Source organism: Dreissena polymorpha, chromosome 7, assembly GCF_020536995.1.
Source record: "Dreissena polymorpha isolate Duluth1 chromosome 7, UMN_Dpol_1.0, whole genome shotgun sequence".
NCBI classification, from domain to species: domain Eukaryota; kingdom Metazoa; phylum Mollusca; class Bivalvia; order Myida; family Dreissenidae; genus Dreissena; species Dreissena polymorpha.
The window spans coordinates 14,314,507-14,379,633 of record NC_068361.1 but is presented as its reverse complement, the minus strand read 5'-3'; the positions used below and the strand labels follow the sequence as shown (position 1 = coordinate 14,379,633).

Genomic DNA, 65,127 nt, shown 5'->3' with positions numbered 1-65,127 from the left:
GGCAAAATGACAGTGCACTCCGATCGCCTCCCTAAAGTAATTAAAACGTCTAACAATATAACGTCACTTAAACATGAAATGCTTCACAAATAAATGCCACTGAAGAAGACCGAGAGGTCGAAAGCTACGGCGAATTTAATCAAAGAGTTTTAATTTATAAACGGCTAGAAGCGACTTCGTTTTATAAATATATATATTATATACATATATTATATATTATTTATTTATATTTATATTATCAGGTCAGTAGTGTTTATGTCAAACAATGTATGGGGCTATTAGGGATCAGCTATCAAGCCAACAATTTATCTACAAATGGATCAATTTTAACAAACAGACAATTTCATACGAACAAATACGCAAAACAGACAATTTCATATGAAAAAATACTCTTTTTACAGTTCAATGACGTCATCTATAGAACATTTCATAATTTTAGCGGTATTATTTCAATTTCAATCACATGTATTGCACAGAAAGTCAAGAACAATGATAATTTTATTTCTCGACCGTTCAAGATTTAAATGCCTCGCAATTATTTTTTTTGTAAGTCTCATGTGATATATTTCAAAATGATGGGCAGTAATCTGTAATTCTTTTCTTTATACGCCCTACTCTGGTCAGGCATTTTACATTACATGTGATAACTTAGTTGTATAACATGACGGTTTGCTTTTGTGAAATAAGCTTACCCAAGCCCTTGGCTAAGAGCTTGCCCATGTCAATCCCAGCAGTAGACCTGTAATCTGGTCTGTCAAGGGCCGTAAATCGGACTTTGATTGTTGTTGTCCGCCTTCTGTCGCCAACATCGACCCGGTTTATTATTCCCCTCCTTCGTCGAATGGTTCTGTCGGGGTGGTTCTCGCGTAGTACGCAAGAGTTGGCAGTCTCGACACCAGCTCCTCGCCGTGTCGTAACGCCGTTACATCGTCTGCAATTGCTGTCGTCTCGGCCATGGCTGCGTTGATATGTCGTCTAAATATGTCCGCTTTAAATAATCGATTATAAAGCATGAAAATCAACTTTCAAACAACATATTTATTTAGAAAATATATTTTTGTTAATTAGACATCACTTAAGTCATTGATATTGTCGTTTTAAATGATAGTACGTGATTAATGTTTTTCATACTCGTTAAATTCATTGGTAAACAAATAACAACCAGCTGAAGTCTGACATAAATTGTACCCAGGTATTTGAAATTATCACATGTCTTATGGTAGATTTGGATATATGGAGCTTTAAGTATATTTAAATTCGCAGAATGATCCATATATGTAAGTAAATAACAGTTAACATATGAACGCGAAGTATGAAGAGGTTGCGTTGTGCGCTTTTACAAAATCAGATTACAATAATGAACATCGAAAACAGAAACGAATCAACATTTACCGGCATTTCTCGGTGTGTTCGGAATCCGGAACTCATCTAAATCCGAATCAACGGAGTTTGCCATCTCGCTTTCCACTGAAGAATTGAAAATTTAAATTGAACGAACATCCGAAGGTTAGCAACTTTGCATATTTTGAGGAACAATAACTCATTTCTTTAACCTCAATTGCATGGATATCATAAGCAGGATCTAGTAGAGATTGAACCAGCAACCTAATTATGGCTTCTGTCGTCACATTGGATACATTTGGATAGTGGCATGTAGTCACATCTTACTCCAACCCCTATAGATCTTAGAAAATGTTTTGTCTGTAACGAGATGAGTTTCATCACAGATCTTGAATTCTATTAAAATTACTCAGAGCAATTTACAACCCGAAAACAAAAGAAAAATGTTAAATTGATGTAACTTATGATATCTGAAAACCAACATTTTCTATTATTACTTTTCGGGGAAACCATTTACCATGCTCTTAAATATCTACTATATGCATCTTTTGGTGATATGAAACGAAACGAAACGATTGAATTAATTGTTAAGTTCTGTTGCCGTGTTATTTTGGGATACTACGATGATTGCTTATATTGGCAAAAATACATCTACTCTGAGCATGAGCATTGATGGCCGAGTGGCCTAGTCTTTTTACTCAAGGACTCCATAGGTCAGTGGTTCGAGACCTGTTGAGGCTTATTTATTATTTTCCTTTTTTAACTTGAATTCTTGTGTTGGTTTTTAACTGGAGATTTTTAGTTTAAAAGTTTAAATTCCTCAATATAAATCATTTCATGTCAAGCTTCAATACATGCCAAAATCTGTTGGACGGACCCTTTAATATGTATTATGTACATGTTTTGTAGAATGATGTGTACTTTACTTGTAAACATGTCAACTGTTAATTCTGATTGTAAAGAGTTGTAACATTCTTACCAATAATGTACTAACAGTCTGTATTCAGCGTCATATAGTCTAATAAGGCGTATACGAACGAACTTTGCGATCGTTTCATCATACAATGCTTTTTTGTTATACATGTTACCAATAGAAGATAGAAGTATTTAGCACGCGTAGTTTTATCATGATGTCATTTTCCACATGCCTGTCAAGTGGTCTTGTTCAGACTTTTAAAACAATTTTACTTCTAGAGAAAGGCAAGTCAGTCATTCTTTGATATTTTTTGTTCTAAAAAGTACTTTCTGCAATGCATGCTATCTTTTTTGATACGTTAAAAAGTAGTACGATTCCTTTTACCAAAATATGAACCATTCTCTGCACTCATGAACTTCAAATTATTTCACTCTAAATGAGATACTAATAGACTGATCGTAATGACATCGATTGTTTCGAAAAATCTGTATGTCTTACAAGTACACTATACATGACTATACATGACATGCAGCCATCCTTCGTTTATTTTATATATGAGCCGCGTTCAGAGAAAATTGGGCTTAATGCATGTGCGTAAAGTGTCATCCCTGATTAGCCTGTGCAGTCTGCGCTTGTATGATATTTTTAGTTTCAATAAAGTCAATCCTTACAGAAAATCTAATTTAGGCGGACAATGTCGTACCTTATAAGCCTGTGTGGACTGCACATGGTAATCTGGGATAACTTTTTACGCACATGCATTAAGCCCAGTTTTCTCAGAACAAGGCTCATATATTTATTATAACTTTTATGATGAATTATTCCTTAAAAGGCAAAGTCATACGGAAAAACTTTATTTAAACTTTACGGATATAAAATACGGAAAAATCATGGTTATTATAATATATCATTCCTTCACTCAACTGAATAATATATCTTTGAATAGCTGTCAATTTTGTAGTTTTAATTTGAAATGATCTTACAGAGTATATTATATATTACGATTTTGTAGTGACTGTCATGTTTTATTGATAGCAAACACAATGTACCCATATCCGTTTTTTTCATCATTTAAAGTTTAAAGTTTCAATTGGTTGAAAACTATAAGTTGGTTTGTTAACTACTTTTAAAATAAAAATGTTTCCTAAATTGACAATGGGCGTATAAACAACAAATAACGTCATTTTATGCAATTTCTTATACCTTAAGAATTGTCAAACTGTTCAATAAAGATACATGTTTGGCCAATTTCAATAAACAACATCAGTGTGACAATCGCTCCGTGTTGCGAGTAAAAATTGGTTATGCACTTTTTTTATTGTCGAACTTAAACATTATTGGAAAACGACCTAGTATATCAACGGACTATTAATAAAGAAATCTATATTGATAGATCTTAATGTATATTCAAAAACTTAAATTATTGTTTGCGTGATGCGGGTATGAATAAGCCAATCAAACATAATTATTTCGTTAAAATTGGTTACGCACGTAATTTCAATTTCAATCGTAATTGTGAAATGTTTACGGATATAGCCGAGATACATTAATGCATTAAATTGTGTGTGCGTAAACAATTTTTTTGTAAGAATTATAGCTTACCTTCAAACTCTTATCCAAATTCAATGTCGAATATAACAGAAAACAAGATATAACATGTAACGCGTTATTATCACGCAAACTTTCGCCAATAGGTTTCCAATCAGATGGGTGAACAAATGTGTCTTAATTGGTATCGAGAAAATTGTATTGACTAATTGGATAGGACCACTGCATTTATAGTGTCGAATTATGAGCTATAACAACAGCATGTCGTGAATGTTCGTGGATAATTATCTGCACCCTTTTTCTTCAGGAGGTCGCGAAGCCCCTTTCCTACCAACAGGCTCCTGTCAACTGTAGATTATTGTAAAAACAACATGCCATCGATTTGTTAGTTGTCACCAAAGCAATAATGGTAACTGTTTAAAATAGTTAATAAATAAATAGATGAATGAATAAATAAATAAAAAGAAGTTTGCTCTATCTGATGATTGGGGATCTTTCATTTTCAAGAATCACGAGAAAACAGTTTTACATGTAATACACGTTTATTCTCAACATAATTTAAAAATGCATACTATGTATTTTAATCTGTATACAAGTATGTGATAAAATACTGCAGAAATCTGCGATTGTCTCCATCAATATCCTTGTACTGAAGACAAGCGACCGAAAACTAACGGGTTACGGACATAAGCCGTCTGGGACATTAGCCCCTTCAAAAGTGTGCACTAGGACGTTAGCCCCCAGGTGTTTTTAAACGTTCATAACTTATTTTAAAGGAAGTTTTTTTATTCCATTTTCATTTCATATGTAAATACATACAATTATTATAAAATGTTGAAGTCTTATATATATTCTTTCCAATATATAGCTTGTACAACACGTATTTTTTTGTGTTTTTTACAATTTCTTTACTGTTTTAATTTTTTGCAATAGTATTATGATCTTGAATAATTGCCCCCCCCCCCAAATAAAAAAAACACTCTTTGATGCCTTTTTTTAAATAGATTATAAGTAATTACATGTGCTTACACATACAGCCATTAATAAAGGTGTGAATGCATAATGATGTTAAATGCATAATCATTTTTCAACAAACACCAATACAAGACAAGACAGTTTATTTCAATCAAATAAGGCATTTAAGCCCACGAGGACATATATACAATACAAGTATTGGCGAACAGTGCATACAAGAATACAAAAATTTAACAAAAGTTGCAGTTGTATGTTTCCAACATTTGGAGAAGATCGCTTTAAGAACAATATTTCAAAAACTAATCATTTAGCCAATAATACAAACTATAATACAATACAACTATAATACAATATGTTCTCATCTCATCTTAGAGTTTTATTTTAATTAATAAATTCGGGTAGTAAGGCTGCCTTTATTTACTTTAGTCTTGTAACGATCACTGGATGATATTCTATTAATAAAGTAGAAAACATAGAAATTGGCTTTTAAAAATGTAGCATATATTTATCCTAATTTGTTTCGTGCTATCAAATATCATCATATAACCATGATAGCGTGTTGTTTAAAGAAGCCTTTTGAGGCTGTATTCGAAACATACACGACGATTTCACAAACAATGACAAAAGAGTACTCATATACACACATTAACATAAATATGCTATATTACACCACTTTTTCCTGCATTAAAGGTTTCTTTACATCTGCCTCTTCACATGTGCATCTACCGGATATGTTTATAATTTAGTTCGATTTTACTATTACGAAAAACAAGTAAAACAACCAATCGCAGAGAAATCTTTAATTACAAAGAGATAATAAAGTTTAATCATTCAGCTTGTATGAATTAAATATCTATCACAGATGGTATTTTATCATCTATAGAATAACATTAAGAGTGCCATAGATATATATGCCTTACCGAAACCAAAATGTCAGACTTATATCATTGGCAACTGCTATCACTAACATCTGGACTAAACTTAACACTATATATTCACTTGTCGTATATTTGTCTTACCGAAAGACAAATGTTGTGGAAACTAGAGTTATAATGACACGTTATAATACATTAATTGTAAGATCTTAAAATACCTTATGCTTTAACGAGTAAGACATTATGGATGTTTTTGTCATATTTATTCATATGATAGAACGGTTACATGGTATGATATTAGCATAAACATCAGAATCAATTCTGCATTTAACAATTTCAAATTAGGTCACTAAAATACTAGTTGTATAGAGCAAATCTATTATAGCCTTGTAACTATAATAATACAAAGAGGCTTAAGGCAAGATGTCATATCTATTTATCGTAATACAAAAAGCATGTACAGCGAGCAATGTGCTCGTATTTCACTAAAATACATTACAGTTGTAAATAGCAAACACTAGCATAGTCTGGTTAGACTTAACACTTAAAACGTCATTAAGGCCTCATATCATACTTTACTTTCCCATATTACAAAATGTATGTAAAAGTAACCAACAAACATGCAAACATAGTTTGCGTATGGTTTCTGTATTATACCAAGGAACATAATCATACATCAGATATATTACTGTTTCTGCAGAAACACATATAAAACACATAGAAAACATGAAATATAAACAATTCAAGTACAAATAAACACATAGAAAGCATGTATTTACAGTATCGCAAGGAACACACATTATACGTAAGTCAGCCATCTGCTATCAATTTGGCAGGGAAGACAATAGATACTTTCAACCTTGGATATTCGGCACCAATAATAAAATAGTAAACTGTAATACCAATTAACCTCATAATGTACTTGAATTAGTTGATGCAACACATATAGTACAGATTATGTAATACTATTGTTTTTTATCCAGTTGCTAAAATCTTTAATAACTTTTTCTTAATTTTTAATCACTCTTAAAATAACACAATTTCACAGTAGAACATGATTATTTATACATATTAATTAAGTGCTCTGTTACTAAAAATCTTATAAAAGATATGCCAATCTGATATTTTTAGCATCTTCTACCTTTTAATTGCATTTTATTTTTAAAAAGATGACATTTAATACCTAAGAAATATTTAAAAATGGGTAGGGGCTAACACACAAAGGGCAAAAAGTCCTATGGGCTAATGGGGCTAGCGTCCTGAGGGGCTTATGTCCTAGGGGCTAATGTCCAAGAGGGCTAATGTCCTACACTCAAGCTAACACGGTTAATATCTATAATTTGAAATCTCGTTTACATACATATTGCTTAACAAAACTAAATCATTTATTCAGAAAACTTTCAAACATCAAAAGCTAGGAGCTATAAAATTCCAGATATCAAAAGTTAATTGAAGACAATATTAAACATTACATTCATAACCTTTACTAATATTCCTGATTCTTCAGATAAAATCAGAATAGATAACACATTTTCAGCATTTTTATTTACATCCATCTGTGAATGTCTACCAGATAAGTAAGTCACACTTTGGATCGTGTTTGTTATCTTTTTTTTTCTCTCTGCAATCTACATCAATTGAGTATACAAATTGGAATTAAACATTCCCATGCAAAAACAACAACTAATTCTTTTAGAAATTATGTTAAGTTAAACCTCAATTAAACGCTACAAAACTTTAATATTCAACATGTATTTACTTTTTACTAAATAAGTACGACAAATTAGTCCTTTGAGGAAACTTCATACTGGTGTTCATATGTATAACAATATACATTAGGTACATCAATCAAACACTAAGTGTATGATAGCTTACAGGTGTGAAAGCGGGAATATGATTGCAAGTTTGTATCCCCTAACCCTCTGGGGGGGGGATGACAACTTGTTCAACCACGCAGGGCAAGATAGAGCATGCGGGACGTGGTCATCGAGGGTGGATGACGTTCTTTGAACCTCAGGAAGAACAACTGAGTAGATGAGGAAGCTACTGAAACTTAGAAAACGACGAAGCCAGAGGTGTCCTCTGTTACAACCCATTGACCACTTAGAACTGTTCAGTATACGTCATTATATGTTTAATGCCTGCGAACAAAAGGACACAGCCTGTTCAAACAAGTCAACAGCCAAACCATCCTCTGAATCCAAGGGTCTTATTCTATTAGTTAGTTCTGCCATTTGTTCATGGTCAATGGGTGTTGTAACAGAGGACACCTGTAGCTCATCGTCATTTGCTGAGGCTACAGGAGCTTCCTCATCTACTCCATAGTCTTCCTCTGAGACACTCAGTTGTTCCTCCTGAGGTTCAAAGAACATGTCATCAACCCCTCGATGACCACGTCCTGCATGCTCTATCATGCCCTGCAGATAAAGCTGGGTGGGTGTTCTGCCCCTCTCCTCACTCAGTCTGTGGCAGTTCCATCCGTCACGGAAGCGGTCTAAGGCCCGCTGAATGAGTGGAACATACACCAGGTGTAAGCACCACATGTGTACTTCGGAGCTCAGGTCCAAGCGACCCGTCTCCTCTAGATGTTGGAAGAGCTGGTGGAACACATTGGTACATGCAGAATACATGTCCCTCCAGAGCCGCTCGATCCTCTGGTTGTGGACGCTCTTCCCAGTAATGAAGGATCCACGACCAGGGCCTCGATAGGATATCATGAAGGCTCCAACTCCTGTGTTTTCCAGACCTTTATCCGATCTCACTCTGGAAGGTACACCATACTGCCTAGTACCATTTATGAAGGCTTTCGTCATCGTGGTTGCACGGTTGTTGGTGGATACTTTCAGGAAGACACACAGTCTCGAGTATCCATCAATCCCACCGTGGACGACAAAGCCCCATCTGAAGATAAATAATTGGCTTTGAAATGACAGTAATATGTAATAGCGACATTTGCATGATGCATTATAAATTGCAACATATAAACATGATAGTAATTACATATTAATTCAATAATGATTTATTATATGCCTTTTGCTGCTTCAGCGGAAATGTGTGGCTTAAAATTTTAACCACACATATCTCTCTTTACAGCACCAATAATAATTACTACCTATCTAGGAATTTATACCAGTATATAACATAGCTTTTTGCTATCAGATAAAAGGCGTATAGAAGATGTTTATTTTATATTCTATGTAAAAACAAGGGACAAAATTGTCACAAAACCAGGTTTTCATTGTGAAAAAAAAATCTGATAAAGGGAGAAAACTCAAACTGAACTTTTGAAATGACCAAAAAAAATTAACCCCCTTTGTATTTTTGTTTTTTTTTAAATCTATTTTTAGTCGTGGCGACCTTGACATTGGAGATATTGACGTGATTCTTTCGTGGGACACACCGTCCCATGATGGTGAACAAATGTGCCAAATGATTTTAAAATCTCACAATGAATGACATAGTTATGGCCAGGACAAGCTCATTTATGGCCATTTTTGACCTTTGAACTCAAAGTGTGACCTTGACCTTGGAGATATCGACGTAATTATTTCGCGCGACACACCGTCCAATGATGGTGAACAAATGTGCCAAATGATTTTAAAATCTGACGATGAACGACATAGTTATGGCTCGGACAAGCTAATTTATGGCCATTTTTGACCTTTGAACTCAAAGTGTGACCTCGACCTTGGAGATATCGACGTAATTATTTCGCGCGACACACCGTCCAATGATGGTGAACAAATGTGCCAAATGATTTTAAAATCTGACAATGAACGACATAGTTATGGCCCGGACAAGCTTATTCCGCCAGCCCGCCAGCCAGCCAGCCCGCCCGCATTCGCCAATCTAATAACCAGTTTTTTCCTTCGGAAAACCTGGTTAATAAAATATATTAATTAGGCATGTCAAATCCATAACTAGTTAACCTGTTTTGGTACATGTATTTTATTGTTAACCAATTGTCATCATTCCACGTAAATACCAGAAAAAGTAAAGAAGGATATGCAAATATACCCTGTCTACTTGATTGACTTGAATCCGTATTATCTCATAGATTAAAAAATGTTTGGTACTAATTTTCATTGATTTTGTTGGACACTTACACCATGATTTAAAATTCATTCTTTATTTTATACATTTGGAATCCTAAAAGGATTTAAATTTTGCAATACTCCACATCCAAGAGTTGAACAAGAGCTGTCAGAGGACAGTGCGCTTGACTATTCGAGTGCTTGACAGTATAACGTAAGCCATCATGGAGGAGAGGGGGGGGGTATAATGAGGGTGTGTGGTAATTTAATAGATGATCTTTCAAAAATAAGGAAAAATTTTTTATTATTTTTATTATTTTTCTTTTAGGGGGGGGATTCTGGGGTGGGGCATGGGGGATGGTTTGGGTGGAGTGCATTGTGGTATGTCAGGTAAGTGTTGTTTTGTCAAAGTATGAATCAAATGTGATCATAAATAAAGAAGTTATGGCAATTTTAGCAAAATGTTCAATTATCTAAGTATAAAAGGCGCCATAATTCTGTCAAGATGCTTGATACAGTTGCCTGCTCTTGTTTATAGATTGGGATCATGTTGGTAAAGAAGTATGAAATATGAAAGCAATATGTCAAAGGACATAGAAAATATTTGAGGTGGTACGCAAATTATTGATCAATCTAAGTATAAAAGGGGCAATAATTCTGTCAAAATGCTTGATACAGTTGTCTGCTCTTGTTTATAGATTGGGGTCATGTTGGTAAAGAAGTATGCAAAATATAAAAGCAATATGTTAAAGGACATAGGAAATATTTGGGGTAGTACGCAAACTTTAACATTTGATGCATATTCTAAGTGGAAAAGGGGCCATGATTATGACAAAATGCTTGATAGATTTGTCTGCTATTGTTTATAGGTTGAGGGTCATGTTGGTAAAGAAGTATGCAAAATATTAAAGCAATATGTGAAGGGAGAATGAAAATATTTGAGGTAGTTCGAAAACTTTAACATTTGCAAGCGGACGCAGACGCTAACGCTCACGCCGACGCCGGGGTGAGTAGGATAGCTCCACTATATATATTTCATATATAATAGTCGAGCTAAAAATGAAGGTTTTGATGCTTCCAAGCCTGCTTTGTTGGAAGTTTGGAGAACAAAACTTGAGAATATTACTCTTAAATTTTCCTTAACAATAACCTTGCAATACTCAATATTTCTAATGGAGGACTGACTTTTTTTTAGCTGAAATAAGGCCCCATTCCCCCAGCAAAATATATATTTTTTCCCCATATTAAATACAAAATTCTCCCTTCACTTAAGCAAATTGATTGCCATAGACTCCAACTTGTCAAGATGTAGAACACAGTGTTAAAACTAAATAAAATTGTAATACCTGTATAAGGTGTTTCATATAAGCAGATTGTGGCTAAGTGGTAAACAAATACTCTAATAATATTACGTTCTATGATATATGCCTCATTTAACCCTTTATCACTTAGATATGTATTTTGACGCATTTGTAGTCTCTTAGAAAGTTACATATAATTAAATATCTTTTTAAATGTATTCAAGTTTTAAAGGTTTCATTTCCAACCCTGAGATACTGATGAGCAGCAAACAGCATAAAACCTGAACAGACTGCGAGTTACTCGAAGGCTGTTTTGGTTTTATGCTGTTTGCACAAAGTGATTTTCTTTTTTCTTCTGAGTGGGAAATGGTTATTAAACGTTAGCTGTTTTAACCTGATTAACTTGTGGTTTCCATCAATATGCCACAATGAATTTGGTGCTGCAACCTTGTAGACCCGTCGTCTTATGGAATGACACCATCTCAAAGCCACTGCTGCGGCATCAACTCGTATTAGGCTGTCAGCAACTCTCTGCCTCTGAACTCTATGTCCTCGGCTCTGCAGCAGGCCTTGAACCATTCTCTGACCAAGGGACGGGTTCCCTTGGGTCACTTCTCGAACAAGATCATCTAATGCATTATTTGACAGCACCGAGTATGTCTGCCTCAGCTTTAGACCAAAGGATCTGAAACAAATTCAGCAGGCTTTCAGCTGGTTTTCTCACATGTGTATCATGCAAATTGCATTTGAATAATGATAGACACAATCTTCACTTTAGCATTGTTGAACAACTAGCCCAAATCTTTATGCATTAATAGAACAGATTAAAATACCCACTAGCCCGATTATTTGAATCCGGAAATTTTAATAGCCAAAATTACATATCACTAGCCCCGGGCTGTCGGGCTAGGGGTTAGCGTCAAGACTGTAGACATATTTAACTATAACCAAAACTATTAAATTTACTTAAAACTAGTTAAACCATTTCTTTGTAAATAAATCTTGTCTAATGTATCAAAAAAGGTTCGATCTTATCCAAGTTCACCAACCAGACATGCACACAATAATTCATTGATCAATAAAAAGGGTTTAATAAGACCATTAATTATGAAATAAGTGACAAAACATTAGACTCAAACCATGGTTTAATGCACAATCACAAACTGAACTACTCAATCTGTGTCTATATCAGGGGACTCTCTGTTTTTGGGGAACAGTACCTGTACCCTCAAGCAGGTGGAAATTATGCATTATTTATCCAAATAGGGGAATTTAAACCAAAAATATAATGAAACACAAAAGTATGTTTTTAAATCTCTATTTTAAATCTATAATTATATTTTTTTTACCACAAACAACTAACATGATGCAGTGACACAGGTCTTCAGATTATCTGGGAAATTTGTGAAATGAAGGGTGCTTACAGGTAATCATTATAAACTTTCTTAGGTAACAGGAGAAACTTCATGTAAATATTTCTTTCAAATTTCAAATATTATGCACTATACCTAAGCCTTCGCTTGACCGATGAGTCAGACACATGCAGAAGATCTGCCATTTGTCGTCTTGTAAAGCCAGCTTCAATGAAGAATTCCAGCTGTTCTCGAGAAATTACATACACAGGACGACCTCTTGTCCTCTGTTGATTGGCAGAAAAGAACCTGACCGATGGAAACGAGGAACTAAAATCAGATAAAAAACACTTTGAACTATTAATAAGCAATGCTCCTTAATCATATGTCAGCATTCGTTCCCAATTACCTGGAACCGGACCTATTCCAATTATTGCAAATTAAGAACAATCCAAAAAGAACACATAGTTATACGAAAAAGGCTGAATACCAAAAAGACTACAAACATACCACAAAGGCAGAAAAATGGTTTTGGGTTTTGATTTTCTGCCTCTCTGGATCCCAATCATGCCCATTATCTATATTGATACATGTACAAATGTATGAATACTCATGATAATGTAGTGTTTCCTTCTGCAAAAATATTTCCATTGACAGTGAACATTCAGAATAAAAAACAACATGATGTGTTTGTAAAACAATATGTCGCCCATGTAATTGACATTTGACCTTGAACAAAGACCTTGACCTTTCACCACTTAAAATGTGCAGCTCCATGAGATACACATGCACGTCAAACTCAAATATCAAGTGGCAAATATCAATATCGCAAAAGTTATGGCCAATGTTAAAATTTGATGCAAACCAACAAACCAACAGACAGGGCAAAAACAATATGTTCCCCAGTATAGACCGGGAGACATATAAACAGTGTTAAGGCTTTTGGTCAACATTCACAAAATGAGTAACCGCTGCATTGAGCTGGGAATCCTGGAAGAACTATGCAAATAATATGTTGTTGATTAAACATAAAACTTATAACAGTGTCCAAATTATAAATACGAGCAACATCTATTTAATATTGTCGTCGGATGTTTCGGGCCCCAGGTGTTTCCACCATGCATGTTTCCCCCTTAGTCATTTCACTTCAAACTTGAAGTGTCATTGCATGGCATGGTTTACCAAGTATCTTTATCTTCTATTTACAATAAGACGTTTACGATAAACTAAACTGTATTTGTTTTAAAAACGTTTTATGTGTCATTTCATGCTTTGTTTTAAATAAACTATACACGAAAATAACAAAATTAACAATAGCAAAGTAAAATAAATGTTGTTTTATTTAAAAAAAAACGATAGCAAAGTGTAATCAAATTTGTTAAATGTATGCGAGTTAGTTTAAAAGTAAGTTTCAAAATAACACGGGTCATACAGATATCTATTATATGCAATGTTTAATAATAAAGAGGAAGTGGTATTTTGCTTTCTTTTTTTTTTATTTGTTTTTCTATTTATTTATACGTATACTGTGTGTATGTACATTTCTGTATACTTATTTAAGAACGCGACCGATTAAATTTTTGGCAATCGATCTATTGTCGACCTTTTAATTGTACATGTAGCTTCATTGGTTGTAACTTAAGAATTGTTACTTAATGTAACTAACTAATGGGGTTGTCTACCCTCGGAACTTCAGTTAAAAACCAAATAAAACGGGGTCATCTGCCAGTCATAATCAATGTATCTATGAAATTTCATATTCCTAGGCCTAAGCATTCTTGAGTTATCATCCGGAAACCATTTTACTATTTTGAGTCACTGTGACCTTGACCTTTGACTTAGTGACCTGAAAATCAATAGGGGTCATCTGCCATTCATGATCAATGTACCTATGAAGTTTCATGATCCTAGGCCAAAGCGTTCTTGAGTTATCATCTAGAAACCATCTGGTGGACGGACCGACGGATCAACATGAGCAAAACAATATACCCCCTATTCTTTGAAGGGGGGCATACAAATCTAATAAATTTAAAAAAAACTTTACTTTAACAATTAAATATATAATATAACAAGATACTCAAGAATCTATGCATATAAAACTACGCTAAGAGACAAGATTTCCTATTTGCTGACTGCATTTTAAAAACATGGCGTTGATTGGTCCGAATTCCTTAACTTGCAAAAGCAAGTAGGTCAATCTGTTTTGAGATGAAAAATTTGCACAATGAAAGGCCTTGACATTAAGTTTACTATCTATAACGTAAACAATGTAGAATTTCATGATAGGAAATATATGGAACAAAAAAAGGATAATTACATCCATTAGTACTTAAATTTATTTGCATTTAGAATGATTGTTTTATACTGTTAAACTACCATGAAGGTGTTATATTGTTATTTTCATTATAATTATTATCATTATTATTCTATTGATGTTATTTGTGATAAAAAGAAAGAGGAAGAAAGAAAATAGCCCAATTTATATAAGTAGTGATGGTGAAAACACATACTATTATAAGTGGCATCATCATTACTAGACCCATTGTTCAGCGTATGCTGCAATGGAGTTGTTGTTGGAGTCTTTTAACTTTGTGATCTGTGTTTTTTGATGTTATTATAATATGAAATTATTTATAGTTTTATATAAATTAGAAAAAAAATTCACAGGTGTGTACTTTATTTAAAATAAAAATAATATTAATAGTTTTGGAGTTTTCCAGACCACAAAGTGGTTCAACAATGCCACTTTTTGTTAACAGACATTATATGACTAATGATAAGTATAAATCTGATGTTAAGGTTGTATTAATGCATATAAAGTCATAAATTTACACCGGTTGTATAAATGTATATAAAAAAAATAGACAAACATGGAAAGTTTTTTTAAAACTATATTAAATTATGCAAGTAGAGCCTGGTAAAATAGCTCCCCTTTATAGTATCCCTATTGCTTAAGTGCATTAATTTATAAGGAAAAATGGTAAATATTGTATTTATATTTGTATTTTAGTACATAATTGTATGTGTATTGTAATTTAGTATATATTTATAGAGTGGTATAATGTTGAACACTTGCAGACAGGGAATATAGCGGTAATGCTCCAACATAAGATCCTGTCTGTATGGGACTTAGAGAGAATGGGGCTATGAAGAAGAAACATCCCCCAGAGTGGCGTTAAGACAATATTTAAAAGAAAGTTAATAATAATATTTATATATCCAAAGGTAATGACGTACTTGTCGCCATACAGTCACCTTTATAGGGCCACATAACAATTTGAAAGTAAAACAATGTACATGTACTTTACAGTTAAAAATTAAACAAAACAACTATTTTATACATAAAAAAGGATTATTTACATTATGTACAGTACTATATGCATTTATTTATAAGTTAAATTCCAGTTACCACCCTGGACTCTAAAAGGGGAAGTTTTGGAAGTGTAGGCAGGAATGAATGGGGGGTTTCCACTTTCCAGCAGGGGTAATACCACTGGGGTGATCTAAGGGAGATAATTTGTATAGGAGAACTATTTTAGGGTGGTTTTGTCCCCTGGACCAGAGGGAGTGCATGGTAAATAGAAACTAATGAGTACAAATGGAAAGAAAAATAAAACAATATGATATTTGAGGTACTGGCATATTTCCGATAAAATATAAAATTGGTAAAAAGACCAAATTATACTTGAATGATGAAAAAAAACACAAAAAGCTCTTATCCCTCCAATATAACTTAAATATAGGGGATAACAAAAGAGAAAATACACATGTAGTACAAAAGTACCTTATTTGCTATATAAAATAGCATTTTAACAAAAATTAAGGAAAATACAAAGGTACATTATTGGCTATAATGAACAAGATAGCAATATTAAGAAAATCTACAATAATACCAAGAAGTTGGCATTACCCCGGAGAGGGCTAATTAAGGGTTTTGCAAGGTATAAGGCACTGCACCGTGCACTCCAGTCTGACATGGCTCTTCGCATTTGAAGGGGAAATGGTGGGGTGTCAAAGGGCAAGGGAGGCGGTGCAATGCAGCCAACAAACCCGGTTTACTGGACAGCCTCGTCCCTTCTTTTAATAAAAGCTGCCATAAAATATGGTTGTATTAAGAAACTGAAAAATGTAAATGGCGATCTAGCATTATACTAAATTAAAAAATGTGTTAAAATAAAGAATATCAGGTCAATGCCATTGGCCTGATTTAGAAAGGGCGGTGGAACAATAAGCCCAATAAAGCTAAAACAAAGTTGTGTCAAAGTGACACAAATCCAACACAATTACAATAGGATTATGTCAGATTTGTGTAAAGATTACACGGTTTAAAAGAATCAGTCTCATGACTGTATAATTGGGTGGGGATTGTCTGCTCTCCCTCACCCAATGACCTAGATCTTGTCAGTTATCTGACAGTCTATAAGGTATTTGGCGAGGGCAGAGTAGACCGGGCCCCTAGCTGCTCCCTTGGGGTCTAGCACCTTGGAAAGGTTAAAACTAGTCCATGGGAGTGCAATGCAGCTTCGAGGTGGTCCCTCTGCGTCTTATGGTTTTGACAGTGCAGCAGCATGTGGGGCGCAGTGAAAAATTACGGCAATTTAGAACTTTTCTTTTTTTCGTTAATTGTGGTTGACAATCCCATTAAAGTCTTTATGATCTGAACAATTTTTAATATTTCATTATTTTGCAAAGTACTGAGCAAAATAAGATATAATGGTCAGGACAAGATGTTTTTGGGTCAGGACATATGAAATTTTGGTCCCTGGTGCGACCAGACAACTGGCTTCAAAAGTTTATGTCGAGCCCTGAAATGTACGATTAACTGACCATTTATTTACTCAAACCGATAAATATGACAAACTGTCACAAACACAAACAGCTGGCGATCTCTATCAAACTCTTAAAAAAGTTGGTTTACTAAGAATAAATCTATATCAACTTAAACTTATCAAGTACATGTAGTTAATTATTATTTTGTTTAAAAGATCCATGTATGAGTAATTAAACTTTTGTAGACCACACTAGACAATGAAATAAAGCTTGACATGATTTTGATATACATGTATGAGAGTGAAAATGTAATGTAACACTGACCCGATCGTATCCAGAAAATGAACTATAAAAGCGCTAGATGATCCAGAACGATTGATTGGACATCCTGAGTGCATGTGAAAACTGTTCAGACCACCTGAGTGTACTAAAGTATCAAACCATATTATTGATTACAATCTGCGATTTATGTTATAACATTACACACTAAATGTCCAATAGTGTAATTGACATGAAAAACTACAGTAACAAGTATCAAATTTTAAAAAAATGGGGGCGAAATGATCAGGGAGGAAAAACCTTGGGAGCGAAACAAAATGCGAAAATACTTTGGCGCAAAACGTCCACAAATCTTTAACATAACAGTTAAGCAACTCCAAATGGAGTTATTGTTCTGCGCTTCGCAACAGTGAAAATAATATCTATGATCACTCATGGGCAAGACTGAACTTTAACTGTACGCAGCTGTTTACCACTATCAACAAAGCAGGGCTTTGGGGGCAGAAGGCTATAAGCCCCAGATACTAAGGAAGTATTTAGGATAAAAAGGGTTATTAGGTGTTGCGTTTTGTGTTAGGTGTTGCATGCTTAGCAACGACGAAAGTATATGCTTTTCCATTCTTTTTTTACGTACTGGTTAAGTTCAATCGTCCCCACTCATGAAATAAAATGATAAGCTACCCTGGTCCATATAAACATACTCCCAGAGCCTTTGATGATTTTTGCTATGGCGGCTTTGGGTTATACAGCTGAAGGTTGATTTATTGCAACTAATGCTACCCAAACCAACAAAAATCCAGACATAGTATCAGCCATAATTAACACTGTTAGCCATATATTTGAAATGATGGTCATCAAAATATTCAGTGACCTATTTATCAGACCTATTCACACACCCATGTGCATTGTCACTTTAAATATGTGCCAACACAATTAATCATATAATCATTAATTCAATTTATTAAAACAAAACTCACTTCTTATGTTGCTCTATGGATTCAATCATACGGACAATGATGTTAGCAAGTTCTTCCATCCTCGGATGTTCGGTGCACATTCTCCTAACATTTAGCAACAACGAATTAAGGGTAAGGAGAGAGTCGTCCAAAACATTCCTACTTTGATCACCAAGTACAATTCTACCGCATGATAAAATAATTTCTTTAGCTCTCTGAACGAATTGCGCCGCCATTTTCTTCGAATATAGCATTTACTGCGGGGTCAATATTTCTTTTTTCAAATTATTTTACTTAATAAAATCATTAAAGGACAAAAACATATGAACAAACACATGAATAAGCTCATTAAATATCTTTATTCTTCCGTATTGATTTTATTTAAATTTATTGTTAAATATTTAATTATTTTCTGTAAAAAATCTCGGTTTGTAGAGGCAAAAATGATTGGTTGAAAAATGACCCAAACAAACAAATGTAACAGCAGGCATAAAAATATACCAACAGTCATAATTTGTGAACGCTGTGAAAAAATTGTAACCGCAGTGACAAAATAATTATCACCGCAGTGATAAATTTATTACCGCAGTGACAAAAATGTCACCGCGGTAACAATTTTGTCACCGCTGTGATATCTATTTTAAGCTGTTGGCGTATCTGTACTTTTGACCCAAAGGGTACGTCATAGTATACACAATGAGTTCATGTTGGTCGTCACTCAATCATCTGACATATTTTAATGCAATTTTCTTAAAATCTAAAAGAAGGGAAACTCATCATAACCTTAATATATATTGTGTTTATTGGATATAATTATAGTTGAGATGGTGAGTATTTTACGTTTTTTTTGAATTTCTGATTCAAATAAATTACAAGGTATGCTAAATCGAAAGTAAGACTATTAATCACACACTACATATTACCTGATGCCAACAGAAAATCTAAAAGAAGGGAAACATATAACAAAGTGCGCACAACATAAATAGATATACGAGTTTATTGAAGATAATAGCTTTGATATGGTGATTATCTTTCACTATGATTGTGTTTATTTAATTCAGTGATTTAATCTTGAAATCGAAAGTAGATATGTTATTAAGACTTTACCTATAGTCTTATATTAACAACTTAATTGCCGTATGTCTATGGACAGTTCTCAATATATGGACCAAATTAATATGAATATCGTAATTGAAATTTATTTATTTAGAAAACAAATAAGGCTTAACATATGTACTAATTCATGAACTCGAATAAATATCAAGTGTATGGTGCCCTAGATCTACCTTACGATATCCAAATACAGGGTGCATATTCAACCGGGTTTTCAATAGTTTACACACGGGCTTGACATAATGTTATCACGCTGTTAAGAACTTTATTTTTGCAAATATCTCAAGTTATTGAAATACATTTACCAAAATTTATATGCATAAAATACAAGTTTTCTTGCAGCTTGTGCCGATATCTTAAGTTGTACGAATAAATCGTTGAATACTTCTGAAATAGGTGACAAAATATCACGTTGTGTGACACATACCCGTGTACAATGAGTGTAATAAAAATGGAATGTTTGAACAATAACAAATGCTTATAAAATAAAGTAATTCTGATTTATTTCACATTGTCATAAGCAGCATAAAAAATATATTTTATGCACAAGTTGAAATTCTTGAGAACACTTGTTGTACAAAGTGTTTTTAAATAAACCACTTACCGTCGTTTTAATCCGTAAAAGTTAAAAGGTGGAATCCCAAAAAGTCACGTGATTCTGCACCCTGAAATACATTTTGCAAAAAAAAAGAGTAACTATTTAATTGAATATAAAACAGATTACTTTTAATATCAGAACTAGTTTTTCAATCAAAGACATCATAGTGCCTAGGCGGTTTGCTGACGTAAGTCTTGGATGATCGGAGCATGTTCAAATATTTATTTGCGTCATTTATGTTTCAAATTACAAAATCAATCATATTAAAGGATGAGTTCTTGCTTGTAAAATATTCCAATGTGCAATGTATTCTGTTTAGCTCGGCTGTTTTCGGAGAAAACTCGAGGTATTGTCATAGCCAGCTCGTCGTCCGCCGTCCGCCGTGCTAAAACCTTTACATTGGATCTAAGTGCTTCCACCTACAACATTGAAACTTCATATGTAGCTGCGCCTTGACCGAGTTCAACACGCCACACACAGTTTTGGGTCACTAGGTCAAATGTAAAGATCACTGTGACCTCTAATATTATTCTGACAAGCTTTCATTTATTCAAAACTGCACCCGACGCCGAGCGTTGGTACCCGCTATGCTGTGTTCTTGTTTTAAAACAACATAAAACGTATTGTAATTGGAATGCTATCTTCAAGGGACTTGTTCACGGACATTTGAATTTTCAGAAACAATATTTTAAAATTAATTTACTTTCACAACTCTAATAGTTGGTCTTTTGTAAATAGTTATTGTAACAAGAGAGGAAAATAACATAAAACATGGGCTTTCGCTGTGGATCGAATCCGGGACCGTTAGAAGCAAAACGCAAACTCGTTACCACTACAACACGCAGTCTTTTGAATTATTTATGTAGTTAAAACGTACTATTCTTATATACGTCTTTGATAAATTATCGATAATACGCGTTACAAACGCTTTATAATTTGAATATTTGCGTTCGATATTTATCGATTTTCGAAAATATATTTTAAACAGCTTTCTTAAACAAGAGTTATAGTTTGCATGTTTGCGAATAAAGCAAATATTATTTCTTGAATCTATAGAAAATGCCCTCATTCCAAACTGTGAACATGTCATTGAATCATTGTTCACAAAGAAGTCCTTGTTCAATCGCTTTGATGTGTGGTACACTTTGGTTGTCAGATGCGACGACAGGTGTTTTTATCATAGTGTACATGGATTTGCTACACTATACGAGGCGACTATGATTCAAATTGTATAACGAACGTCATGATTACCATTTGCTATCAATGTCGCTATTACACGATCCTCACACTACTAAGATAATGGCCATTACCTACTGATGCACTGCCTTGTTGGCACCCATATATGTTTAATAATTAATCGTGTTTGCATACGGAAAAAAATAATTGGGATATTTGAAGAAACGTACCTCCAAACACAAGTACACGTGACAGGCTAAATGTAATATAGAGTCACGCACTCTACTTGTAAAACATGAACAATAAATATCCATTACAATTGTGTTTGAAACTGTTGGTTTTACACTATTACACTACTGCTTTGGTTTGATACTGCTGCTGCTTCTGCTACTGCTACTACTACTACTACTACTAGTACTATTACTACTATTACTATTACTGCTAGTACTACTACTACTACTACTACTACTACTACTACTACTACTACTACTACTACTACTACTACTACTACTACTACTACTACTACTACTACTACTACTACTACTACTACTACTACTACTACTACTACTACTACTACTACTACTACTACTACTACTACTACTACTACTACTGCTGCATCTACTACTTCTACTACTACTACTACTACTACTACTACTACTACTACTACTACTACTACTACTACTACTATACTACTACTACTACTACTTCTTATACTACTACTTCTCCTACTACTGCAATAACAAGAACAACAACCGCTACCCCTAATGCTACTAATACTGATACTTCTTCTACTACTGCCACTACATCTACTAATGCTACTACTGCTGCTCCTGCTATAACTGCTACTACTGCTACTGCTGCTGCTACTACTACAACTACTACAACTAATAGTCTACTACTAACTACTACTACTACTTCTACTACTACTACTACTACTACTACTACTACTACTACTACTACTACTACTACTACTACTACTACTACTACTACTACTACTATTATTATTACTACTACTACTACTACTACTACTACTACTACTACTACTACTACTACTACTACTACTACTACTACTACTACTACTACTACTACTACTACTACTACTACTACTACTACTACTTCTAATAATACTACTAATAATAATAATAAAAATAATAATAATAATAATAATAATAATAATAATACGAATGATTCTACAGCTTCTACTGCTAATTTTACTTTTACTACTACTGCTGTTGCTGCTTCTGCTGCGGCTGCTACTGCTACTCCTACTCCTCCTCCTTCTCCTCCTCTTCCTTCTAATACTTCTACTATTTCTACTACTACTACTACTACTACTACAACTTCTACTTCTACTACTTCTACTACTACTTCCACTACTGCTACTACTACTGGTACTACTACTACCACTTCCACTGCGACTACTACTACTACTACTACTACAACAACTACTACTACTACTACTACTACTACTTCTACAATAACAACAACAACAACAACTGCCACCGTTAACGCTTATGCTACTAAAATTACTACTGCTACTTCTGCTACTTCTGCTACTTCCGCACCTACTACAACTACTACTTCTAATACTTCTACTACTACTACTACTACTACTACTACTACTACTTCCGCTACTACTACAACTACTACTTCTTATACTTCTACTACTTCTACTACTACTACTACTACTACTACTACTACTTCTACTACTACTACTATTACTACTACTACTACTGCTACTACTCCTACAATAACAACAACAACAACAACAACCACCACCGCCACCGGTACCGCTAATGCTACTCAAACTACTACTGCTACTTCGGCTACGTCTGCTACTACTACTTCTTATTCTTCTACTTCTACTACTTCTACAACTTATGCTAGTACTACAACAACAACTTGTACTTCTACTACTACTTCTACTACTACTACTACTACTACTACGACAACAACATTAATTTCAACAGCTACTACTACTACTGCTGCTGCTTCTGCTTCTTTTGCTACTCCTCCTCCTACTAGCACTCCTCCTCCTACTACTACTATTACTACTACTACAACTACAACATCTACTACTTATACTACTACTACTACAGTAACAACAACAACCGCCACCGTTACCGCTAATGCTACTAAAACTACTTCTGCTACTTCTGCTTCTCCTGCTACTACTACTACTACTACTTCTACAATTACTACTACTACTACTACTACTACTACTACTACTACTACTACTACTCCTACTACTACTACTACTACTACTACTACTACTACTACTACTACTACTACTACTACTACTTCTACAATTACTACTACTACTACTACTACTACTACTACTACTACTACTACTTCTACTACTACTCCTACTACTACTACTACTACTACTACTACTACTACTACTACTACTACTACTACTACTACTACTACTACTACTACTACAACTATTACTACTACTATAACTACTACTACTACAATACCAACAACAACTACAACCGCCACCGTTACCGCTGATGCTTCTAAAACTACTACTTCTACTACTACTTCATCAACTTCTACTGCTACTTCTACTACTACTACTGCAACTACTACTACTACTATTAATACTACTATTACTACTACTACTACTACTACTACTACGACAACAACAATTACTACTGCTACTTCTACTACTACTGCTGTTGCTGCTTCTGCTGCTGTGGCTGCTACTGCTATTGCTTCTCCTCCTACTACTACTACATGTACTACTACTACTTATACTACTACTACTACTACTACTACTACTTCTACTACTACTCCTACTACTACTACTTCTACTACTACTACTTCTACTACTACTACTACTACTACTACTACTACTACTTCTACTACTACTACTACTACTACTACTACTACTACTACTGCTACTACTACTCTTACTTATAATAATAATAATAATTATTATTATTATAAAACTACTACTACTACTACTACACCCTCTTCAAATAATACTACAGACACATGTCATTGATTGTTGAGAATCGCCTATTAAGCAAACAATGTCGTTTAATATTAAATTAATGTACATACCTTTAACATTAAACACTTAAACACGAGGAAAACTACCTTCAATAAAACGGTTATTGCTACACAAATATTTCTTAATACTAGATTTTCGACGCTTACACGTGTGTTTTTCAGGCTTATTGGTCGTTATCGGCTAGCTTTTGGTGTGAGTCCGCGTAATGTATATGCGGGCACAATCCTTTCCCATTTTTTTCGCATTGCAATAGCTCGAACATTTGGTTTGCTTGAGTAAAATTAATGACATATCGTTAAATAAACATATGTTGTTGAGTTCGTGTGATACCATGCACTGGTTGTAAGGAAAAATCCAAACTGAAACACATATAAGTAATATAAGGCCAATTGAAACAATATGTTCAGTTTGGCACATTAAACACGCAACGCTTTTTTCAGGAAATGGCGTCCAAATGGCAGTATTCGGAATCCTTCGCAGAAACAAATCTTAAAATGCTTGAGAACGAAGAACTCTGTGACGTCATAATTGCTGCCGGAAACGAACACAAACAGATAAAATGTCACAAATACATCCTCGCCAGCCGAAGTCCAGTCTTCTATGCCATGTTTTGTGGCACCCTGGCCGAATCCAATGACGTCATTTACGTTCCAGATATAGATCCATCTACCCTAGATAATCTATTGCGGTCGGTATAAGAAGAAGGTTATGTTTTAAGCCAGATAAAACATGTATTGAGTTATTACATATTATTCATTTTTAACGTCAAGGGATATTTGTCTCTTAAGCAGAATAAAGGGGCTTTTAAGCTATACGCCATTTATAAACTGCATATTTGAAGCGCTCTTGTTGATCTAAGCAATACCATTATATTGAATGCAATATCACTCGTCGTTCTGTATAGTGTAGTGGAAAATATAACAAATTGATTCACGGGACATTTGGTCAGCAGAGTTTTTTGTTTATCTATATAATTTTGCATATTGATTAATAATTAATGTTATTTTACAGATATATGTACAGTGGCAAGGTCGAAATAAACACAGACACTGTTCTTAGTTTGTTATATACGGCGAAGAAATACGATATTCCTGGGCTGGCATCTCAATGCAAAACCTTCCTGAATGACAACCTTGATGCCGAAAATGTTTGCACAGTTCTTGACCAGGCAATAGTGTTTGACGATGAAGAGATGAAAGCTAAAAGTTTAGAATTTATTATGAACAAATCCGAGAGTGTTTTGAAAACAGATGCATTTTCTCGAATGTCAAAGTCTGGATTGCAAGAGGTGCTTAAACTGGAGACTTTCAGCGCCAGTGAGTGCGAACTGTATCTTGGATGTAAACTATGGGCTACGCATAGATGTAGAGCCGCGGGGAAACAAGAAACAGATGAACAGAGAAGGCAGGAGTTGGGGGACGAACTTATTGACCTGATTAGGTTTCCGACCATGACGCTGGTAGAGTTCACGGATGCTGTAGCTTCTGGAAACGTACTGAACAAAGATGAATTGCTCAGCATTTATCGGAGCATTGCAAAACAGGAAAATGTTTCAAAATTCAACAACAAACCCCGACTGGGTTCAACGGCGATTCATAAATGTTTGTTTGTAAGGTGTGAACATGTTGGGAGCCCTTGGGGATATGGCGGGGCACAAGATGGCCTCAGTTTAATAGTGTCTAAAGACTGTGAACTAAGTGGAATCGATATGTTTTTGCCAGTCGTTGAAGGTTCTGTGACTGGTGTATTGGAGCTTCTTGAGGGTACTACAGTTATTCACACTCAGAATGTTACGTTGCATTACAATAAAGGTGTTGAGCATGTGCTTGTTGATTTAGAAAAACGTCTTTATCTTAATTCCATAAACGAATATTCCATAAGACAAAGAATGAAAGGTCCAAATGTGTTTAAATGTAATTCAGCCAAAACCAATTTAACGATGGAAGGTGTGACTATGACGCTCAGTGACTTAAAGGTTGGAAAGAGTGATAACGGTACAACCGTCAATGGTGGACAGTTTTATGGCTTTGCACTATTGATTGATACAAAGAAATAAAATTACATACGATGATGACGTCACATATTTTTGAAAACATATTTCACTTGGGCATTATATTATTGTATTGACAAACATAGTACTGTTATTTTATATGTGCTTTGTAAATATCATTGACTGTAAAAGTGTAGCCTAACAATTGCTAGTCTAATAAAACTATTAATAATACTGCTTGTAATAGACGATTTGACTGAAGGGACCTTATCGATTATTTGTGTTGTTTACGTTGATGTTTATTAAGATAATACAATATGGGTTAAAAGATGTAATGCGTTTTGTTGTAAAACATGAATAATAATTGGAAATACATATAAATTATCAACGAAAGTAACTGTGTATAAAATAGCATTTCACGCGCGTCCGCTAACGACAAGACGGTCGCTTACTTTTATATTTTGACGTTATTCACGTAAGTTGGGAAAACGACGTTTACGGTGGCTTGACATTTAATGCATCGTTAAAACTAGTTGATGGAATTTTATATAACTGCGTTCGTATGCATAAATTAAACTTTACTATTTTGCAATAAATATCGTTTTAATTTTGTAACAAGTACGATATCTTACCGATATCTGTTTTCCGCAGCGTAGTTTGTGATTCCATTCTGTGGTTAATAATAATAAAAAGTCTTGTTTGTTTAAATAATTAGACATGATTGAATTTGTAAACCCTCCCTTGAAGGAAAGGACTAAAGGTTACACTTTTCCGTCCGGCCGTTCGTATGTAAATCTCGAAGCTTGTGTTTTGAACTTATGTTTTAGTAAGACTTGGTTCTCGGTCAAATATTCTTAGTTGAATGACAACGTTTAGCGACTATTTTGGTCAAAATTATGACCATTTGTCTATTTGTCCCGTCAAACAATATATATTTGCTTGAAGCTTGCGTTTCACTCTTCCCAAATTACTGGGTAGATATCGCTTGAAATTTCACAGTTTAATTACCTAAATGTATAGATCATCGCACAGAAAGGTATGTCTAGCTACGACAAGAATTATTTTTTCCTGTGTCGGGTTTTTCCAGTTCAAAATATATAGTACCAAATATTTTTTTAAGTTTAAACTGCTCTTTAACAAGTGGATTGATTTTGTTCAAATTTTTACAGTTGAACGAACTCAGTATGTGCGTTATTGTAAATACAAGAGTTTATGCTGCGGCAAGTTTTTCCAGACTGTTTGTCTTTTGCATGTTTTCCGTTATAAAACATCTAATCCCAATAGTTAAAATTGCATCTGTAATTTCTGGTTTAATGTCATTCAAACGTTTAGAGTTGAATGGTGTAAATTTCTATAGTATCGGAAAACAATAATTTGCCTGCGAGCAGTTTGTGCTGAGTTAAGTACCTGTCCACTGTCGCATATTTGTCCAAACATGTTTTGTGTAGCATTCATGCGTGTTACAATGTACACATTTCTTGTACTGGTGTGGTATTATATGAATGTTTACTGCATTCATATGAAATCATCCGCTGTCTCCGTAGGACCACACAAGACATAACTCGTGACAAGTTTTAAACGAATCATGCAACATTATTTTACTATCGCAATGAAAGTTCTATATATTGATAATATAGCATAAAGCGAATTTCTTGTGATTGAGATACTCTTTGTAATATGTTATTGTTAATGACCAACAGTGCATATGTTATTTACTAGATACACTGCATTTGTTATTGTCTTTAAACAATGTATTTACTTATTTACTTTTTCTGACGTCTTCCAGTATCAAGTCCAACAGTTAACAATACAGTGGAACAAACGGTTTTCACATATTAAACAGTGATTTTAAAATGTTATGTTATTGTGTTGATGTCACTGCAATCAGATTAAAAAAAGATTCCATAAGTAGTTGTGAACAGTGTTTCGACCTATCCATTAACATAATTAATATTTTGCAGGGGATATCCATTGAACAATTTTTCTTGGTATTACTATTTTGTTGGAACAGTTACAATATGACATATGCCAACTTTTAACACCTAACATTTTTCAGCTTATTATCAAAAAAGGAAAATGTATCCTATGACATCGTTTAACTCTCACTTGTTCCTCTCTTTGATTAATACAAGGAAATGAACATGTGTACTTTGTAACCTTTATATATGATAAACTCTTCGTTAATGACAGCTTAAGTTACCATTTGCCATTTGTATTTTTGTTCACTTCGAACGCCATCAAAACAAGCGGGATATTTAATAACGCAGATGTGCAACCACTGTAAGTGTACAAGTTGAAATATGTACGATGATTGAATTATTATCAACATGTAACACACGAATTATACATATATTTATTTTATCAGGTAAAATAAATTAACAAAGCTTGGTGGATGTAAGGTTTGCGCCGGAGACCTTTCATTTTAAAAACACGAATCGTTATTGTCATGGTATAGTTACAAAAGAATGGCACTGTACATTTTAGAAAACACGAGACTTGTTTATACATCCATTAATGTCGATGTATTTACATCAATTCCCACTTATACGGCATACACAGCTTGCAAGAAACTTGCACATACATCAAAACTAGATTTCTTTCTCAGCATCCACAGTTACTGAAGTTTGTCTTTAAAGAATTTTCACAGATGTGAAACTGTTTAAGCACGATGAACTAACTATTATTAAAAATACACATGGGCCCAATAAGTTACCTCTTATATTTCATAATTTCAAAGCCAAAAATTGTCAAACCAAGCAAGCCAATGTTGGTCAATTATGGTATATACGCAACGATCTGATGCATAATGTCGTGCTTTTTACAATAAAGCATTTGAATGCATTACTTCCAATTATAAACCACACAACATTTTATATAATGTAAATTCATTTAGACTAAAATATTCAAAATGAAAAAGAGATACATTTCAAAAAAGACTACACATTTGTGAATAGATAGGCCCAATAATAACCATGGCATTGTGAAAAGAAACACAGTTCTAACTGAGCGATTTAGAACCGCGAGAACCGATAACATGTAGTTTCAGCTGAGTGTTTGGTTTGATGGTTGAACAATAAATAACATGTTTAACTTGGGGAAACAAGTGAGACAGTGCAGGGCGTAGAAGAAGCAAATAGCGAAACCAAACATGTTTCCATTTTGAAAAAGGACTACTTAATAAAACAATATTTAAATGTGGTCCAAATGAAAACAAAATGTTTATTAAGAATCTGTTTATATGTCAAAGTGAAGCAAACATAATATCAATAATTATAAAACAAACACTTTAATACTTGAAATCGTCCGTTGTAAAGCAACTGTTGAAAAGTCAGGATGCATACTCAATCACGTCGTTTCCATGATATCCAACGATCATCTTGATAGTGTCTTCATTAACGTAGACTGAACCAAGGTATGATATATCAAGTTTTATGGTATTGAGAACTTTCTTGCCTTCTGTGTCAACTTGACTTACATTATTGTAACCTAAGACAAACGCCTGTTCTTTGACAGTCACATGCACGCTATGTATATAATTAGATGTTTTAAATACAGGGTCCTTGCTGTGACCGCTCCATCCCTGATCAAAGTGCGGAGATTTCCATGTCCGTCACATAGATTCTTTTTCCGTCAGGACTCACGACAACACCCAATAACTAATATTGTATACAGTGCATCTACTTAACGATAAAGAAAATATTAAGATTGATTTATGTCTGGATATACGTCGATAATTAGAACAAACTATATATGTTCAAACATGTTCCGACATCTTATATTGGTATTCTATAACACATAACAAGCTTGATACTTGTTTTATCCAACTAACATCACGCACTAGCTTGCCATATTTAGATAAATATAAAAGTGTTGTTTCATTTGTATACCGGAAACAGATAGCTCTAGCAAACTATCAAATATTATACAATAATATGAGCAACACAAAGTTAACGAAACTTATTAAAACGTCATTGAAATATATATTAGATTAAAAATTAAAGATTTATTTCAGTATCATTATATAACAGTTGTGTATCACAAACAAATAGGTCAGTGTCATTTAAAAAAACTCATAATAGATAACGTGTGTGTAGTGTTTAACAATTACGTCTTAATTGTCTTATGTAGTATCTATATTCACATGTACACGTTTTTGTAGTAAGCATAAGTTTTCATGAAAATATATCACTTTTATTGAATTATGTTTGTATAGTACATCAAGTGTGTGTATATAATTGTTTTGAATAAACATTTCTAACCACTTCCAATAACATGGTTTTGCTTATATTTACATATATAAATTATACTAGAATACCATAGATCTTGCCATGTAAAGAATTACAGTTAACATAATTGATCTGCCCTTTAAAGTGTATTATGTAATAGTTTAGAATATGTTGTTATAGTTGGATTCTGCTTTTACTGATGATTTGTGTTTTCATTTAAAATAAAATCTACTTAAAATTCAAACAACAATATAGTTGTCTAAACATGTCACGATTTACAATAAAATGAGCCTTTTTATGTTTTTTATACATTTGGTTATGTCTCTTTTAAAGTCTATTCACTGAATTAGATATACATTATTTGTGTTCTAGTTAAAATCTAATTTACTTTTCATTTGCATACTGCAATACATGTACTAGTATTTGTTTTGAACTCTACCATGTACATTGTTTTGACTGATTTGTTATAATTGTATGTTATTACATGCAGTTCAACTGCTTTTGTAAACAAACGGCCCTGGTGACCGTTAGTTAGGTAATTTATTCTAATAGCTAATTTAAACTGATAACACAATTGCAACGTTATGGCAAACCTTGGGCGTTTGCATTATTCCCTTGTGACTGACATGTATACTACTCTAGAATGTACGGCCGGATACCAGACTATCTATAAAAAGAACTTCTGAGCTTATTATGACCGAATTTTTCTTATTATCTATACAAATGTCGTGTGCATTATAATGGTATATACTTAATGTGAGAAAACATCGATTATTGATATTGTAGTTTTGTAGCGATAAGTTACACTCAGATGGTCGTATTTGTTTTGTTTAGAACATATACACACACAGCAATCTGTTTTTGTTTAAAATCATTTTTAAGTTCTTACAATTCACACATTTTAACTTTGATGTTTCAATAAAAATAAACTGTATATTTTTCCAGTTTGTAGCAAAATACAATCCTGGAACCAGGAAGAAAGTGTGCTCGTTTAGCCTGGTGTCATAATGGGCCATACCTGTAAGAACTGTTACGCCTGGAATTGAGACGGAATTTATGACAGTTCCGGCTGTAAAATTGTTGATTCCGCCACGATTATAGTGGTTACAAGAAAGAATGTTTTCCAGACGGAAACGAGGCGGAAATGGGGCGGATTTTGGGGCGAAATATGCTAATGAGGCGGAAAAGATTTCCGGGCGGAAAGTAGACTGGGATGGAAATTGCCGGGCGGAATTTATTTCCGGGCGGAAGTTATTTCCGGGTGGAAATGACAGGAGAATATGTGAATGATTCCGATGGGGGTATTATGAACTACTCCGGTATGTACATAGCTCCTTAAGCTACTAATGGATTGACGGACATTAAGTGGTCACACAAGCTAAAAAAAACTTTTTTTAAATCACAAAAACAAGATGTACCTTTCAATCTTTTTCCAGATACAGTCAGCCGTAAAACAAACCTTTTCTGCAGATGACACAACATTCTTCATTGATGGAACAATTAACTCATTCACTGCTTACATAAACGCAATACAATACTTTAGTAAAATGTCTGGTTTAAAACTAAATACCCAAGAATCAACAGTTATGCGTGTTGGTTCACTAAAGCATTCACTAATTAAATTTAATGAAATACACATTTTTTATCTGGACCTCTGATGGAGCTCAAACACTTGGTTTCTATTTCACAAATGACAAAAATCTCAATATGGCAAACAAACATTCAAGAAGATATGGACACATTTGACTGCATAATATGTCTTTTATATAATGCGAGATTACTGCAAAGATAACTGGCTTGATCATTCATTTTAAATGTTATAGGTAAACCACCCGCCAAAACAGATGTTACTGTTAAAACCACACACCTTGAAATGCAATACATGTTAATCAATACATGTATATGCAATGTGAAAGTATGCAAAATTGTCATTAAATTTATAGCCTAGTTAGCAAGTAATTTATTATTTTTCAGACGGTACCGCTTTTACAACCGAAAGTAGGATTTCTTTATGTATACGTCAATTTCAATAAACACGACTATTGTAATCAAAGTTTTTGAGTTTCAAAGCGCAAAAAAGACGGATTTCTACCTTATTACCACCAGATATATTTTAATTGGCATAGATAACATTAAATCTATAGCCAAGTTAGCAAGTTATTAATTATTTTTCAAACGGTACTGCTAATTTAAAACCGAAAGTCGGATTTCTAGACATATACGTCCATTTCGACATTCATTAACACAAATATTTGTATTAAGTTTTAAAGCTTCAAAAAAGACGGATTTCTACCTTGTAACCATCAGATATATTCTATTTGGCATATATAAAATATGTTTCTTATTTTTACTTAAATTTACTATGCATAATAAGTTGTGTGGCTTTAAACAATATAACTATAATAAACACAGCGTTATAAGGAAACAATACAGTAAATATAGAAACAAACCTGTTTAGTAGTTCAGAGCATTTGAAAAAGTTCCATCATAACTCACTGAATCGCTCTTTTCAGCCTTTTTTACACACTGAATGTTGACTTTCACATTTTAATTAATAATTTCAGAATGTTCATCAAAGTAAGATAAATTCATCATATTATTAAAACTTCAAATTATAAAAGTCATTGCTTTGAAACTGCATTTCAAATTTTCATGCAGCAACAGGTCTTGCAAACACCGCGTTCTTATTTTCACAATTTTCACTCACACTGAACTAAATGTTGTCTTATCAGGTTGTAGTATCATATTACCCATGCATTCTTTGTTTACAACTGGGGGAATACAAAAATACAGCCACCAAATTGACATCGAAAAACAAAACACTACCGATAAACAGGGATAAATTTACTGCATTTCACAACAATTTTCCGCTTGCATACAGCCCTTAATCAAATTTACTCTAAGACCCTTAATTCAAAGATATTTTAATTACATAGTAGATTTACATGTACTATAAATATTGTGAGGTAAATTATCAGTACAAAGTGATTTAATTATAAGGTCTTAAAAAAATAAGCCTGAGCCAAAATATATATAAATTTCATCTAAAACAGTATTTATCTAAGTAAATTATTTTCCTCCAAATTTTGAGTAGTAAAAACTTGCTGCTGAATTTGTGGATTAGTCCTTTTCGACGATGCTGCTTTCAGCAGCGAGTCAAGGTTAACATACCATGAAAAAATTCTTCACAATGGCAAGCTATGTAAAAGACCGAGCCAGTCCGATTGAGATAGCGCAGTTTTTCTAATCGGAATACCTCGACCTCGCTGATTTTCGTTGATAACATTCTCCTAGCAGAGTTGTCGTTCGTGTTTCAACATACAAAGATGGCCGCGCCCATGAGAGAATGATGACTCTTGCGTCAAAACTTTCTTACAGCCTAAATCGGCTTGTTTCGCTATTTAGAAGCTGTCATTTAGGATATATGAGTTATTTATTCACTAAATCTCCGCCAATGACAACAATGGATCGAACGTAACATTCAACCCGCGTTCAATTCAAAGCTGGCGATTCAAATTGCAAGTAATGGTGATTCAATAATGGAGAAAGCATCAACTGGATTTAACAAACATTTGATAAGGTTTGTTATACCAGATAACAACAAGAACAAATTTGATTATTAAAGTAAAACTACTATAGGTAAGGCATTCTTAAGTGTACATATTTCAGACATGTTTAGTATTCGGATAAACAGTAATAGATATAGATGTTCCATGCATTTTGATTGTGTTTTGTTAGAAGAGCTATCATAGAGATGATGATAATATAATGACTATAAATATGTGATGAAAAGGTGCTTCCGGTACATATCTTAAATTACTTAAATGTGTTAAAAGACTTAAATGTGTTATAAGGAAGTATATTTTAATGTACCAATTCATTAAATTACAATTATGTTGTGTTGTGTGTATTGTTATTTAATAAATCAGTATAACCTTTTAAGATATGGTGTTGCTCTTATAGCATATTTGATCTAAAAATTGAATAATACAGACAAAAACACAACGCGCTTCAAAATTGACCCAAGCATTTTTCAATTTGACTCCTCAAAATGTCAGTCCAGGGGTCATTGACACCTGGTTTATAAAAGCTATTGAAATCCTTGTATATTCGATGTGAATGAAGCACATTCTAAAACACTGGCCGCGCCCATGAGAGAATGATGATACTCGTGTCAAAACTTAGTTACAGCATAAATCGGCTTGTTTCGCTATTTAGAAACTGTCATTTAGGATATATAAGTTATTTATTCACTAAATTACGCTAATGCAACAATGGATGGAATTTGAAGGATATATTCGATGTGAATGAAGTACTTTCTGGATCTTGACAGCTTAACAAGGCAAAACTGGCATACTAATGATACTGGTATTTTTAGTTATCAATTTAAGTCACATTTTGCTTTATAAATTGTGTTCTAGCATTTTGCGACTTATTGAATGGCTATGATACCCGATATCAACATATCATATGGGATTTGCAGATCACCAAGTTGTCCTGAAATTCAACAGTATTTACAAACTCTTTACACAAATTACTGGTTTGTATTCTTTCTTCTATCTATTTAAGTACTTGATACCATGTTAGTCCAAATAATTAGACGTAATCTACCGTTTAGTCCATGTATATCGACCTCATATTTATAGGAGTAGATATCATGTTTAAGTTAAATGAACTGTATCACAGTAAAAGAGACATTAAGGCGATTTTGGCCAGTTTGGATCCAGACCAGCCTGCAGTTGCTTGGAAGCTGTTTGCTTAAGAGCGGTTTTCTGACAATAACAAATAAATTAATTGGATACTAATTAGACTCCCTTTTTTCTGGTCCCTCGGGATCAATGACTCCAGCACTTTCGTGTTGAGAATTTAATATTACTTAAGGCGATGCTATGGGGCGTGAGAGATGTTGCACCTTCAATTATCTCTCATGAACCGACTCATTAAAACCCAGTCGGCAATATTTGACTTAATTTTTGGTATGGTTGCTCTCGAGGGATCGAACAATTTCAGAATATTTCTAAAAGCCAAGTGGTAGAGTGTCGACTTTGATTGCAGGAGGTTGCGCTGCGGGTTTGATCCCCAGAAGCGACATTGAAAACTAGCCAACTTTGTTATCTAAATGGCTGCTTAACATAATATACTTAGATAATGTCAATTTTCTCTCACATGATAGTCATCAGTTATATTATATAAAACCTAACAGCAGTAGTAAACAATGGGACAATAATTAATGAACGCATCTTTCATTTGTCTTTGACACTTTGAGTTTGACATGACCTAGATTTAAATATGTGACTTGACTTTACCAGAACTCTTGTGACAGAGCTAAAGTGAAAATGTACCATTGAAGATCACCTAAATCCAGATATGCTACACCCCAATTAAGATTTCCTTGCATAGTTCAATAAAAATTAAATTCAGAAGCCTGGTAACAGTTTAACGTTAATGTTACCAATGTGTCAGAACAGGGCCTTGATTGTGTAAGCTAGGAAATGCATGGTCAGAAGATGTCATTTAAGATTATACATTTTTTCAAACACATACAAATGTAAACATGTATCTGTAACTAATGTAGATGTTATAAATAGTAAAATGTCAGAAGGCGTTCGACTTTTCTGCTGGTGCCTTGTTTCGATTGCAATGGTTTGATGGACTCACTGCTTGGATGTGTAGTTAAATTATATACAGTATATAAAACTGTATTATTTCAAATAGGTTTCCATCTAGTATACAATTTTCTTATATTGATATTTACAAAATTAATGCATATGAATGATACTGATAGACTAGACTGAAATCATTTTAATGATACTGAAACCATGACAGTGAATTAATACTGATAATAATTTAACATATGATGCTTGATACAATCATGTACATCTACATCAAATGAGATCATACTGTAACATCAGTTATGAATTTTAGTGAATTAAATTAAATCCAAAATATAAGTCACTCCCATATCTCTCCCGCAGCGCGCACCCCTAAATATCCTGCTGTGTGGCTATCCAGATCCAGATAAAAAATATGATACATAATTATGTATCATATTGTTTAGAGGGGATGATTTTCGCTCTGTTTTATCAATGTATTGATTTACTTCTTAAATCAGTGTGTTTAAAGATATATAAACATAGCTCCAGGGTCGGTGCTTCAGGTAATGAATATTTCATCTCCTGACCTCTTTTTCTAAAGGATATGTGAGCTAGTTCCTACATTCAATACAGTCAAATATATGTTAAGTAGTATCTGTCACATTGGTAGATTAAATGTGTACATCAAATAGTATGTGTTAGTGTTAAAAGATATAGTTCAAATGTTCATACTAGATGAATTAAGAACCTTAGTCAAGCGGTATTTTAAACATTTATAAATAAAACCACTCTTATATGGAGCCCTGACCAGATCTCAAATGTATATCCCTTTTCTCTGTCACCCTGGTCATTTACTTTCAAAATGGCAAATTATATGCAGAACAGTTAATTATATGCAATGGTTGAATAAAGTACTTCAGAAAAAAATGACATCATTTTCACATGGAAATTTCACTTTCACAGTCATGTGAAAAAAATTCCCTGACTTGCTTGATTTTCATAAACTTTTTATGCCCCCCTTCGTTTTGCTCATGTCGGTCGGTCCGTCGGTCGGTCCGTCCACCAGAAGGTTTCCGGATGATAACTCAAGAACGCTCAGGCCTAGGATCATGAAACTTCATAGATAGATTGATCATGATTGGCAGATGACCACTATTGATTTTCAGGTCACTAGGTCAAAGGTCAAGGTCACAGTGACTCGAAATATTAAAATGGTTTCCGGATAATAACTCAAGAATGCTTACGGCTAAGATCATGTAACTTGATAGTAGTGCTGCACCGGATATCCGAAATATCCGAGATTCGCGGATCCAAACGAGGATTCGCGGATCTAATCGTAATTGGTAAAATCGGTTTCGAATCCGGATCTTAGTTGAGTTTATACTTTCCTTTGCGGTAATTGTTTCGTTCGCCCTAATACTTTTTGTTAAATTGTTTCTTTGTGTTTAAAGGCTGACTGGTATGTAGTTCGTCATAATTGTCGCTACATTTTGACAAAATTATGGTCAAACACAGTGTAGTGGCGTCTCATTTGTTTCCGATGGCGCAGAAAACAATCCACGATGCTCCGAAGCAATTAAAGTCTTCCGTTTGGAAGCATTTTGTTTTTTTAGCAAAGCAATTCAAACGAACTTGATAATGCAAATGCCATTTTTAAGTTTGTAGGGTTTCACTGGTTTACAGAACAGGAACAACCTCTAATTTAAACAAACACACATAGAAACGAGACATCCACACTTATAGCTAAAGAAACTTCAGCGTACAGTTGATATGGTATTGTCATACCTGTACGCTGAAGCCAACCCCGTATCGAAAGTCAACCAGAGTCGTAACATATTTATGTCACGCTATAAATCAAAGAAAACTCATTTTCTTGGATACATTTCTACATATATTGGTGAATGAATATAAATTACTGCATCGGGGAATATTTTAAGGTTCAAATGTTTCAAATGCATCTTACAATAGCTAAATATAACTCTCATCAGTTTGAAATTCACAATTTAAACGCCATTGCCGCTTTGTCACGTGATGAGTTTTAATTTTGATACTTTCCGATCGACCTTGACCTTTTTTGCTGAAATTGTAAAAATTAATTTCGTTTTCAGAAATCTATTATTTGTGATTAACAACTTACGCTGGTGGATTACAAGACTAATTTCAGTGTGAATCGGGTAGTTTTAAGTAATATTTACTTTGAGTTTAAATTTACACTACAATTTGTTTACAAAACAGGCCAGAATAATCTAAAATACCGGGAAATGTCATTTTGAATATAAAAACACTTGAGCACATGGTATGTTTCTAAAAATAGAAATAACGTCATATGACCGTGAAATCTCGGGAGATTCGCATTTCATGAAAGTCTGTCACATCGCTGTTTTTCTCGATATGTAAGAGTAGAATAGATACATTTTAAATGTTTAAGATAGTATTTTGTGAAAGAAGATATCAGTTAAATGTGAAAAAGGTCAATCTTTCCGATCAATTGGTTGATTTGGGCCAATAACTGCATTTAAAAGCTGTTTTGGACCGGTCTTTGTTAACTGTCAACTTGAATGTCTTGAATTTCTGGTTGACTTTCCTAATAGGGGTTGGTCCATAACTATAAAGTCGCGCCAGTCAAAAATCATAAAAAGCGACATTTAAAGTTATGTTAGCCAGAACTACCACACTTACTAAAATCTGACAAGCATGACAACGGCAAACGTAATGATAATGAGGCGTCATCAAGCAAAGCAACTTACTCATCTCCATCCAAATCCAATAAACAAAAAACACAAATGAAAATAACAGATGTTGTTAGACTTGCTTCTACTACTGAGCAGTACAGTGTTAAATCTGGGATCTATACAAAGATTTCGCGAGCCATAGCTGTTTTCATGGCAAAAGACTTGAGGCCATTTAGTATTGTTGACGACCCTGGATTTTGTCATATGATTGCATGTATCGATCCAAAATACCCTTTTCCTAGCAGGAAATACTTTGCAGAAACCATGATTCCAAACTTGTACAGTGAAGTGAGACAAGAAGTGATGGCTGAAATCCAGGATGCAGAAGCAGTTAGCTTAACTACTGACGGTTGGACTAGCCGGGCTACACAAAGCTATGTCACAATAACTGCCCAAACAGTTTCAAAAGATTATGTAACATAAAGTTTTGTTCTGCAAACAAGACACCTAGATGTAAGTCACACAGCTGAAAACTTGAGTGCTGTACTTAACTCAGCTATAGTAGAGTGGAACCTAGTAAAAAATGGTCAAAAGCCTGCCATCACAACAGACAATGCAGCCAATAGTGTTAATGCAGTACAAATGTGTGGTTTGCAGCATGTGCGTTGTCATGCTCACGTCCTTAATTTGACAGTTCACAAGGGGCTCAAAAATGAAACTGTTTCCAATTTGTTGAAAAAAGTAAGGCGGATTGTAGGATTCTTCCATCGCAGCAGTACCGCAGCAGCACGGCTTGCTGCTACAGCCACAGCCCGCGGAATGAAACCCCTCCGGCTCATTCAAGATGTCGACACACGATGGAATAGCACCTTTGACATGTTAGAAAGGTAGGCAAGATGATAAAATCTTAAAATGATATCAAGGTAAATCACAAAAATGAGTATTTGTTATCAAATACTACAAAAAGTACATAATATTTAGTTATTTACTCATGTTCTTCAGATTTTTATTAAATGAATCTTATATTTAACGTAAATGTCTGTCAGGAAGCACTTTGGATTGCTTTGTTTAACTTTTTTTTTATAAAAAAACCCATGAATTTTAGTATTTAAGAGTTATAGTCATTAGTGGCGACAACTGACTCGAAATTTATATGGTGCACATAAATGGATTGTGTTTAGGTACAAGAAAATAATTGAAATAGTTGAGAAGAAGTTTCTTGATGGTTCCTTAACTTGTGAAGAGTTGTTCTCGCCCTGACGTTTTTTTAAATTTACATTTTGTTTACATATTATAGATTCGCTGGCCAGAGAACTGCTGTGGATGCCACTATGAAATTGCGTAACCTGAAAATCAAGGAACCCCCGCTTAATGAAGATGATGGTGAGTTTATAGATCAGCTGATTAAGGTATTCATGTTTTATTATTATTAAAAATGAAAATAAATTAATAGCATTATTATTATCCTTCCAAAAAGACTGCCAACAAGGTATATTTTAACTTTTCCTATTTTTTTTTCTCAAAAAATAATTTTATCATTTAGCTCCTTGAGCCATTCAAGACAGCCTCAACAGTTCTGTGTGTTGAGAAGTTTCCGACAGTCTCTCGTATATTCAACTACAAGAAGCTGCTGACTCTGCATGTGACAGCGAATGATTTGGACAGTGAAACCATCTCAAGAGTCAAGGCTGCCATGCTCGAAAATCTGCAAACACGGTATTTTTAACTTGACTTAGTTTTTTTATCCGTTGAAATGAAGGCAGTGTGCTTCACTGCACAGTTTGAGCATATTTCTGAATCAAGCAAATGACTGAATTATTTACTTTCCAAACATTGTAGTATTATGGTCGAAAATTTATCTAATTATAAATACTATTAACTAGAATTACTATTACATATTAAAGAGTCTTATTTTAGAACCTTGACATAGTTCGCAACATGTTTTTATAAATTCACAAATAATTTAAATTTTAATTTATTATTTTAAGGTACAATGACGTAGAACCATTTCTGGTAGAGTGCAGCCTTGTTGACCCAAGATTCAGGGACATCCAGTTCATCACTGATCAGAACAGAACTGATGCTCTGGCAGCCATCAAAAACAGAATGTCTACCATTGCTCTCCGGATGGGATTGGTAATCTTCCTTTGTATTTATAATTTACAATATATTTTGTAAATTCCTATAATATTTCCTTACAGTATTAACCTGATCCCTTCATTTATGAAAATAGAAAAGCTGAGTGTATTTGTTTAACATCTGTTTAAATTTACTTGAATTATGAACACTTTATCATGAACTTTTATTCTTAAGGGTCATGGATCAGGTTAATATTGTAAGGAACTAAGGATATAAGGTTATTTAACTATGTAAAGCTCAAAACCAATTTAATTCAATATGTTTGTGTTGGCCAAGACTTTTAACAATAAACATTGGCTGGTTAAAGCTTTTAACAACCAACTTTGTATTACATAGGAGAATAGTTAAACATGCATATAAAAGATGAAAAAGAAATAAAATATTAATTCATTAAAACACAACTGATGTAATAAGGAAATGTATGTAATAATTCTATATAGATTCAACTAATGAGAAATTAGAGCCTTTTGATATAAAACACAGGTATCACAGAGATGACAAATTTACACATTAGCACATAAGGATTATGTGGCATAAAATCATCAGAAGGTAAAATTTGTTGTATTTTTTTTCAGATGAGACAAACAGCTGTCACACAGGAGGCAGCTAAGGCCACAGCTGATGACAGTGACCAGCCCCCTCAGTTGAACATCCTGAATGATGAGGAGCAATCTGATGACAACAACAACTACAAGGAGCAAGAGCCAGCTATTGTTGTTGAAGACACCCCAGAGGCAGATAATGACAAAACACCAGCAAGTGCTCTAGGACGTTTGTTTGATGTGTTCATCACTAAAGAAGAGTCTTCTGCTGCTGATAAAGTTGAATTAGAGCTGAACTGTTATCTGAAAGAATCAAGGGCGAAAATGGAAGTGGATCCAATAGACTGGGGGGGGCAAGGTCTGACAAATATCTTATTCTAGCTAGAGTTGCCTGTTCATACTTGATAATCCAAGGAACATCTGTGGCTAGTGAAAGAGTATTTTCTACTACAGGAGACCTTGTATCGGCTCACAGGGCTTGTCTGTTGCCAGAAAATGTAGATAAACTTGTCTTCCTTAAGAAGAACCTTAAAGTTGAACAGATTAAAGCTCAACCAACTTTGAGTGCTTCAGAAGCACCCGGGGGGACATAATGACTGTGTAACAATTTATATATGTGACAATCTGAACACTTAGATTTAATACGTGTTTACTTTCAGTAGTGTGTACAGTTTGAATTTTGATTCAAGAATTCGTTAACAATGTTCATCTTTAATCTAGTCATATTGCAGATTTTTTGTTTATTTGTGTGCTGTTCTGAGAAAACTGGGCATAATGCATGTGCGTAAAGTGTCGTCCCGGATAAGCCTGTGCGGACTGCACAGGCTTATCTGGGACGACACTTTACGCACATGCATTTTGCCCAATTTTCACAGAACAAGACACATTTTAAAGGGTTTTGAGGCTTCTTATTTTCTTAAACTGTCACTTTATTCTTGTTATAATAATAATAATACAAGTTATTTATTTTTTTCATTAGAAATATAAAAGTTCTGGTGTTTCAAAACATAATTTTGGTTATAGCAATATAAATTATTCAAGTAATCATTTATTTTGCATATTTTTACTTTCAAATTAGGATTCGAACCGATATTCGATATCCAAGCCTTTGGATTCGAATTTGAATCCGATTGCAATTTTGGATTCACTAGGTCAAAGTCAAGTACACAGTGACAAAAAACGTATTCACACAATGGCTACCACTACAACTGACAGCCCATATGGAAGGCATGCATGATTTACAAACAGCCCTTGTTATAGTTCTGGCTACCATAACTTTAAATGTCGCTTTTTATGATTTTTGACTGGCGCGACAGGTATATAAACTGTACGCTGAAGTTTCTTTAGCTACCCTTGTTACAGTGTAGTTTATCCATTTGGAAAAAAATAATGCACTATCATTGGCACATTAAGCACATACATTAAACTTTTAAACTTTGTGGACAATAAAATGAAGAATGTTGATGTTGTTCATGTCTTGAAAACTGCGACATGTACAGCCACATACTGCTTACCAATCTAAAAATATGAAAAGTCTGATTCAAAATTGTATGCCCCCCTTCGAATATTGTTTTGCACATGTCGGTCGGTCCGTCGGTTGGTTCGTCCACCAAAATGGTTTCCGGATGATAACTCAAGAACGCGTAGGCCTAGGATCATGAAACTTCATAGGTACATTGATCATGACTGGCAGATGACCCCTATTGATTTTTGGTCACTAGGTCAAATGTCAAGGTCAGAGTGACTCGAAACAGTAAAATGGTTTCCGGATAATAACTCAAAAATGCTTACGCCCAGGATGACGAAACTTATAAGGTACATTGATCCGGACTTGAAGATAACCCCTATTGATTTTCAAGTCACTAGGTCAAAGGTCAAGGTCACAGTGACTTGAAACAGTAAAATGGTTTCCAGATGATGACTCAAGAATGCTTAGGCCTATGGTCATGAAACTTCATAGGTACATTGATCATGACTGGCAGATGACCCCTATTGATTTTCAGGTCAATACGTCAAAGGTCAAGGTCATGGTGACTCTAAATAGTAAAATGGTTTCCGAATGATAATTAATGAATGCTTACGCCTAGGATCATGGAACTTCATAGGTACCGTGATCATGACTGGCAGATGACCCCTATTAATTTTCAGGTAAATAGGTCAAAGGTCAAGGTAATGGTGACTCGAAACAGTAAAATGGTTTCCGGATAATACTCAAGAATGCTTAGGCCTAGGACCATGAAATTTCATAGGTACATTAATCATGTCTGGCAGATGACCCCTATTGATTTTCAGGTCACTAGGTCAAAGGTCAAGGTCACAGTTACTCGAAACAACAAAATGGTTTCCAGGTGATAACTCAAGAATACTTAGGCCTAGGATTATGAAACTTCAAAGGTACATTGAATCGTTGATCATGACTGGCAGATGACCCCTATAGATTGTGAGGTCAAGGTCACAGTGACATAAAACGTATTCACACAATGGCTGCCACTACAACTGACAGCCCATATGGGGAGCATACATGTTTTACAAACAGCCCTTATGTAGAAGTGGATCAGCTGTATATAACAGTATTCAGGGTATTGTTTCAGTTTCATTGTAAAACCTACGTTTCTTGTATAAAAAGTGCTACCTTCTGTCAGGACCAAATCATGCCTACAAACTAATTGCTTCCTTAATCATTTATTATGCCCCCGGTAAAAGATATTTTGCGCATATATTTGCCCATTTATCCTTATTTACATATGATGTATACACATTGGTCCATGTCAACAATATGAGATTCCAGGAGCAGATGCTTATTAAATTTTACATTCAATCATTGCCATTTTGAAGTCTTCATTTAGAGAGCTATATGCATGCCACTTTCAGTAATATGATATTTACAATATTTAACATCTAGTCATTTTTGTGATAACAGTATGATAGACTACACTTACTACCAAGTGGCATATCAGTCTTATATATAAGCCTTAGTCTTATTTTAAGACTGTGAAAATAAGAGCATTTTGTGCCATTTTTATCCTATAGTACTTCCATTATTATCAAGTAAAATGTACCTATATATTTTTTTGCTCATCTGAGCACGAAGTGCTCAAGGACAGCTATTGTGATCGCCCTGTATCTGTTGTCCATTATGATGCTTTGTCTTCTGTATACTGTAAACACTTAGGGGTAAAAATTTTGACACAATGCTAATAAAACTTGGTCACGATGTAGCAGTATGAAATCTCGGACAAGTTCATTTATGGGTCATCTGGGGTCAAAAACTAGGTCTCTAGGATCCTGTTCAAGTTTGAAGTTAGGTTATGTGCAGTCAAAAACTAGGTCATTAGGTCAAATCATATAGAAAATCTGTTAAGGTCGGTACGCAAACTTATAGGAAAAGTCTGTTTATACTCAAGAGGACACATATGTCTGTTCAAACTATAGAGGTCACATAAGTCGTTCTAGCTCGGCCGTTTTTCGGCGAAAACCCGAGGTAATTAATAGCCAGCTTGTCGCAAGCTGTCCTCACCATTTACGGTTTTAAACATCGGCTCTAAAATCAAAGTTCTTCAACCTACAACTTTGAAACTTCATATGTAGCTGCACCTCGATGAGTTCTAGATGCCACACCTATTGTTGGGTCACTAGGTCAAAGGTCTGGATCACTGTGACTTCTAAAGAAAAGACAAGCAATCATTTATTCAAAACTGTACCCGCAGCCGAGAGTGACACCCGTTATTCTGTAGAGATCTCATTTTTAGCTCGGCTCTTTTCGGAGCCAGCTCGTCGTCCGCCGTCCGCCGTAGGCGTCGTGCTAAAACCTTAACTTTGGTCATAACTTTTTAAATATTGAAGATTGCAACTTGATATTTTGCATGCATGTGTATCTCATAGAGCTGCATATTTTGAGTGGTAAAATTTCAAGGTGAACATCATCCTTCAAGGTCTAGGGTCGAAAAAACAAATCCAAGGGAAGTAATAAGCTTTCAATGGACATAATTATCTGACCTGCCAAAGTATATATTTTTGTTAAATAAATCAAAGCGGCGCAGTAGGCGGCATTGTGTTTCTGACAAACACATCGCGGTAAAAGGTCAAGGTAAAGGTCATCCTTCAAGGTCTAAGGACAAAAAAACAAATCCAAGGGAAGTAATAAGCTTTAAAGGGAGGTAATTATTCAATATTGAACATAGCAACTTGATATTTGGCATGCATGTGTATTTCATGGAGCTGCACATTTTGAGTGGTGCATCTACAGTCACGGTAGTGGCTTTTAATTATTTGCTACTAAAAAAAGAGATTTGTTAGAGACAATTGTTTTCAAGGGAAGTAATTTATATAATTATAAATCTCATATTATATATTTCCTTACCAAGAATGTAATTTATTTTCACAGTTACTGTACAGATTTATTATTTTGATTATTTATAACTCAAATGATTGATTTGTGATTTTTTTTAAATAATATAATTATCATTTCTTACCTGTTCTAATTTGTGAATGCTAGTTTTCATTAAATACCAATGGACTTATGTCCAAAGATACATGATGAACTCTGGCTATGATCTCTTTGATAAACCACAGGCCTTGGTTGTCAGTGATGTCTGACTTGGTCATTTTTGACTGTCTACAGACCTACAGACCCCCCACCCCTGGTTAAATTGGCGAAATCCAAGGGAAGTAATACGTTTTAAAGGGAGATGATTTCTATGCCTGCCAATGATAAATAGAAATTTTATTTCAAAGCGGCGGACTAGGGGGCATTATTTTTCTGACGAACACATTTCTTGCTGGGTCACTAGGTCAAAGGTCAAGGTCACTGTGACCTCTGACAAGCTTTCGCAGCCGAGCGTGGCACCCGTTATGCGGTGCTCTTGTTTGTCTTTTGTTGGTAAATATTCATCTCGGTCAATTCTAGGTTAAGTTTGAAAGTAGGTCACATGTGGTCCAAACAGACCAAATCACAAAAAAGGTTGGTGAACACTCCAGAGGTCACATTTTCTTCCAGATCTACATGAAAATTGAACAGAATGTTATCTCGATGAAATAAAGGTTCATTTTGAAAGTTGGTAGTTTGTCAAAAACTAGGCCATTAGGTCAAATTATAGAAAACATTCTTTAGCTTTCTACAGGTCACATCATCTTCCTTATTTTCATGAAAATCGGTTACAATGTCCATCTTAATCAAATCAAAAGCTGAGTTTAAAAATGGTCATGTGAAGGCTAAAGCTAGGTTACAACTTAGTCAAATCATACTGTAACACAAGTTTTTGACACTCTAGAAGGAGTTTTGGGTGAGCGATACAGGGCTTTCTTGTTTTAGAACAGCCTGTAGTAAGAAAGGGAAAGTATTGTATTTGTTTCCAAAGTAACATTTTATTGCTATTGGAAGTTACTGAGCAATTTTATGATGTCATAGTTTTGGTTATTTTGCTCACTTGTCACGACGTGACGAGGTGAGCTTTTGTTATCACTCTTTGTCTTTTGTATTTTATCCAAAGTTTATTGTGAACACATAAGATGATATAATTTTACAATGTTTACATTCGGGTGTCACCATTTTGCCAGATTATTATGAAACTTAGTCACCTCTATGTCATTTTGGGTTTCATATTCTGTCAAAAATAGGGCACTGGGTCAAATATAAAAAAGGTCTGTTAAAACTTTAGTGGTCACATTCTCTGGTCCACTTGTAAATTGGTTACAATATTATTTTAAATGATTTCAAAGTCAAGCTTGAAAGTGGCATATTCAAAATCTAGGTCACACGTTTAGTCTCAGTGATAAACAGGTCACGTTCCAAAGTGGGTCATGTGCTTCCAGGCATTTGATCAATAACTAAAATCATTAAAAACCTATGTTAACACTAACTTTTTTTGCCTGATCTTCATGACAGTTTATCAGAATTTTCAAATAAATAAAAGTAGGAACTCGGTAACAAGGCTCAACTAGATCGGATCGAAGCAAATAGTTTGTTTATACTCACGATGCCATATTTTTTTTCCATATATTCATGAAAAATTAGTTAACATCACCAGGAAACAATTAGTTTCAGGTGAGCCACATTGGGCTGTTAAAGCCATCTATGCATAGTATAGTTTGTTACAAAACCTTTTTTATCAATAAAAATAAATAAAAAATGGCTTTCTAAAAGTAGTAATGTTGGATGATATATTCCTCAGCTTATAATCTATGACAATGTTTTGAGAAGAAAAACAAAATTGACTATTATTATACCCCAACATACTGTTATTCGGGGCTAGCACAGGAATTCTTTAAGCGTCGCATCCTGAATTGTTAATTATGTTCCAGGAAAAAATATGGATTTGCATATTCTTGCTGTTTTATCCATTGGTTGTCTAAACCATTACTCCCAAAATAATACTTTTAGGTTCAAATATGCGACTTTCAGGTGAATAAATCTCATGGAAGGAGAGTGCAGTGTCCAAGAACGAAAACTATTGCACTAAGACCATTAAACTATTGACTTGCGGATGAATGACAAGCAATAACAATTACACAATTGTGGTGATGTAGATTAATTAAATGGATGCTTATATATCCATCCTCTTCAAAAGCATCGTCACACCAGTACTGTCAGTACTTTGATTTTCAGAGTTCCAGACTTAAATTTGGGTAATGTCAGGCTCATTTCAGCCTTTATTGCATGGGTTAACTATTGTATGAATTGAATATTAATGTTATTTTTTTATTGTGTATGGCAAAGATTTCCATCAATTACCATTTAGAAACTGAAATCAGAACTCTGATTTGTAATTATCTTTAAAATCCCATTTTTAAATTCTTTATCAATAGTTTTCTAAGTCCAACATTCTGCGCTAGAGAAATGTATAAGTAAGTATGAAATTCCGTCCGAGTTATTTTCCAAAGTCAGAAAATCTGCTCCAGAGAAATGTAGAAGTATGAAATTCCGCCCGGAATGCCTAATGAGTTCCGCATGGAAAAAATCAAGAGACATGGTCTTTTTAGGGCGGAAATCAATTTCCTCTTCTAGTACGCCCGGAAACAATAGTTTCCGTCTCAATTCCGCCTTATTTCCGTCCCATTTCCGCCCCAAAATTTCGTACGGCAACTGGCCTGTATTTTAATATTTCCGTACGAGGTCATGTTGGTCGGCACTCAATCAACTGACATATTCTAATTCAATTTTCTGAAAATCTAAAAGAAGGGAACTCATCATAACCATAATATATATATAGTGTTTATTGGATATAGTAATAGTTAGGATGGTGAGTATTTTACGGTAATTTTGTATTTCTGGTTCAATTTTACAACAAGGTTGCTACATCGAAAGTAAGACTATTAATCACAATCTACCTATAGCCTGATGCCAATCAAAAATCTTAACGAGGGGAAGCATATAACAAAGTGCGCATAACATAAATAGATATAAGTGTTTATTGAAGACAATATCATTTGAGATGGTGATTATTTCTTACTATGATTGTGTATATATCTAATTCAGTGGTTAAAGAAATCGAAAGTAGGTATGCTATTAAGACTTTACCAATAGTCTTAATTTAGAACTTAATTGGCATATGCCTATGGACAGTTCTCAATATTTCGACCAAATTATCATGTATGTCGTAATTGAAATAAAATGTTTCAAGTATTTATTTTGAAAACAAATACAGCTTATCATATGTACTAATTCATGAACTCGAATACATATCAAATGTATCGTGCTTTAGATCTACCTTACGATATCCAAATACAGGGTGCAGATTCAACCGGGTTTTCAGTGGTTTACACACGGGCTAGACAGAATGTAATCACATTGTTAAGAACTTTATTTTTACAAATATCTCATGTTATTGAAATACATTTGCAAAAATCTATATGCATAAACTACAGGTTTTTTTTTGCGGCTTGTGCCGATATCGTAAGTTGTAAAAATAAATCCTTGAATACTTCTGAAATAGGTGACAAAAGTGCACGTTGCGTGACACATATCTGTGTACAATGAATGCAGTAAAAATAAAATGTTTGGACAATAACACATGCTTATTACATAAAGTACTTCTGATGTGGCTCTATTTCACATTGTCATAACAGAATAAACATATATCTTCTATGCACTAGTTGAAATTCTTAAGAAATTTTTTTTAAACAGTTATTTGAAATAAAGCACAACTAACCATCGTTAAAATCCCTAAAAGTTAAAAGGTGGAACTCCAAAAATTCACGTGATCCTGCACCCTGAAATAAATTTTGAAAACAACAGTTACTATTTATTTGAATACAAAAAAATGCTAATATCAAAACTAGTTTTCCACTCAAAGTGCCTAGGCGGTTTGCTGACGTAAGACTTGGATAATCGGCACATGCTCAAATTTTTATTCACGTTTTTATGTTTCAACTTGAATCATATTTAAGGGTGAGTTCTTGCTTGTAACATATTCCAATGTGCAATGTTTTATTGTTTAAATACTAAATAAACTCTAGTGTAATTGGAATGCCATCTTAAATGGCCTTGTTCACAGATAATTGAATTTTCTAAAAATATTGTTAATTGTCTTTTTTAATAGATATTGTAACAAGTAAAGAAAATTACATTTAATATGGGCTAACCTGTGGATCGAATCCGGGACCATTTCGAAGCAAAAGCTAACTCGTTACCACTACAACACGCAGTCTTTTGAATTATGCATGTAGTTAAAACTTATTTTTTCTTATACACGTCTTTGATAAATCATCGATCAAACACGTTACAAACGCTTTACAATTTAATAATTGCGTTGGATAATTATCAATTTTCGAAAATATATTTTAAACAGCTTTCTTAAACAGGAGTTAAAGTTTGCATGTTTGCAAATATAGCAAACATTATTTCTTGAATCTATAACAACTTTTTAGAAAACGATCATATTCCAAACTTTGAACATGTCAGTCATTTTTTCATGTCATTCAAAAAGTAATTTAATCGCTTCGAATGATGCGACAACAGGTGTTTTTATCATAGTGTACATGGATTTGTAATTTGTTTCATATAATGATATAGGCGTCTTTTATTAAACTTGTACAACGAACGTCATGATTTCCATTTGATATCAATGTCGCTATTACAGTATTAATGTACACACGATCCTAATACTACTAAGATGATGGCCATTACCTTCTTTTTTTTTCTTTTTTTTTCTTTTTTTTTAAATTCAATATCATACATACAATGTCAACATGTTTATGATCATACAACAAAGTGATTGTACAGAGCAATAAAGTTCAGAACTGTTATACAAGATATGCTAATATATATTATTTTTTTTAGAGAGAAAAGAAAAGAGCAACAGAGGAATAGTTATGAAAAATGATGAGTTGTATAAAGTCGCAAGAAAGCAAAATGGACTTGTGTGTTTTTTTGTATATTCACAATGATCTTGTCAGATTGAGAAAAAAATATATAAAAAAATAAACACAACTATTATAGAGAAATAAACTAACATTAGAGTGAAATGTATATAAGTGGAAAAAACATTATGAGAATTTAATCCGATTCCATTTTTGTTCAAAGATGTGTAATGTGTCATTACTGAGGGCTATTTCTTTCTCAATCTGAATTTTTAGTTTAAGACTATGGACAAAACAATTAAAATTTGGTACTTGTTTTTTGTACTTCATGTTTAAGATAAATTATTTCATCAATATAACCATAAAATTCACAATATTATTACAGGCCATTGATTCAATGAGTTAATTCCGAAACTTACATTGTTCAAGAAAATATATTAATTGATTCCAAATAGGCTGGATGTGTTTGCACTCCCAAAACAGATGTTCTATAGTTTCAACGTTTTCACTGCAGAAGTCTAATTGATTCCAAATAGGCTGGATGTGTTTGCACTCCCAAAACAGATGTTCTATAGTTTCAATGTTTTCACTGCAGAAGTCACACAGATTTGAGTTAGATAATTTGCATTTAAAGAGATATTTATTTGTAGCTATAATTCTATGGATGTATTTATATTGAACATTTCTCAGTGTGCTTTCAATAGTTCTATATGGCATGGTAAATATGTGTTTCCAATTAAGTTCATTTTCTCCAAAAAGGACTTGCCATTTATTTTGGATTTTGGAGTTTTCTGTAGGGTTTTTAATTTGTAGTGTGTATACTATTTTATTTGTTTTGTTTTTTCTTCCAAGTATGTTTTCTACAAATGTTGTTTGAGTACATGGTGTATTATTTGTATTGATTTCAGATTTAATATGTATGGGTATGCTTTTGATTAGTGTGTAGTACTTCAGAAAATTATTTGAAGGTATTCCGTATATGTAGCATATATTATCAAAAGAGTAGAAATCATTGATTCTGTAGTCATATAATTGGTCGACATATTAAATGCTTCGTTCAAACCAGTTTTTATAGAAAAACGTCTTATTGTTTGAAGTTATGTCTTTATTGTTCCATAAAATTGTTTTACTGCTGGTTTGGGTTTCTAAGTTATGAGTGACATCACTCCACGCTGATAGAACATCAGACAGAAATATGTTTTCGTTTGCAATTTCATGTAAGATAGTATTGCTGATGTTACATTCAAAGTGTAAGGAGTCACCATATTTTTTTAGGATTTTCTGGTAGAATAATTTCCATTTACTCGTATTGGTATTATCTAGGTATCGTTTAAACCAGCTGCATTTGATTGCATTCAAAACGGCCACCGGAAAAACTTTGCGAAACCGAAATTTCGCAAACTTAAGTACCCTTTTTCTTGAAGGTTTGCTTATTTGTGATAACGTATAAGATAAAAGTCTAACTTGTGATTAATAATTGGTTATTTTTGCTTGTTAAATGCGTTTTCTTCACTATGAACTTTATTTGCAAAGTTGGGGTTCCCATGGGATTTTTGTAATATCCCATGGGATTTTATCATTATTCCATGGGAATTTTGGTTTTCCCATGGGATTTTTCTCCAGCTTTTTTTATGGGAGAAAAAATCCCATGGGATTTTTAAAAACATAAAACACGTTCGTTTGTGCTTAGTTATCGATTTTAAGCATTGTTAAAGCATTTGTGCTTATTTTCGTTCAATTTACTTTAATAGAAAAAAAATCCCATTTTTTATGGGAAAAAAAAATCCCATGGGATTTTTTTCTGATTTTTAGAGATTTATTCATTTAACCTTCAGAAACACTACCTTTTAACAAATGATGAGCATTTCTCGCGATTTCAACGCGTTATATCGTGTTTTAAAATAATATAAAATCCCATGGGATTTTTTTGTCCCATGGGATTTTTTTGTCCCATGGGATTTTTTTTCCCATGGGATTTTTTTCAAATGGGATTTTTTTAAGGTATAAGTTTCTAAAAGCTATATAATAATAATAATTATAATAATAAAAATAATAATAATAATAATAATAATAATAATAATAATAATCGTGCTCAATATGATGAATTTGTACTTTTAAGCGACTAACATTTTTATTCGAGCCGATCGTCGAGTCCGAATGGTGAGTATAAGAGCAATTTACCAGTACAAATAAATCTCACTTGTGAAGAGAACGCTACCGTACTATAAAATAATCTTGATAATAAGTCATATCATTTCTCGACAGAAAATGAAAACAGTATCCATATTGATGTCAGCAATGTCCCCTGCTATGATAAATATTGACAAAATGAAAAACCTTGACAATAATTCCGTGTCGAATACGCATTAGATTATAGCAATCAAATTCATATAAGCATTGATAAGATAATTTGCGAAAATGGGTCTTATGTCAAATACGGCAAGCGTAGCTCCATTCCATAATGTCCGGTATTAGGTCACGTCAAGTTTCGTGGTCGAATTATAGCATAATAATCATTTTCACATTACGCGAATCATATGAGTTTCCCTACATATATTGTGTTAAAATTTATGTTACACTAATGTGCGATGATGAAAAGGGGATTTCGGTAATTCTACATTCGCCCGCCTAGTACCGAAATCCCCATATTTACGCCTTAAAGGGTCAATAGGTCATCGGTATGAATGGTTTTTGACTTCACATGAATGTTAAGGTGCAAAAAAATGATATTAATTTTAATTATTAAGCACTCTTGACAGCATTAAGTTGCCTCTCAGTGGGGATTTCGGTAATTCTACACTAGAACTTAAACGCGCGCCGGTACCGAAATCCTGCTGTACAAACCTTCAAGTGTCAACAAAATTATTATAGTGTTTTTTTTCATTAGCAACCAGTGACATGTATTATCTCCCATTAGGTTACTTCTTTTGGAAAATAATTAGCGGGGATTTCGGTACTGCTACATTCGTACGCCCAGAGGCGAAATCACCCATGTTTACGCCAATCCCCCATATTACGCCTTAAAGGGTCTATATGTCATTATGTTTGGGTTTTGGCTTTGCATTAATGTTGATTTGTACACAATCATATTAGTGTTAATCATTTAAACACTCTTATCAGAATATTTTTTCCATTATTAAATAGTTTATTAATGTGAAAAATGTGTAAACGAATGTAAAAAAGGTAAAATGTACATTTAAAACATTGGTTACACAAAAGTATATGTAAATATAACATGACATAGTAATAATAAGTCTTCAGAAAGTATTTTCCAAACAAATCTGATGAAACAAATGATATCGTACTACCTTATTTACAATATGCTATACACTTTTGCAATTTAGTTATCAATGTTTAATCAAAGCCTAAATCAGGATAATATGTTGCCTCTTAGCGGGGATTTCGGTAATTCTTAACAAGCACATAAACCCGCGCCGGTACCGAAATCCCCGCTGTACAAACCTTCAAGTGTAAAAAAATACTGATTTAGGTTTAAATAAAGGGAACAATAGTATTTTTTGCCACCAAATAGCACTTCCGCGTCAACAAAACGATTGAAATTATGTCAGAAACCCAGCTTTTCATTGTATATATTGCAATACACCATCGGCCGCCGAGAGCGGAATACTGCGCTTGGCCGCTAAACAATGTGGATTGCATCAAATTAAATGTCAATTTTCGATTTTATTACAAAAATAAACACTGCCTTTTTATAAATATGTCAAGCACGTACACTTAACAAAAAAATCGATATATCTTTATGTAATGTAGAAAAGTAAAGCGCTTTATATATAACAATGTTTTATAATGTCTCTCTGGTTGAGAAAAAAAACTAAACAAAACCATGTAGAACATATATGTTTTCATAATTAATAAAAATATTTTATGATGCACGTGATGTTTTATAATTGATATAAGTTCACGTGTCATTGAACGAGTTAAGGGAGAGATGCGAATTAAATTACACATAATTAAAAAATGATACTATACTGTCAGCTTGATTTATAAATTGTGTTCCATCGCGCCAATATATTCATTGTTCCATGAATTTGTGTATAAAAGCAAAACGATTGAAATTATGTCAGAAATCCTGCTTTTCACATGAAATGATCTTTAACACTTTATTTATTCCAATCAGGTAATTAATAATAATAGGGGAAGTCTATACTGTGTATTAGAAACTTGTTGTGGTGATCACTATCTTATCCGCTCAATACACATCCACCTGGCTACTGTACAGAAAAAATTAGATTTACTTCCAAAATAACTGATTTCATTAATTGCTAACTTGTTGTCTACATTTTAAATTAACAACGATAATGGATCAACATCACCGTTGCACAATTATTAAGTTCACAGTAATCTGTACTTTAAATAGATAGCCTAATTAAAGACGGTGCTAATAAAGATCAACGCGTGAATGTGGATATTAAGAAATTAGATCCTTTTTTGCATGACACTGGCAGTATATCATTTTATCTTATATAAATAAGCCACATTTAAGACATGGATACAATTAAAATAAGACACATTTGCATCTTTCATTTCTTGAAAAAAAAATAAGCACGCAGTCACATATAAATAAGATACATTGAAGACACAGAAAAAAAAAATAAGACACATTTGCATCTTTCACTAAATTTTCTTAAAAAAACATGTGAAACTGAAGAAAAACATTTATTACTGACACATTATTCTAAAAGTCGACTGACAACTTAAGTTCAAAGAGGGATTTACAATTAAATAAGATCCATTTTCGCATGATGCTGGTTGTAGAGCAAGCAATACATTTCTTACTGACACATTATTCTAAAAGTCGACAGGCAACATAAATTCAAAGAGGGAACCACAATTAAATAAGATCAATTTTCGCATGATACTGGTTGTATAGCAAGTAGTCACATATTAATTACAGCTTGCATTAGTTGCAATAATTTTGTTAAGTGCGCGTGCTTCTGAACGTTGCGTTAAGCGAGAGTGTTGTCATTTTGTTAGTTTTATATTTTGGTATTATGTATGATTATTGCTTGTTTTGAATTTGAAATAAACGCTTTCTGGCAAATAAGCATCGTCTTAATTTTAATACAAATAATGAACATTTGACATACAAAATGTCCAATAACATACCGGCAATAACATTATATATATGTTAATTTCTGTGCATGTTTATACCGAAATTATAGCCGACATCGGCAGTTAGGGAAATTTAGTGACACACTTTAACACATCAAACATGCATGATAGTTCTTTTTTCATATGATATTCCCCTGGTTGCTTACCGGTGTATTGGTGCAGTTGATAACCCCGCCGGGACTACAGTAGGGTGCTAATACACACGTGTATCGTGTTCAATACAATCGTCTTAATTTTAATACAAATAATGAACATTTGACATACAAAATGTCCAATAACATATCGGCATTAACATTATATATATGTTAATTTCTTTGCATGTTTATACCGAAATTATAGCCGACATCGGCAGTTAGGGAAATTTTGTGACACACTTTAACAAATCAAACATGCATGATAGTTCTTTTTTCATATGATATTCCCCTGGTTGCTTACCGGTGTATTGGTGCAGTTGATAACCCCGCCGGGACTACAGTAGGGTGCTAATACACACGTGTATCGTGTTCAATACCCGATCCATGCTACAACGTGTAAGAACGGGAATTTCGGTAATTCTAACTTTTTAAGCTTGCGCACCTCTAATGGGCACATATCCAAATATAATTTAATTAATTATTTTCCTAATCAGCATCATTTCACTAAACTACATGCAAATTTGTAGGTAGCTTTCCATGCTTAAAAAAAATAAACCGATTTTTTCAAAACCACCCTCACGCTCGGCTTTTGTCCAGTTTATTTTCACCCCTGGGGTATATAAAAGTTCCATAATTCATTCAAATTTCCAAATATGGGCATGCAGTTGGTGTGTACAGATGCAGTAAAGGTGTTTAAAGTTTAAACAAGATGAAATAAGTATTCTTTTACAGACATTTATTTTTTACAAATTTTAATCTATGGAATAGCGCCATGAAATGTGAGTGATTTCAGCCAAGTAAAAATTGGGTCGGTTAAAAACAAAGTGTCATAAAATTCAAAATAGTATCATTTAAGTTATATTTTAAATTAAGTTTTTATAGAAACACTATATACAGCAAAAATACCAAAAAATAGACATATTTACCGTTTACTTTTTGAAATAAAAATAAAAATGCAACATGCATCATTCGTATTTTCAGCAGTAAATTAATCAATTTAGCCATAACGTTGTTTTAATTTTAAAATTGAAGGATGTGCATACAATTTTCAACATATTTAACAATAAACATAGCTTATGTGCTATATTAAATCAAATTACGTTAGAAAAGAAATAAAACGCGTCGCAAAAAGTATGCGATGTCGGCAGGAATCGAACCTGCGCGGGAAAATCCTAAAAGATTTCAATTTCATCGCCTTACCCACTCGGCCACGACAACTTTACATCTGTGTAACCTTAAATTAGATATATATAAGTAAACAGGTAAAAAGGCTCGCTCGATCTTTGAAGAAATCGCGAAATCGTATTTTTCAGATGATAATTGGATCGAAGTCAATATTTATAGTGAAAATAATGTAATCTAAATGAATAAGTTAAACATATATCAAAATTCGAAGTTTGAAAAAAATAAAATGCATCTCTCGGAAATAAGCGATCATTGAAGATCGGCAATGGCTTATGTATGAAGTGAAAGGACAGTTGAAAGTTTCCATTTTGCACGTTAATGATTCTGATAATATGGTGACAAAGGCAGCAGTCCTATGCAGTATTGTGTTTGACCGGAGAGTAGCGTGATCTGTGTCGGTGTTGGGCGCTCTAAGGGCGCAATCCGGCTACATAGGTACATAGAAACCTCTTGTGGCTATAGTCCATGGATCGGGTTCGGCAGACAGGGAACATGTAAATTTTTATATGTATGTTTTATATCTTAATTACCTAAACGTATATTTATCCTGGTTACTTATTTACTGAGGTATGAGTTAGTCGCAATGATTGTAGATACGTTGTACTATATTTAGTAAGTATTTGGAGGGCACGCGCTTTATTATCACTTATGCAAGGAACGCGTTTTGTTTATATACGTATTTTTGATATTCCGATAGGCTTAAGGGAGGTAACTTATTCAAGTAAAACGCGATATTTTTTGCAATGCCTTTTTATAACTCTTGTTTAATTAATTACATACGAATATACAGCTAAATTTAAGATGATTTTTACCAGAAAAAAATTTCGGAGAAAGATATATTGAGATTTTGATATTCCATAGAATGCGAGTCTCCATATATATTTTCTATTGCAGGGGAGGTAATTTAAAATTTTTAAAGTCTCCGAATTGGTCTTTGTTGTATCTATTTACGTTTATTTTCAAGATTATAGCGATTAAAAAATTAATTATTATTAGTATATGCTCACATGGATATTGGTACGGATATATCGTGTTCATATAACTGTTACTACATCCATTTCATTCATCATTCAGGTCGGGCTACACAAATCTCGTGAAGAGGCCAGTAGGACCTGTAAACAAACTCTCATACACACACTCTTCACTCATCGTGGCGCTCTCGCATGTCTGAGGCGATATATAAGATCGATGTCATATATAATACTGTATTCGCTGGTATTTTCGGTTGATATGTTTGATTGCTTAGGACGCAATGAATATAGTGTATTTATATTTAATCGAAGTGAGCTCATTGTTGTTTCTGGCGGTATTCAATTTCTGGTAATAGTTTCGCGATTAAAGACGTCGGTTCTCGGTTAGGTGTGGAATGTTCTTATTTGTTAATGTGCCAAGTGCTTAAAGGCGGTTTATCGCACTTTATTAGTCGGCGTTTCAAGAGAATGGGTAATAAATGCAAATCAGTAGGTGCTAAGAAGAGTTAAGTACGGCAAGAACCACAACTCACTCTGCTAGGAACGATTACCACTGTCTGTCTGCAGCAGACGACAAATGATTCTGCTCTAGCAGTGAATGTATATACCAGCTTGTAAACGCCATTGGCCAGTCTAGTGTTTATCATTAAAATATGCACATATTGGCTGCTTTCATGGAAAACGAGGCTTAATGCACGTCAAATAAGATTAGCCTGTGCACAATGATAAGCATATGCAATGCGAACAAGCTAATCAAGGACGACAACAGCGAACAACTAAAGTGCCTTCAGCGCTTTGATTTATAATATACATTATGTCCTATGTTATATGGCGTATAGCTACTAATATATGTGTGTATAAAATATGTTAACCGTCTTTATTTTTTAAATAAATGAAATCATACTGAAACTCTACGAATTGAGGATTTACATGTTTTTATGAGCTGTCAAAGATTATTACAAACAACAATTATTATCTTTTTTAATGCAGACACTTTAAAAGACTGTGGGTGCGGACCCAGGATCCTGCGATAAATCAAACGGAAAGGTACTTTAGGTACTTAAGCTACGTTGAAGAAACTCGGACATTGTTGACGCCCTGTCTTCAATAAATACTGTTTTTGAGTGAGGTTAAACTTACAAATGTATTTGTTAGCCAATTGACGTGTATCGTGGTATTTTGAAATTATTTTTAAAATAACTGGGCTAAGCATTGGTTTCGGTAGAAAAGTACTGCAACAATTTCGCTAGATTTGAACACATTTTAACACTCCGCATTATGATATTTTGATTCAATTTTTCATATTTATACCAAGTGAGTTTTCATTTGACCGCCTTGCGGATACAGATCCATTAGCATGTGCTTGTGTATTATAATAACAATTAATGAGTTAATTTACTACTTACAGTATCGTTATTTTCATCAACATCATCGTTATCAACGTTATCATGATCATCATCATCAACATAATCATCATCTCATCATTATCATCATCATCATTATCATCATCATCATCATCATCATCATCATCATCATCATCATCATCATCATCATCATCATCATCATCATCATCATCATCATCATCATCATCATCATCATCATCATCATCATCATCATCATCATCATCATCATCATCATCATCATCATCATCATCATCATCGTCATCATCATCGTCATCATCATCATCATCATCATCATCATCATCATCATCGTCGTCGTTGTCGTCGTCGTCGTCGTCGTCGTCGTCGTCGCCCTCGTCCTCGTCCTCGTCCTGCTCCTCCGTCTCCACCGCATCATCAGCAGCAGCATTGTCATCAGCAACAGCAGCAGCATTATCGTCACTATCACCAACAACATCGTTATGGTCGTCATCGTCGTGATCATCATCATCAGTGTCATCATCATCATCATCATCGTTATTGTTATCGTCGTTTTTCTCCTCCTCGTCGTCGTCATCGTCATCATCGTCTTCATCGTCATTCTCATCATGAACAATTTCAACAACCGTAAAACCTATCGCTCAGCTCATTTTTGCAGTGAATTCGGATGTTATATCAAATCTTTTTGATTAATAGAGTTTGCTGCTTAATGTATTAATAACTAAATAATAATGTTGATAATATTGAAAATAAATGGTTTCAATTTTATTTATCCGTTTAAGATGCAGTATTTGACCAAGTCAATTTGTCGCTAAAAGTAGTCATTACACATTCAATCCAAAAAGCGTTACGAGTTGCTATTGAAACTATAATCGCATTCCGATAAAAATGGTGTCTGTATTAGGGCCTGTTTAATTTCTACGCTTAATTGCAATTCATAAAAATATTTTTAAGGGTACCGGTATATCTAGACACACTCTGTTATCCAAACAATCCTTGTGATCATAAACAAATAAACAATGAAATATAAATAAAATTAGATGATAAAAAATGGTATCTTCCTTTTTGCTGTTGCTAGTTATCAACAGAGTAGCAAAACTTTTAAATATAAATTATATTCAATTCATAGCACGCTTAAAGATTTGAAGTTTATCTAAATCTATAAGCACAAACATATTTATGTTTGTTAATACAAAGCTGTAGCAGTTTTCTGATTGCGCTTGAAAAGATGTGATTGTTGTTGTTGCATTAATAGTATCATTAGTTTGTATTTCCAGATTAGGTATTCCACCATACATTTTGTTTTTAATCAGATGTCTTATAATTGGCATTGCAATATTTCAATAACGAGTAATCAACACAATTGACTTTATGTATTTTTAATTGTTTATCCATATTATAATTAACACTTGAGGGAAAAATAAGCTGTGTCATTTTTTATTTTTTATTTTACTTATGGTTCAGACAACTCTGCTTTTACTATATGCCGTAATAATTATAAGTTTCCGTTCACTTAAAGATATTATTTTTCGTGTTGGAAAATTTAAATACAAAAAATATTTAGAGACAAGTGTGTTATGTTTGTGTGTCAATTATTTAATTGAAGTAGAAATAATACATCAGTGTACATAATTGTATTGTGTTGTTCCCTTCGTTCTTTACTTTAAAAATGCAACTTAACAGCTTTGCAATCAACTGAAATAATATATAAAAAGAAAAACAATAAACGTTTGGCTTTCTTAATACGATATCATTTCAAACGCTGTTGGAAGGAACCATTGCTTATTAGAGGTTTACAAGGTAATTTACCCAAGTACGCAAATGTAATGGTCGATTGCCCTTAGGCATGATTCTGTTTTATTACTTTAATCCGGTTGTAAAAATGCATGACCGAAGGGTCATCAGATAAGCAAAAACAGGGTCAAAATCTGATAAAATAGCGCTGTTTAACTGACTGTACGAAAATCCGTATGTCCGAAAATTTAGAATCATGAAAACATAAATATTTTGGCTTAAAAAGGAAATGTAAGAAAATTTAGAATGTAAGAGAAAATACGGTGGTTGTATGGTGTTTAAATCGATTAGAAATAGCAAAACCTAAAGACATTATCTCAAGTGTGATTTTCAAAAGATTTTATATGAATGTACACACACGGTAAAACTAGTCTATTAAAATGAAATACCTTCATTGGTTCTCATGTTTTTAATATTTATTAAACATAGGTATTTGTGAACACTTGTTGTTATATAATATTTAAATGTACACGCATACTGAACATAAAATCATTAGCATAACGGCTAAGTTGGTTTTTACTAAGATTGCAATAGTGTTTATTTTATTATTATGAATCTTATGAGGATAATTTTGAAAGTATGACACAGAGTATCTGAAGAAGATATATACATAATCACATATGTTGTTGTTGTTGTGGTTATTGTTTCAATATTTTTATGAGTATCATACATTCAATGACGAATAGCTATTAATTTGTCATACAAACACCATAATTATTATTGGATTGCGGAGATTAAACAAATCGATTCCCTAGTAACTGATATAACTGATACATTTTTGAGCGACAATTTGAAACTAAATCTAGTATTATTTAAATTTGATTATTTTAATTGCAGACTTTTTTTATTAACCCCAATTATTGTGTACGCAACGTTTCTTTTATTTAAATCGCTGAGTACGAAGCATCAAGCTATTTTTTAATTAATTGACAGTGATCTTTAATGTATGTCATAATATAAATTGAAATCAATCTTAATTAAAGCTTGAGCGGTTGGTTTGTAATAAGTTTTGTAAATGTTGCTGTAGGATATGTATGCACAATAAATACTAACGCTCTGGCATATTGTGATGGTGATATGATTACCGGAATAAACCCCCTTCGGAAGAAACCCCCTTCCCTAAAAACGACATAGCGGAAGAAACCCCCTTTCACATTTTGCATACGCGGAAGGAACCCCCTCGCTAGTTTTGCATAGGCGGAACAAACACCCTTCGAGTTTTCAGACAGGCGGAATAAACCCCCTTCGTGTTTTCAGAGAGGCGGAATAAACCCCCTTCCTAAGTGTTAAATCTTTCCCGCAGAGGTAGTAAAATCCCGACTCGAACGATTCCCCAATACATCCGTTTCAACCCGACTCTATTACTGCATGCTTGCTACTTTTCAAGTTTATATTCAAGTTTATATTCATTTCCCGATAATCCCGTTTATAACATTTTTAAAGCACTTTCTGGTAAATATTAACGATAAAAGCTCTCAATAATATCTTTAACACAAACCTTGCCATTTTTTCTCTTGTATCAAATAAATTTCGGAATAAGTGACTTTTTATAGACTTGATGAAATATTCCCTCCGAACATGCATCAATCCCCTGACTAGTTGTGTGCTTGTTACAACGCTCAATACACCCACGCTTTCTATGCTGCATAATTTTCGTGGCCTTTTTATTGAGAAAAAGAGTCAACACAAAATAGAATTTACACTGCAAAAATATTTCAACGTTGCGGTAACATTTACATTCGGAAGTGTGTTTCGTATTAAAAAAGCGTTAACACCAACTTGCGGGAGTGTGTTTCGGATTTACAGTAAAGAAATGTGCCGGCCGTTTGTTCACAAGTTGTTAATGAAGTTGTTAATGATACACACTAAATATTAAATCTGTGAAACTCAAAAATCGTTATCGTGATAATTGAATGAAGGTGCGAAAATCTGATTAAAGGAGTGTACCGGCCGTTTGCTCACAAGCTGTGAAGAATTAATCAAGATGGTAATAAAACGAATAATGTATGAATGGGGGAAATAATTATTATTGAAGGATAAAATAGACAAAAATAGAATAAATAGAATAAAATATATTAACATTTATGTACAAAGATCAAGCAAGCATATACTAGAAAACATTAAACAGATTGTTGTTGCAAAAAAGGACACGCATTTAATGATTAAACAGGCATATATTTACATTTATTTACAAAGATCTCAAACAAGAATATATTAAAAATCAATAAACAATTTGTTGTTGAAAAAAGACACGCATTTATTAACGATAAACAGGCATATATTTACATTTATTTACAAAGATCAAATCATTCCATTCCAAATCATAACTTAGCACAAGCCGCAAAGGCGCCGATCATGACACAACCTCTCATCCTTATCTACAATAGCCGGTACATTAAAGGACCTTTTATATAATTAAATGAAGATGCGAAAAACTATTTCCAAACTGTTATGTGCTGAGTAAAGAGGTGTACCGGCCGTATGTTCACAAGTTGTTAATGATGAGATGCTCGTATGAATTTGTCCTGCACTCGTTTCAGTGAGATTATACCATTTTATATGCGTTAACTTTTACTAGATGATAAAAATAACAAAAACACAAAATTAGCGCCCAGAGCCGATAGTGACGAAGATATTTCTTACATATTTTCCTACAATAAAGGAAGCATTCTTTAAAAAAAAAATTGAATCATGCAATCATGCTTCCCGGGTACTTTCTGAAAATGAAAGTGTTTTTCTGTAAACAATTACCGTGCGTTTGAATGTAACTTAATCGTCTGGAAGGGGGTTTGTTCCGCTATGGAAGGGGGTTTCTTCCGCCTATGCAAAACTAGCAAGGGGGTTTCTTCCGCCTATGCAAAACTAGCGAGGGGGTTTCTTCCGCGTATGCAAACTTTGAAAGGGGGTTTCTTCCGCCCTGACGTTTTAAGCGAAGGGGGTTTCTTCCGGAGGGAGTTTCTTCCGTACACTGGTGATATGATTATATATTGCACAATGAATATGTGATGATGTTCTTGTGATAATATCGAGGCTATAATTAGTTTTTGAATTAAGCTAGCTAATTTCAAATAAGATACAAACACATCCCAATCCTAAAATTATCAGTAAGTTATAGTATTGTTTGCCTCTAGGCGCATAATTAATTGAAGGCCTAGTTTATCTGTTAATCCTCGCCCCATGTGGTGTCCCAGTGGGTACACTGATATTAATACACGATGTATTGGTCCACAATTAAATCTCTTATAAAAACATGTCTCTCAGGTGACTGAAAAATGGCTGTGTAGATACAACAAATACTACTACAACGGAGACTAAGATAACACATGTTACAATTAATTTGTCTTCCTTGCGTTCTTCTTATACGACAAACACTTCTAAAACAAAAAAGCAAAAAGCCGCTACTGCTACTGCTTCGGCTACTCTTACTGCTACTGCTGCCGCTGCCGCTGCCACTGCCACTGCCGCTGCCACTGCCGCGGCCACTGCCACTGCCGCTGCCACTGCCGCTGCCAGTGCTGCTGCTGCTACTGATAGTGCTACTGCTACTGCCACTGCTACTGCCACTGCTACTGCCACTGCCACTGCCGCTGCCACTGCCGCTGCTGCTGTTGCTTCTGATAGTGCTACTGCTACTGCTGCTGCTGCTGCTGCTACTGTTACTGCTACTGATACGGCTACTGATACTGCTACTTCTACTGCTAGTGCTACTGCTACTGCTACTGCTACTGCTACTGCTACTGATTCTGCTACTGCTACTGCTGCTGCTGCTACTGCTGCTGCTGCTGCTACTGCTACTATTGATAATAATTCTCCTTCTA

At 33.9% G+C, this 65,127-nt stretch overlaps 3 protein-coding genes across 4 annotated transcripts; 2 read left to right on the top strand and 1 right to left on the bottom strand.

Annotated features, from left to right (window-relative positions):
- Positions 1-7,143: 7,143 nt before the first annotated feature.
- On the bottom strand, positions 7,144-18,720 carry LOC127839339 (uncharacterized). Of its 2 annotated transcripts, none has more exons than XM_052367674.1 (4): positions 18,369-18,720; positions 12,499-12,672; positions 11,385-11,675; positions 7,144-8,556 (listed from the first exon to the last, which is right to left on the bottom strand). In XM_052367674.1, the coding sequence occupies exons 1-4, from the start codon at positions 18,599-18,601 to the stop codon at positions 7,782-7,784; spliced, it is 1,473 nt and encodes a 490-aa protein (XP_052223634.1). In that variant the 5' UTR covers positions 18,602-18,720; the 3' UTR covers positions 7,144-7,781. The 2 variants fall into 2 exon arrangements, with proteins under 2 accessions (XP_052223634.1, XP_052223636.1); XM_052367676.1 differs by lacking the exon at positions 18,369-18,720 and adding an exon at positions 12,853-13,646.
- Positions 18,721-19,037: 317 nt separating this feature from the next.
- LOC127839341 (BTB/POZ domain-containing protein 6-like) lies at positions 19,038-26,499 on the top strand. The gene is made up of 3 exons (XM_052367681.1): positions 19,038-19,174; positions 24,694-24,941; positions 25,265-26,499. The coding sequence occupies exons 1-3, from the start codon at positions 19,172-19,174 to the stop codon at positions 26,307-26,309; spliced, it is 1,296 nt and encodes a 431-aa protein (XP_052223641.1). The 5' UTR covers positions 19,038-19,171; the 3' UTR covers positions 26,310-26,499.
- A 12,560-nt stretch (positions 26,500-39,059) lies between these two features.
- Positions 39,060-41,797, top strand: LOC127839474 (uncharacterized). The gene is made up of 6 exons (XM_052367871.1): positions 39,060-39,144; positions 39,430-39,622; positions 40,033-40,144; positions 40,279-40,451; positions 40,724-40,871; positions 41,450-41,797. The coding sequence occupies exons 1-6, from the start codon at positions 39,060-39,062 to the stop codon at positions 41,795-41,797; spliced, it is 1,059 nt and encodes a 352-aa protein (XP_052223831.1).
- The last annotated feature ends 23,330 nt before the right edge of the window (positions 41,798-65,127 follow it).

Coding starts and splice junctions, on each gene's coding strand:
- LOC127839474 (XM_052367871.1), top strand. CDS start 39,060: ATGATTCCAAACTTGTACAGTGAAGTGAGACAAGAAGTGATGGCTGAA. Junction 39,145..39,429: donor AGTTAGCTTAACTACTGACG/GTTGGACTAGCC, acceptor TTAATTTGACAG/TTCACAAGGGGCTCAAAAAT. Junction 40,452..40,723: donor CTCGAAAATCTGCAAACACG/GTATTTTTAACT, acceptor TATTATTTTAAG/GTACAATGACGTAGAACCAT.
- LOC127839341 (XM_052367681.1), top strand. Junction 24,942..25,264: donor ACCCTAGATAATCTATTGCG/GTCGGTATAAGA, acceptor GTTATTTTACAG/ATATATGTACAGTGGCAAGG.
- LOC127839339 (XM_052367674.1), bottom strand. CDS start 18,601: ATGCTATATTCGAAGAAAATGGCGGCGCAATTCGTTCAGAGAGCTAAA. Junction 11,676..12,498: donor TCGGTCAAGCGAAGGCTTAG/GTATAGTGCATA, acceptor AATTTGTTTCAG/ATCCTTTGGTCTAAAGCTGA. Junction 8,557..11,384: donor GGAAACCACAAGTTAATCAG/GTTAAAACAGCT, acceptor ATTTATCTTCAG/ATGGGGCTTTGTCGTCCACG.